Genomic DNA, 72,089 nt, shown 5'->3' on the forward strand with positions numbered 1-72,089 from the left:
ATCAGCGATGCCTCGTGCTCCCACGAGGAGGTTGAATAGTTCATCCACTTTACCAACACCTTCCACCCCGATCTCAAATTCACCTGGACCGTCTCACACACCTCCCTCCCCTTCCCAGACCTTTCCATTTCTATCTCGCGTGACCGAATCGACATGGACATTTGCTATAAACCGACCGACTCCCACAGCTACCAAGACATCACCTCCTCCCACCCTGCCCCCTGTAAAAACGCCATCCCATATTCGCAATTCCTTCGTCTCTGCCGCATCTGCTCCCAGGAGGACAAGTTCCAAAACCATACAACCCAGATGGCCTCCTTCTTCAAGGACCGCAATTTCCCGCCAGACATTGTCGACGATGTCCTCCACCGCATCTCTTCCACTTCCCGCTCCTCCGCCCTTGAGCCACGCCCCTCCAACCGCCACCAGGAAGGAACCCCACTAGTCCTCATCTACCACCCCACCAACCGCCATGTACAACGTATCATCCGCCGTCATTTCCGCCACCTCCAAACGAACCCCACCACCAGGGATATATTTCCCTCCCCTCCCCTATCAGCGTTCTGAAAAGACCACTCCGTCCGTGACTCCCTCGTCAGATCCACACACCCCACCAACCCAACCTCCACTCCCGGCACCTTCCCCTGCAACTGCAAGAAATGCAAAACTTGCGCCCACACCTCCCCCCTTACCTCCCTCCAAGGCCCCAAGGGACACTTCCATATCCGCCACAAATACACCTGCACCTTCACTCACATCATCTATTGCATCCGCTGCACCCGATGTGGCCTCCTCTATATTGGGGAGACAGGCCGCCTACTTGCGGAACGTTTCAGAGAACACCTCTGGGACACCCGGACCAACCAACCCAACCACCCGTAGCCCAACACTTTAGCTCCCCCTCCCACTCCACCAAGGACATGCAGGTCCTTGGACTCCTCCATCGCCAGACCATGGCAACACGACGGTTTGAAGAAGAGCGCCTCATCTTCTGCCTGGGAACCCTCCAACCCAAGGGATGAACTCAGATTTCTCTAGTTTCCTCATTTCCCCTCCCCCCACCTTGTCTCAGTCAAATCCCTCGAACTCAGTACCGCTTTCCTAACTTGCAATATTCTTCCTGACCTCTCCGCCCGCACCACACTCCGGCCTATCACCCTCACCTTGACATCCCTCCACCTATCGCATTTCCAACGCCACTCACCCAAGTCCCTCCTCCCTACCTTTTATCTTAGCCTGCTGAACACACTTTCCTCATTCCTGAAGAAGGGCTTATGCCCAAAACGTCGATTCTCCTGTTACTTGGATGCTGCCTGACCTGCTGCGCTTTTCCAGTAACACATTTTCAGCTCTGATCTCCAGCATGTGCAGTCCTCACTTTCTCCTAGAACATTCAAATGGCCGACCAACCAATTCCAAATATTCTGAATTCACACACACACACACGTGTGTGTGTGTGTGTGTGTGTGTGTGTGTGTGTGTGTGTGTGTGTGTGTGAATTCAGAACATTAGAAATGGATGGTCGGTCATTTGAATGTTCTTCCTGTAGAATGTGAGAGCTTAGAGTTTACAGTAATGTCCCTGACATTTGAGTCTACGGGAATTGCACCCAACTCCATCTCCTTGGCAACAGCTTTAGGGAACTGGAGCTGAACATTGGATCTTTGGGTAGTCTGAGGTGAATTGAAAGGAGTTATAGGGAGGCAGTTACACTTCAGGTACAAGAAAAAGGTCGATCGTATACAGTCGGGAGACGAAAATGGAACATGCAGCAAGTGCAGGCATCCACTTTGGCTGTGCCCATCTGTAACAAGCATACCGTATTTGTTACTTTTTGGGGGGATGTCCTACGAGGGGTACAGATCTCTGGCACAGTGTTTGTCCCTGTGATCAGAAGGGTAGGGGAGAGGGGAGGAGAGCAAGAGTTATTGGGGACTATATGGTGAGGGGGTCAGATTGCAGTTTCAGTGGGTACAGGGCAGGCTCATGATTGATGTGATACCTCCAAGTTACCAAGGTTTGTGATGTCTCGCAGCGTGTTTTCAGGATCCTTAAGGGGATCATGTTTCACATATGCACTAACAACATATGTAATAAAAGTGATGTGGATGTATGGCAGAAATTCAGGGATCCAATGTGACATCTTAGATCTAGATCAAACAGAGTTGTTCTCTCTGATTGGTTACACATGCCACGTTGTAGTGAGTGAAAGAATAGGGAGAGAGCAGATGAACACGTGGTTGTAAGGATAGTGCAGGTGATAGGGATTTGGATATCTGGATAGTTGGGGCTCATTCTGGATTCGTTTGGACCTCTACAAACAAGATGATCTTCACCTGACCCGGAAGGGTACCAACATCCTGAGTGGATAATTTTCTAAAGCTCCTCAGGAGGGTTTAAACGAATTCAGCAGCGGAGTGCGAACCCGAATTTTCGCTGCAGTTTGCTGGAAGTTTTGAGTGGTTAGGACATAAATGGGTTTTCGGGTTTGCGAGTGAATGCTGGCAAGGATGAAGGTGGTTTGAAGTCTGTCTACTTCACCGCTAGGAGCATCTGGGATAAAGCAGGTATCATGGTTTGTTAACTGGGACTTGAATATTGTGGCCATTTCAGAGACATGAATGGAGCACTGAAATGAATGGTTGTTCCTGGCACCTCAGTTTCGATTTTTCAGTAAGAACAGGGAAGTCGTTAAAAAGGGGGAGATGTGGCATTTTTAGTCAAACACAGTGCTATGGTAGCAGAAAGGATATTTGGTGAGGACCCGACTCAATCTGCTGAACTAGAATGGGCTGAGATTAAAATCAGGCAAGTGGAGGTCACCACCAAAACGTTCTAGAGATATGGAGGAAAAGATTGCAAAGATGATTCTGAATAGGGACGGAAGTAACAATGTAGTCGTAGTGGAGAAGTTTAACTTTCGAAATATTGATTGGAAATGTTATTATTTGAGGAGCTCTGATTGGTCAGTCTTTGTCCAATATGTGCAGGAGGGTTTCGTGACGCAGCATGCAGACAGGCCAAGAAGAATCAAAAACATATTGGATTTGGTACTGCGTAATGAAGCAAGTCAACTGTTCGATTTGGAGATAATTGAGCACTTTGGTGATAGTGACCACAATTCGGTATGTTTATTTAGTGATGGATAGGAATACATATATATATATATATATATATATCGCAGAGCATGAGGTACCGCTGGGAGAAAGGCCAGTATGATTCGATCAGGCAAGAGTTAGGATGCACCAGATGGAAAAGTAAACGCAGGGGTTCTGCACACCTGAAATATGGGGCTTGTTCAGGGAAGCGCTCATGCATGTCCTTGATAAGTGTGTGTGCGTCATGCAGGGAATATGAAGTTGAGGCAGGGAGCCATTTTTACTCAAAAAGTTGAATTTCTTGTCAAGATGGAGAAGGCAGTGCATGTAAACATGTAATATGAAAGCTGAGTTAGGGCACTTGAAAGTTAAAAGCTAGCAAGGAAGGGACAAAAGAGAGAGCTACTCAGAGCAAAGAGGGGACATTAAAAGTCTTTAGCTGGCAGGGTCATTTAAAACCCTGAAGCTTTCTCTTGTCATTTCAAGAATAAAAGAATTTCTAGGATATGATTAGGGCCTGTCAACAACAGTAGGAGGACGTCGTCAACGGAGTCCGAGGATAGGAGAGGCGCTGAATGTATATTTTTCATCATATCTCAAATGAAAAAGACAATGCTGTCGAAGAGAATTTTGAGATGCAATCTGTTAGAATAAACGAAATTGATATTCATAAAGACGAGTTGTTAGCAATTCTTGAAAACCTGAAAATAGATTGTCCCCTGGGCTTGATGGGATGTATCATAGGATTCTCTGGGAATCGTGGGAGGAGATTGCAGAACTTTTGACTACCAACTTTATTTCGTCAGTGTCTATGTGATGAGTGCGAGAAGACTCGAGTTCTGCAAATATTGTCCCCTTCTTCACGAAGAGGAGTAGGGAGAACGCTGGAAAGTATAGAACAGTGGAACGTATTTCCTTGAAGGTGAAGTTTTGGGAAAGGTTATGAGAGATATAATTTATGATCAACTAAGCAGGAAGAAGTTGATTCGCTACAGTCAACACGATTTTGCGAATAGCAGGTTGTGCCTCACAAACTTTATTGAGCTGTTTGAAAAGGTCAACAAACAAGTGGATGAGAGTAAAGTGGTTAAGATGGTGGATATGATTTTCACGAATGCACGGTCGGCTGTTGCATAAAATACAGAGACATGGGATTGAGGGTGATTTCGCGGTTTAGATCAGCTCGCTGAAAGAACACAGATTGTGGTAGTTAATGGAAAATATTCATCCTGGAGTTCAGTTACTCATGGTGTACCACAAGGTTCCTTTTTGGGTCCACTGCTGTTTGTCACCTTTATAAATGACCTGGGTTCGAGCATGGGATGATGGATGAGTACATTCACAGAACACACTAAGTCGATGGAGTTGTAAACAGTGCCGAAGTCTGCTGCAGGTTACAGACAGACATTAATAATCTGTAGATCGGGGCTCAGAGGTGGCATATGGAGGTTATTGTGGAAACGTGTGAGGTGATTTACTTTGGAATGAACAACAAGAATAAAACGTTCTGGGCTAATTGTAATATTCTTGGAAGTTTAGATGAGCAGAGCGATCTCGGCGTCCATGTATATAAAACTATGAAAGTTAACACACACGTTGATGGATTTGTTTGCAATGAGCACAGTGTGTTAGTTTTTATTGGGAGAGGGATTGAGTTTCAGGGCCAAACGATCCCTTTGCAGCTCCAGAAATTTGTCTGGTATGGCCAAACCTATCGAGTTGCGTGCGGTTCTGGTCGCCACATTATAGGATGGATGTGAAAGCATTGGAAAGGTTGTAGACGAGATTTCCTCGGATGTTGCCTTCTGTGAAGGGAAGGTCTTACGAGGAAAGGCTGAGGGACTGGAGTCTGTTTTTGATTGAGATAAGAATTTTGAGAGGTGAATTAATAGAGACATAAAAGATAATCAGAGGTTGCTTTAAGGTGGACAGTGAAGGCCTTTTTCTTCAAATGGTGATGGTTGGCACAATGGCACATCGATATAATTTGAGTGTGATGGATGCCGAGGTCGATTCCTTTCTCAGAGAGCAGTAAGGGTGCAGATCGCCTTGCCTTCAACAGTTGAAGACTCACCAACATTCAGGGCAATTAAATGATCATTGGATACATTTACGGCTTATAATGCCAAAATGCTGGTCAGATGGACTTCAAATTGGTATCACAGGTTTGTGCAACATTCGTGCCAAAAGCACTTTATTGCGGTGTAATATTCCGTGCTTGAACTGTTCTTCAGCTTAAAGTTGCAAACAAACACGTGGCGAGAATCCAATGCGCAATTTTGACAGTGCACGTACTGCCATTCTGTAATGCAACCACAGCAAGCTAACTAATTACACCGCTGGATCTGCCGTCTAATGATGACAAACGTCTCCTGATCTTACCACTGGGACCCTCAACCCAATTACTCATTTTTTTCTGTGGACCTGAAATGAAACATAGTGCAGAGGAGGTTATACTGATAATGAATCACCGATTATGAAGCATCAACTTCAGGAATATGGCACAGAAAATGTGGCGAAAATCGATTTTATTGAATACTGCGTACGTTTTCCGTGGCTTCCTGCATTGATCACAGGAAATGTTATGTCCCCACTGTAATGGGATTTTCCTTCTATTGGTGTCAATTCGTCAGAGGATTCGATTCAACTACCTTTGGCATGTTCATATGACACATCCACTCACACTGCACACAATATCAACAATGTTCAGCATACTACATCCAAGAGCATGTGGCATGGTTTTCATAAACAGTGAAGTTTGGATAATGTTATGCAAAGGCAAATTGAAATTCAGTTTAATTAGTAAAGTCGCAAGAATCCAGAGTAAGATTCAAAATGTCAGAAATTCACGTTCATTACCTTGGGCAGAATTCCAGCCCGGCAAAGGGGAAATCTGCCCCGATTCCATGCAATTGCTTGCTCCATGTGTCCACTTGGAAACCTATGTGAAGGAACGTTCAGCCTGAAAGGGGAACATGTGAGAATCCTCCACTGTCTGATCTAACTCTGAACCAAGAGCTGTCTATTCCAGCTGGAAGGGAATCGAGGTGGAGATGAGACCAAAATATTACTTGGCGTTTAATTCATTTTGTCCTCATTGTGATTATTTAAAAACCTGGGCCAGAAATGGCACAGACACAAAGGAGCAGAAGGAGGCCATTCTTACCACCGATGCTGCCCCGCCTCGTCATTCGATATCATCATGGCTGACACAACAATGTTAAGTCTTTTTCCAGCCCATCCACGTCATCGTGTTGCCGAGTGGCTAACAGATATTTATCGGCCTCTATCATAAATAGACATCGAAAATATAAATCTGTGAGAGGAAAATGTTCCGTTTCGAGACAGTTGGGTTTATGCACGAATATTACTGGTTTTGCAGATGAGCAGCTGAGTCTGGTCTGACCACTTTGCAATGCATAAATTAAAACTCCACGCTGATGGGATTCGAACCCACAATCATTGAATAGCAGCTTGTACAGAGTTGCAGAAGTCCAACGCGCTTTCCATTGCGCAACAGAGCCGCGCATACAGTGAGCTTTAAGCACACAAGTTTGCCTTTGACGCATTGAGTTCAGGACACCTAGCTCGCGCCTGTCTGTCCTCGTCACACTTTCCGGTACCTGGCCCTTATCCACTCGTGCTCTAGCTCATCAAGTGTTCGGTTACAGACTGCTGAAACGTTCTCATGATACTTAGCTTTACCACATGTTCAGATAATGATTTCCAGATAATCAATACTCTATAGGTGAAAGCATTCTTCCTAAATCTAATCCTTGTCCCCTGTCTTTCATTTATGTCACTCTGTTCCTTCCCAATACAGGCTTATCCCTGTCACAAATATCTATCCTCTTCATAAAATGAGCACGTTAATCGGTTTCTCATTCAGCCTTCTCTGCGCTTAGATAAACATCCCCAGCCTAACTCGTGTACCTTCACAATAGGAGTGATCAAGCCCTTGCCATTCTTTTCAACTCCAGTGAAATTCTCCTCCTGCAATCAGACGCTTCCAGCAGTCTGGCGATTACAACGGAAAAGCAAAGTTCTCAGAAGAAAAGCCAAAAGGTCTGAACAAAATCAGCAGCTCTTGTCCATCTCTGATCAGAAAGGAAAGTTACCGTTTCGAGTCCAATGATCCGTCTTCGGAAATGATGGGAAGGACGGGTGGACGAAGAATGTGGAAGAGGGCGGACGGTTTCTAAAATGATTGAACTCGATGTTGGGTCCTAATGTTTGCATGGTCTGTTGGTGGAACATTAGTTGCCGGTCTTCCAGCTTGTGTTGTGTCTTGAAGAGCAAAGCAGCAGACCAGAAACTGAAATGATTGCCTGGGAACACAGTGTCTCGATTAGAGTGGGGCTGGAAAAGCACAGCAGTTCAGGCAGCATCCGAGGAGCAGTAAAATTAACGTTTCGGGCATCAGCCCTTCATCAGGAATACAGGCAGAGACCCAGAAGGGTGGGAACACATTGTAATGTTGAAGTACAGGAGACTGGAAGATCGGGATAGTTTTTGTTGATTCTGGACAGAACGTAAGTGATGTCAGCTTTGTCACCGACACTATTTTCCTCTCTGCATTGGAGAAAGGTCACATTCTGAGCAAGAAATACAGTTGCCTCGATTAAATGAAGTGCAGACAAATCTCTGGAAGATGTGACGAGAAGCTTTCACAGCAAGGAGAGATACCGGAAACCAGCAGGGAATGTAACTTACAACATAGAACGTTACAATGCAGTACAGGCACTTCGGCCCTGGCTGTTGCCGCGACCTGTAAAATAATGTGATGTCCATTGTAATGAAAAATCAACATTTATTTTGAAACCAATAAAAGCACAGGGAAACAAATAAGTAAGTACCTAACTTTGCAGAGGCAAGTGTTGCAGACAGACTGAACAAAAATGTGAAGTTAAGCCGAAATAATAGCAGACTTACAAGGCCGGCAAACTACCATATCAACAGTCAAGGAATGAGAAAAAACTCCGTATCTGGAAAGTAACTCGAATGTTTCAGGCACCTGAACTTGAGGTTTGGATAAGAAGAAGCGAATTTTACTATCAAGGGAAAATGTATTATTTGTGGAAGGTGAGCTCGTTACCTTTTTTGTAGATACAGGAGCAACATCGTCAGTCCTTAAATCAACACAGTTGAGAGAGTCGACGCAGTGGATGCATAAGGAGTCGTGACACGAGAGAGCTTAACCGCACCACTATTGTGCGGACCCAGTAACGGTGAAACATTCCAATTTTCATTACTATTGTCGGAAATCTGTCCTTTAAATCAGATGGCTCGCAATCAAATTGTGAGATTGAGGTCGGGTTGTGCAGTACCCTGAGAGGCTTGCAGGTAATACGAAAAGAAGATTTACCAGCGCAAGCTGTAAATTACGACTCACGACCCCGATGCATGTCTATGAGTGGCGATTAAGCCAGAGAACCAAACGTTCAGTTAGCGATTCACTCGCCCAGCAATCAGGTAACCATGTTAATTCCATTAACACAGATTTTCTTGCTGGGGTTATGCTGCACTGCACAGCACACATACACCGTGATGGCCCTTACAAATCATATAAGAAGGATTGTTTGAGGAGATTGGTTAAACCAGATCAGTTAGTATTGTGCGAGGTTTATTGGAATGATCACAGATGTGCAGTCAGTGTAAACTTATCCAAAGTATCTGTGACGGCAAGTAGACCCTATCCTTTTGATGTGTAAGGCACCTTTCCTCACGTACCATTGGCGAAGGCATCCAGCGAGAGGTGGCAGGATTTGAGACGATGGGTACTGCAGGCACAAAAAAACGAAAGATTGTGTCTTCAGCGACGATGTGTGTATCTGATTCAATGCAGATATAAGGACAGATATGAAGAAACTAAATTGGCTAACTCAGGCAGATAGAGCAGTCCAGGTAACCCCCGCCAAGAGGGTAGCCTAGCGATTAGCTATGGTAGATGTCTCGGACCCAAGATTAAGAAGGGTTCCTACTGAGCGCAGGGCAAAAGGCAAACGTGATGTGGGGTTCATACGAAGCTGTGAACCCCATAAGAATTCCTCCGAAGTCTGAGTATGGTTCTTGCAGAACACAAGACTCGTTAAAACCCGAGGCTGTCAAAGGATACTACTTTGCATCCCTCCTTAAGGCTTGAGTGATAATTCCCTGTGGATAATAACCGGTGAGATCCCCCATTGTTCCGGTCCAAATGGTAAACATTCCAGGTGAATCAGGGAAACAGAGCTTTGTTAAAGACCTGCAGGTAGTCAATTATGCTGTTGTTCCGCCCGCCCCATATGTTCCTAACCCTTGTACTATATTAGCTCAAATTCCACCGGACAGTAAATGGTTCTCTGCTGTGGATTTAGCAAATGTCTTCTTTAGTGTACCGGTACACCCAGAAAGTCACTTCTGGTTCAATTTTCCACTCAAAGGCAAATCGTGTACATTCACGCGACTTTGTCAAGATTACTGTGAGTCGCCCACCATAATTAATGCAGATCGATGCTGGAGTCTGGAGATTCTTGTTTTAACCCCGGTGTCAGCGCTTTTGCAGTATGTAGACGAATGCTTAATAGCAGCACCAACAGAGGAACAATGTGAGAAAGATACGCTTGCGTTGCTCTGCCATCTAGCCAGGAATGGGCACAAAGCTAGTTTCGCAAAATTACAATTTGTGCAACAACAGGTGAAGTTCTTAGGTCACTTCTTGTCTGAACAAGGGAAGGCCATTGGTCAAGACAAAGTTCAAGCGATCCAGCAAATTCCAAAGACTCACACGAAGAAACAATTGCTACCCTTTTTGGTCATGCGCTCCTACTGTAGAATGTTTATCCACATTATACAACCCTTGAAGCCCCCCACAAGTGAAATTTCCGATGGCTAAGAGTTGCAGAACCAGAGACCGGAGCAGTTGAATTGAAAATGGCGCTCCAAACCATACCTACACTGGGGATTCCGAATGTAAACAAGCCTTTTGTACAAACGGTAGATGCATGACATCTGTGCTGATGCAGGATAATGTGGGAAAATTGAGGCAGGTAGTTTACATTTTGGCTAAACTTAGACCCGTAGCGGCAGGATTGCCTATATGCCTGCGACCCGTGGCTGCAGCTGAAAAAGTTTGTTGTAGCGTCCAGGGACACAGTCGGCTTTGGATAATTAACCCTCCTGGTCCCACATGCATCCTTACTGGTTTCCGAGCAAAACACAGCACACATGTCGGCAGCACGTTGGCTCAGAAACAATACTGTGCTATTGGAGATGCCTAACATTACAATAACGAGATGTAACGTCCGTAATGCTGCTGGCCTTCTCCCCACAGAAGGAGACGGAGACTCACATGACTGTGTCGCTGTAACTAATAAAATTTGCAGCCCAAGACCAGACGTGCAGGATTCACAAACTCAGAATCCGGATATGGCGTTTTTTTTGTGAATGGGTCAGCATTCAGGTGCAAACGGACAGGCCAGAATTGTGTTTGGTATGCTGTCATAACTACTCGTGAGGTAGTCAAAACGGAATCACTCCCTTCTCATCTGTCAGCTCATGCAGCGGAGCTGATTGCCTTGACTGAGGCATGTAAAATGGCTGAGTGAAGGATAGTGAATATTTACACTGACAGCAGATATGCATACGGGGTTGTACATAATTGTGGAACTCTGATGAAACCCAGGGGCTTCTTGACCTACATCTGGAAAGCTCAAAATACACCGTGGCCTGACTTCTGACCTCCTGGAAGAGGTCCTACCTCCTAAATCATTCGCTGTCTGTAAATGTGAAGCCCACACGAAAAAGTACGATTCCCTTTCTCAAGGCAATGCGAATGCAAACTCAGCGGGAAGGACGGCAGCCCAGCAGCCGCCAAGTGATCAGTTAACATGTGTATGTCAAATATTTGTAATCCAAAGCAGACTAATGGGAGGTCGAGTCGCAGGCCCCGCCGAAGGACAAGCGTGAATAGACAATGGCAGGGTGCAGAATGAGGGAATGAGTGTGGTGTGGCCCCATTGGTAAACCCTGTCTACCGCGATCTTTATTCCCATTCCATGCCAATTAACACACAGTGAGGACCATGTGTCAAAAGGGGGGATGTACCGAATAAAGTGGTATGATTTATCTTGATATGTAATTTGGTTTCCGTGGTCGAATCTGTAACTCCTCTTCTGACATGGTGCAAAATAATTTTCCAACGGTCATCTTAGTCAGTCCGGGACTGAGGTTCAGAAAAGAACAAATATTTCTTTTTTTTTTTGGAGCTTGCTGTGTTTACATTCTCCCCGCCTCACTCTATGTAGAAGGACTTATAAACTCCATTCCTGTCAGTCCAGGTGAGACACTTTGTGACGCAGGTAGTTTCATTGGCAAAGAAAAGACACTTATCCCCATGAAACTTCCTTTCACCCTCTGCCTGCCCATTCATTCAATTTGATCACTGCTGTTCTGAAAAATTTCACCTCTGCTCTCCTGTTGTTATTCCGTAATTCGAGGGAACGTCGAACCGAATCCCAGCATCATATTAATTATCGGTTGTTTATGTTACATCAATGACCAGACCAGAACAAGCTAGTAGGGAGTTGAATAACACATAAAAGATTTTTTAAATTCCTTCCAGAAAATTAACCGAATGCAGAGTCAGAATATGAGAAATGTCAGACTGCACTGATATTTCGCCCATTTCACAATGCACAGATACTCTTAGATGAGTTCAGTCTATGCAAAATGTTTATTTATAAGTGTGACAATTCCCTGGGACAAATCCTCCCTCAATCCACAAAAATGTATGCTACCAAAAACTATTTCAGTTCAGATTAAAATCGCTCAGGATATGATCCATCAACCCAAAGTTTCCTGCGCCATGTCAATTAAAGTGTATCCAGATGAGTTTAGATCTCCCAGCCTCCTCTCGCACAGCTCCCTATTCCATGTCAACAGAAGTTGCCCCGGCCTAGTTTGGAGCTCCCAGCCTGGGCGTTTCATGTGCCTTTCTGCCTTCATAGAAGGACTGCATGCTCACGAAATTGGTCACTGGCAGAAAGAGTTGACATTCACGCGTTCATTCCACTCCCAATTTCCGATCGGATCTTCGCCATTGCGTCACTAAATTTCTCTGATTCCAGACCTTGAAACCGGTGTGATTGAAGTGTGCAACCTTAGTTGCTACCTTGTCTCGAGGCACTGGTAAAGTAACGATGTGAAACTTCGTTGTTATTGAAACTTACATTTCAACAATTTGTGTGCTACGCCTGTACATTTATTTTTTTCTTGAAATCTATCGAACTTTGTCTTCAACATTCTCCATGATTGAATATCCAAAACCACTGAGAACATCGAAGATGACGATACAACCCAATCTCAGTAGGTTATCCTCTTGTGCACATGGTGCTATTCCTCGCCAACCTCAGACATTGCATTTATTGCTTTTACTGTTGGTTATTTATTCATGTGACCGTATAGTGGCTCGTCCTCTGCATTGTGGCCGCAGCAAACTCCATTCAAATCCGAGTATCAGTAATGCGCATTTGTTCCATGTTACTCCACATAACCCTTGCAAAACAAACGCAGAAAGGAAACAATCAATTTTTAAGGTTAAAATGCTCTCGAAGGTGAAGATTTTTTTGCTTCAAACTTTATCTGCACCCAATATCGGAGAAGTTTCTCCCTTTCCCAATCACTATTCTTCCTTTCCATCCCTCCTCCCATGTCATTGGGGCATTGCACAAATAACATTCACTTTCACATTGACACCGTTAAGCTAGTGCTGCAGATCTCATTCTTGTTGGGTGAACTTGCCCCAATACCATCATGAGGAACTTTAAGCCACTAAATGCAATCAGATAATGTGGTTGGGTTATCAATCCTCATGTACAGTGTTTGATTTGCCTGGACCAGAGTTCATTTGAGCACTGGGTTCATGAAAAAGACACAGAACAGTATCGAAGAAAAGAGACTTTATTGGAAAAGACCAATGTTTGTGAATTCCCCACATTTATTTCAAGTCTTCATTCGTCTCTCGCTAGAGTGTTATGTACAATGCTGCAATTCACATAAAAGAAGCGATATGACAGCTGTGGAAACGGTGCAGAAGTGATTTGCCAATATATTGTCTGGATTTAAGAACTTCAGCTATGAAATAGTTTAGACAGACTGGCCTTGCTTTTGTGAGAGCAGGAGAGATTGAGAGGAGACAGTATTGAGATGTAGGAAATAATGAGGGGCATGGATTGGGTACACTGAACGAAACATTTCTCGATGATGGATGGATCAATCAAGCATAAATTTAAGATAAGAGTCATAAATGTTCGAGTAGCTCTACAGTAAAAAAAACTTTAACAGCGAGGGAGTGGTTGGAATCTTGACATCACTGTCTGTATGTGTCAGAGCGGCAGAAATTCTGATAATCTCCAGAGATATTTAACTGTGAATTTGTAATGCTTAAGGCATACAATGTTAAATGATGGAAAATGAGATGAGGATAATCAAGCAGGTGTTATTGACAAGAGCATGCACAAGTAGCTTGCAGGCTCAGTTAGCTCTGACATCCACCGTGTGGCGTTTGATAACTTCAGTTGTCACGTGAGAGGCCAGGGTTCATTTTCCCGCTGGGGCGACTCTGACTGTTTCAGGGTTTCAAGGTTTGTGTAAAGATCTGCAGTTTCAGTGAAGGGTGCAGATGGTGTGGGGATGTTCGGTGGTTTTGGGAAGTTGGTTTGCGGCCGTTTCCTCCCGTTTCTCGGTGATATCCTCAAGGCAGATGAAACTCGTGTGAAGCACTGCTGTCCTGCAGCGTTTCGAATTGGTTTGATTTATTTCCGACTGCTTTCAGTTGCTGGTACTTGTCGTTCTTTGCATGTCTCAGTATGTTGGGTGCAGATCAACATGTTTTTTGATGGAGTCTTTGGATGAGTCTCGTCATTCTAGAAATTCTCTGGCTGCCCTCTGTTTAGCTGGCCCTAATATTTTTGTGTTGTCCCAGTCGAATCTGTTGTCCTCGTCATCGCTGTGCATTGCTACTCAGAACAGCTGGTTGTGTTGTTTAGTGGATCCTCCACAAATAACAACAATAGATATTCCCGCAGATTCATTGTCAAACCAACGCCAGGAGGACATGCCATGACCCAACAAACCAAGCTCTCTACATTATAGGTAAAAGTATTCTCGGCACGTACAGCCAGACTCCTCTGGCCACTCGGATGTATGAGACAGCATAAACCGAAAGACACATTTGACAACAACTCACCAAAAAATGGACCAAATACCCATCAAAGGCAGGACAAATGTGGACAAACAATGTTGCATGTAGTGACTGCAGGAAACATTATAAAGGACAGACAACTCACGATGCACATTCTTGAAGATCAACTTGACACGAAACACAACTGCCAGGTGTCCGCAGTAGGTTGACTCATGACGCTGAGTGTCGCTGATTCCGTGGCTGGAAGCTCGGATTGTGTGACAGTCTGCAGCAATGGAGAGTGCATTGCTGATAAAGTACAGCAGATTGGGCAGCCTCCAAGAAGCAGGAGAATGAATGGTTCTGACATGAATACTTCATCAGGCATTCGGCCAAAACGTCGAGTTTGCTACTCCTCGGATGCTGCCTGACCTGCTGTGTTTTCCAGCACCACACTCTTGACTCTGATCTCCAGTATCTGCAGTCCTCACTTTCTCCTCCGTCTGCAGCATTGGTTAGTTCCTTGTGTGAGGGAACTGTTGATATCACCAATGTAAAATTCGATTGCTGATTGAGAAATACAACCAGGGCCGCAGCCCAAGAGTGTTTCTGTTGTTTTGAGTTTCCTGGCTGCTCAATGTGTGCTTCTGTGATCGCGCAGTTGGCAGTACTCTGGGGAGTGGCTGCGGTTATCTGCGTTCGGAACCGAGATGCTTTGATGCTGTTTGATTTGTTCTTGATTTGTACAACAGTAACACAGTGACAGATCAACTGACATTGCAAGAAGGCAGACAGACGTGGAAAATATAGGGGTTCTGGTGACATTTGATCAGAGATTACCGAGATTCAGGAGAAACGAATGTTGAATTCTTTCGGGTCGTGATGAAGAACAACCAGGGAAATAAGTCACCAGCGGGTACAGTTTACAAGGGCACTCACAGGAACCAAAATGCGAAATAAAACGTACAAACTGACGAAGACAGATGAAGGATGAGAGTATTCATGGGTAATCTGACTTCCACTCCCCAGCTCCCCTATTTCCCACACCCAGCCCCATTGTAAAGAAATGTTAGAGAGCCATAAACATCAACGTCGTCCACTGGAACGATCCAAGTCTTTTCTAAATTTTCGATGCGGCTATTAGTTTCAGTTATTTTTTTCTTTCTTGGGAAACCATCTCTTTCATTGTTAGCAATCGGAAAGTAAGCCATCCTTTTTGTCAGGGAAATAATATGATACTAAACTTTGTTTGTGCCATGTATAAGATTCCTCTGTGTCACACGTTTCTTCTACTTTCTCTCGATTTTGACAGTACCTTGTCTTTTGAGTCTTCCGACCAAAGTGCATGACCTCATAATCCGGACATGAAACTGCATCTGACAAGTTTTTCCCCACTCACCCAATCTATCTATATGCCTATGCAAATTGCCACTATCTCATCATAACATGCGCTCCCACGCGTGTGTATTGTCAGCAAATCTGGACACATTTCACGCTGCCACTTGCTCCATGCTATTAACAGAGAGATAATTGAAGCCTTGAATATACCCAGTCTTGAAAGGCCTCTGCTGTAAATGCTTCTACATACTTGCTACCCTCTGAATGTAAGAACATCCTCTTCATTCATTTCTGAAGTGTGCAACCCCTTCCCCTGAGATTGGGATCTCTGGTCCTTCACTATTCTGGATATTAAGTAGAGCAGAACAATCTTTTAAAGTAAAACATAATCTCACTGGCGTTTCCAGTGCCAGTTCTGAGTTTTCTTTTTTGACCTCTGTTTGAACAAACAGCCCTGATTGGCACATTATTATTGACAGTGACATATCTGCTTCACTGGTGCTTCAGTGCCTGTGATTGGAGAGGAGCTGAAAGGCGCGATAAAAGTGCATCTTTATTACTCGACCATTACCATATTATTAATCTCTCTGCTCATGAAAATGGATCCTTCATATCCATTCTATCTCTCATCTTGATGGATGAGTTATCTCTGCAACTCCAAAAAAACCGTCTCAACAACTCGATATGTTCTCAGGTCTGCTCATTTCTTGACATACAGGAAACTTGCGTTCTGAACCCGAAACGGATCTGACTCAAAACGTTATATCTGTCTCTCTATCAACAGATGATAAAAAACGCATGGGATATATGTAGGTTTCACTGAGTTTATTTGAAACAAGTTGTGTTTTTCCATTAAACGTCTTCACTCCTCGTTCGCTGGTCAATTGCCCTGATAAGAGGCAGCAGTTCCTCCTGACCATTTACTCGCCCATCCACAACTCTTTCTCCCACATCATTATAAACGTCCCCAATAAATCTCCCATTAATCTTCTTTGCTCCAAACAAAACATTCCCAGAGTCGTGAATCTCTCCAGAAAGGAGGTTTATTTATCTCTCTACATGGTGCAAAGCAGAGGATTGTGGAAATATTCTGGGAACATGTTGCCACTTGTCAAGTGGGAAAACTGTCAACAAGCAAAACAGAAATCCCAGTCTCGAGCTTTGTGAATCTTTCGAAATTCCTTTGGACGCGGATTCAGAGGGGAATGAAGGGTGAAATGGCCGACTGGTCAGAGACAGTTTAGAAAATTTTCCGTTCTTTCGGAGGCCGGTACTTTGACTCTGATGTACTCCGAACATGAATTAATCTGTGACATTGATGGATTCACGTTCCTGCACGTCAGGATGTTAAATCTCATCTCATCTCCGGGGCAATTAGAAAACGCGAGAACAGATAGGACACTGAAAGGCTGGAGTGAGACGATCCCAGGAGGAGGATAACTGATTTCCGGTGTCTTGCGTGTGTCTATAAAGGGTGGGATCAGACTATTACCATGTCTTCGCTGTGAATTGCCCAGGATTTATTTCGGAAAAGTCATACTAATTAAGGATGATTGTCAATATGGGAGGAGCAGGCTGCAGCTTGCATTGCGGATCAGTGATGCCGTTGGCTCATCAGTCTCTATGACGATGTGAGTCAGTGCGTTCGGCTCTTCACTGACAGGTTGCTGTTCTCCCACGATCCAGGAACAGAGCGACAGCTGTTCACACACAACCTGATTTTTTTTCTGTCCTCACAGTTCCGGGTTTTTACCGAGGTCAGAAAAATATTCCTCATAAGGCTCGAAGGGAGAAGGTTCCAGTTTTAGGAAAGCTGGTTCCCGGTGACATGCACGTGTCTCCAAAGTGTGAGATCAAACTATTCCCATTGTCCACAATGAATGATCCAGGATTAATGTTGGAAACGTCAAACAAATTGAAGACAATTTTCATTATGCGAAGGGCAGGCAAAAGCTTGAATTCACTGACAGTTTGCTTTAGGAGATCCTGCAAGGGACCTACTACAAGGGACTCCCCAGCCTCTATGGAGCAATTAGCCCTCTCGTTTGACTGTTAACCAAGAGGGTGTACCCACGCATGGAGCGGTCGCTGTTCGTATCCATCCGACTCGTTTGCTGTACAATTTCGGGTTTTTAATAGGGTCAGTAATATGTACCCAAACGGAAACCAAATCCAGTGAAGAACCACAACTGCGTTTCTGTATTGTTGACTGGCTCGTGAAGGGTTGTGGACACTCGGAATCTCAAACAAAATCAGAAACTGCTCAAGGAACTCGGCAGGTATGACATTACCTGTGAAAGAAAATAGAGTTCTGAGAAACTCCTGGAGACGCTCCGAATCGTTGTCTCTGTTTGTCTCTCCCCAGATGCTGCCAGATCTGTTTAGTTTCTCCTGCAATTCTCTCCCTTTCTTTTTAACTGAATGACCATTTCAACAATCGACATTGATTACACAGTCCAAACATGTCCTGACATTTAACCCTGTCGAAACTGTGGTGATTGAATTCAATCAAACCGAACAATGATTGCCTGTCCCTCACCTCCACAGGGAGGGAGAACTTGAAACAAGTTTAGTAGCACGCTTCTGCAGATGTGGCCAAATGGTTGAGGCGATGGGCATTCAATCCACTGTGGATTCCTCATGCAGTTAAGCATTTTGCTGACTATGATTGAGAGCCGAGAGTGAACTTGAAGAGTGCTCGTTCTCTGCTTTCTTGTTTGAAATTCAAATCGCAGGATTAGATGAAATGCGGATACCTCAGATAAGGAACGTTAGGAATCTGCAACCAACCGCCTCTCAGGATGGAAAATGCAGAAAACTCCAAAGCAGGTAAGACCCATTTAGTTGTACACTTCCATTACTGAATAAGTTTGCCCCTCTGAAAAAAGTGACGCCAAATGAGATAAGAACATTTCAGGGGACTGGTGCAGACTTAGTGGGCCAAAGGTCATTTTTGTGCTAGACACTTCCATGGCCAACTGCGAGGTGGTCAGTTTGTGAAGTAACAGGACATTCTTTGCAAAATGTCCCTCGGCGAGGAGGGGGTCGAAGCTACTCTCCGCTGATATTTCTGTCAGTCACGGTATTCATTGGGAAATTTCAATTGGTAATAACTGTTACGGTGCATATTTGTGGAATCAGTCTATATGATAATCAGGATGATGAGACAGTGGTGTCTCATTACCCAGCCGAGAGCAAGCCTTTGCAGCTTACATTCCCTGGCTCTGCTTTTGAATTAAAGATTACTTTTTCGATGTGCCTGTGTTCATATCAAACAGCTCATTGATATTGGGACTGGACGTTCAGGGAAAACTGGAGGTGTGACAGGGACAGACATAGAACAAGACGAGACGTGAAAGTGTTTAGATTTTGCCGTGGGTCCGTTGTTTTTTTGTGAGGAATGTCTGCTGGGCGCAATCCTGTCATTTCCCAGGAGCCAGAGGGTTTGTTTTGGTGGGATTTGTGTTATTGAAAGTCACACATGAGAATCGTGTTGGACTATTTCAGCTCAGTATCCACTTCATATCACGGCTCACCGCAATGATGCACATTTTCTGCGAAGTGTCCCACTTAAAGCCGCCTTTCTCCGGAGAAACTTGCAGTCATAAAGCACATGGAGTGGGGAGAAACCTGAGGACTCTGTCACTATAGGGGAATGTGCCTGTGTGACTGACTCTGCAAGTGAACATGAGAATACGTTCCCCAAAGGGGTTACAACAGTGTGACCAGTTCTACCATCAGTACTATCGTTATGACATTTAAGATCACAGGGAGAATCTCATTGCTGCACACCGGGACGAGAATAGGTGGATGCCTGATATTGTGCGCTTCACGATGGACGAATGGCCCTTCTCCACTTCTCTCCCACATGCTTTTTAAACTCGAGGCCAGAGAGAAACTGACCTGACGAGAAAATCGCTTCACAACCGTCTACTACCAATTTTGCAAACTTACTTCTATCTTGCCACCTAAATCATTCATTTAAATGTAAAAAAAGTGAATGTGAGCTCAGCCAATGGGACACTTTTGGTAACAGTCCTCCAGTCTTAAAACGACCCCGCACCACTGTTCTCAGCATCCTGCTATTAAACTAATTTTATATCTAAGTGGAAAACTTACATTTAACTCCATGCGATCTAAATTTATGAATTAGTCAACCATGTGGAACCGTGTAAAAGCTTTTATTAAAGTCCAAGTGAGCAAAGTCTGTCACTTTGTCCTCAGTGATCTTCTTGGTTACGCTCTCAAAAGCTCAATTTTGTGCAAAAAAATGCTGAATATCCCGATTCATTCCTTGTACCTAAACATTCATATAAATACTATCGTTCAGAATTGCACCAAACAACTTACCCACGACCATAACCAGACACAAACGTCTATCGCTCCCAACCTTCTCCACGAAATCCTTTCTAAACAAAGGCACATTAGCCATCCACTGGTCATTCGGCGCCCCACTCGTCATAACAGATGATAAACATATTTCTACGAAAGGCCCAAAGGTTTCTTTCCCTAACTTTCCACAAGTTTCCGGTATACAGGAGATCAGATCCCAGAGAAATATCCAACTTTATATTTTCCAGGTCGTTCAGCCCTTCCCCTTTTCAACGTGAACTACTTTCAAAACATCAATATTTAGTTGTACCAGTTATTTCGTTCTCCATGGTGTAAACTGACGCGAAGTGAACATTATATCTCTCTCCATCTGCTGAGGTTCAAGACAAAGGTGAGCACTTTCATCTTAAAGTGGTCCTATTTGGTCTCAAGTTCTTAATTACTTTCGACTATATTTAACTTTATGTTCTGATGACATCTCATATCCTCGATTGACCTTTATAATGTCCTCCTTAAGAATGCCCCTCCACTCCTTAAATCGTTCAAGAGATTCACTTGAAACCATGTGTTTATGTGGAAGCTGTCACATTTTTTAAAAAATAAATCTTATGACAAGGCGTAAATCTCATTGTAGGTATACCTACATTCTAACGGAATACCTACAATGTGGAACCCCGCCATTCGGACCAAGAAGCCCCCACTAATCCTGCGAAGGGAATCACACCCAAACTCACACCTCTACACAATTCTGCATTTCCCATGACCAAAGAACGTCAGCCACACATCTTTAGTCTGGGGAGGAATGTGCAAACTCCACATACACAGTCGTCCATAGTAGATATTGAACCAGCAAGGCTGAGGCCGCAAGACATTAGTACTCACCACTGAGTCAGCCATTATAAACCTCCTAGCCACCACTCAAAACATATCATCACTTAGATATGGGGCCTAGACCTGCTCCTAATGTTCCAAATGCATCTATCCAGAGCATCCTATTGACTTAGGTGTAAACCTCTGCCCATGCTTTCCTATTCGCTTGAATTGAACGCCTGCATTGTATTTGCCTTCCTGAACACCAACTGAAACTGCATGTTAAACATAAGAGAAAATTGAACTTTGAATTCTTTCTGCTTTCAGAAAATTGTCTATGCCTGTACTGTTACCACCAAACATATGACCTCACACTTTTCCACAAAGTATGTCAACTGCAACTATTTTTTCAAAGCACTCCATCCGTTCAAGTCATTCTGCAGCATGTCCGCTTCATCAATAAGATCTGGCATTCCACCTATCATTGTGTCTTCTTCAAATGGAGCATCAACACCCTCAGTTCCTTTGAATGGATCCTTCATAAACAATGTGAATATCTGTGTTGCCAACACTGACTCCTGCTGAACTCCACTAGTCACGGGCTGCCATCCTCGAGAAGACCCCTTTACCCAACTGTCTGTCTTCTTCCAGTCAGCCAAGCCTCAATCCATGGTCTCTTATTTCGCAGTTTGCCTGGGGAAATTCAAGCTGGTCACCTCCACAGGCTTGACTTTGTCTAACTTGCTTATTACCTACTCAAAACATTCTAATATATTTGTCAGACGTGATTTCTTCCTGACAACCTGTGCTGATGGTTCACATACTCTGTAATCCCATCCTTCCAATGACCTTTGATACCGTGTTTAACACAAAGCTGATCTGTTTGATTGTTATCTAGAATATTCCACCTTTAATTTCAGACCTGAATGTGAAGAACAACAACGTCCAATTGCTGTTGAGATATGTAAAGTCTATGCTGTCTCAGGAGGGTCGATGAGTGAGTGAATTCCTTCCCTCAGTGGGATCCTCTATTCTCTCAGCAGGGTCGATGAGTGACCTAACTGTTTTGCTCACATGGAGCGGGTAAATCCTTGCTGCCAACTGCAAACCAGATGGTGTACTGAGAGTTGAGATGATCGCTTGAACCTATTCCTGGAATAAATACACTTGAAACGTCTCTCACAATACGAAAATATCAATGGGAAATCAGTTCTACAGAGACTAGAGAGAACATCCCACAGGCTACATATTTGATAGGTCTCTCCACAATGTGATGATGTTCATGACGAATTGTTCCCAGAAACGTTTATAATGATTCATGTCTTTACTCTGTGTGAACACGTTGATCACACGTAAGTATTCAGGAACTTATGCAGCACTTCCCGCAGTCATGGCATTCAGAAAGACCTGTTAATATTGCGAGAAAGGTGATGAGCCATCCGATCGCTCGGACTTTACAGCACGGTCACAAAGATTTGGAATTGGAGAGGTCTCTATTCCGGGTGAGCACGTGGGTCAGACGTCAGATGTCGATATATCTTAATGGATTCTTATTTATGCGAGCATATTTCTCACAGATGAAGCACGTAGAGGTTTGATAACATTTTCCAAAGTCCGGAGAAATAAAATGTTTCTCATTCGTATGAGTGTGGTGTTCAGACCTCCAATCGCTGGACGGTTTAAAGCATTTTCCGCAGTTCAGCCATTGAAATAGTTTCTCATCATTTTGAACGAGCAGATGTCGCAGCAGGTCAGAGACAGAGTGAATCCCTTCCCACACTCTGAGCAGGTGAATGGCTTGTTCCTGGTATCATTTCGTCCATGGGAATTCAGCTCAGACAGGGAAATGAATCCCTGCATTTCCACAGTCATTCCTCACTATGACTGCAATCGAGGTATGTAAGCCTGATGACAGGTAAAAACCTGCTCCACACACACAATAAGTGAACGACTTATCTCACACTGTAACCAGAACTTTTTCCATAAATGTTCGAAATCTGATCAAGTTGTATTTGGGATAAACTGCGCGGCTTCATCAGATTATGGTGGAGAGGTTGATTTATAAATGTTTCTCTTATAATACCTTGCGAAATTGATGTTATCCAAAAATGAGAGTGCGAAACCGTCTTTCAAAAGACTCTAGAATCTGTCTGAAGGAAAGGGATTTTCGACACTAAGAATTTGACCAGAATTTTGTCAGAATCTTTCATGCACACAACTTCCACCACAGAGAACGAGCAGGTCAGCATGTGCATATGAACACGATCACCTCCCTGTTCCCTCCAGGTCAAACAATGTCCTGAGTTGTCTGACATACAGTCCTGTTGGAGCAGACATGTGTTACAATTGAATAATTGCAAAACTGAGACCTCTGACTTCAATCCCAACTCAAAATCCACTGCCTCACCACTGAGTTGGAAGTGTGATGCTGGAAAAGCGCAGCAGGGCAGGCAGCAACGAATGAGCAGGACAATCAATGTTTTGGACACGAGCCTTCATCAGGAAACAGGCTTGTGAACCGAGGGGGTAAAGAGACAAATGGGAGCGGGTGGGGCTGGGACAAGGTAGCTGAGATTGTGATAGGTTAATGGAGGTGGGGATAATGATGATAGGTCGCAGCGCAGGCTGGAGCAGATAGGTGGGATGGAAGATGGACAGATAGGATAGTTCATGAGAGCGGCGGAAGCCCTGGACCTGAATAAACTTGACTGTGTGGGAGTGAGAGTTGACTGTTCAGCCAGGGGCCAGTGGCGTTGTTTGGTACGGGTGTCCCGGAGATGTTTTCTGAAGCTGTCTGTAATTAGGCATCCGATCTCCTCTATGTCGAGGAGACTGCAAAGGGAGCAATTGATACAGGAAATGACATGCGTGGAAATGCAGATAAACTTCTGATGGACATGCAAGGGTCCTGTTGGGCCTTTGACAGAATTGAGGGCGGAGGTGTGGGTGGATGTTTTGCAAATCCCGTTTTGGAATGAGAAGGTGCTGGGAGGGGAGGGTGGTTTGGTGGTAGCGTGCACTTTGTAAGTGAGTGGAAGAGGGAATGATCTTTATAGAAAAGGGATAGAGGTGGGGAGGGAAGCACATCCTAATTGTTGGCATTCATTTGCAGCTGACGGAAATACCAGAGGATGACATGATGCCTACAGAGGCTGCGAGATTTTAAAGTGATGAAAAAGGAAGTTCTGTGCTCGTCATATTTGGAGGGATGGGTTTTGGGAGAGGGGTTGAGGGAAGTGGATGAGCTGAGCTGGAAGGCATCATCGACGACGTGACAGGAGAAAATGCCTCGCCACTGATTCAAATTTCAAATTATTGTGTTGCTTTAGCAAATGTTCTGACTGGAGAGAAAAGGAGGGAAAAACAGTTACTTCCCAGTCAGGGATTGATCCATTATGCGACAACCAACAGATTCACTTTTGACTGAACTAGCTCCCATTTTCCCTACATTGGTAATGGCAGTATCCAGCATTATATCGGGCTTTAATGTGTTGCATTGGACCCAGCATCCTTTCTGAGCATGGACTATACTAGGATATAAATAGACAATAAAATACATGGATTGAGATGACTGGAATGAAAAGACGTCAGGAAGAATGGACAGCGTTTACGTGGAAACAATAAAATGGAAAGGAAGCCATTTTATTGAGGGGTATTGCCGTTTGAAAAGACAATGCGGGGTTTCATGGGGCAATGGAAAAGACGAATAGATCATGTGGTGTGACACCAGGTAAAACTGAGTTGTGTCCATATTGAAGGTTTCCATGCGATGTGAATTTGGTGAGAGGAAACAGGAGGGAAATTCCCTCATTTGGATGTATCCATATCTCGACTATGGAACTTCAAAACCAGCGACGAATGATAAAGAGAAGTTTGGAGCACGTTTTCTTTTTCCTTCTACAGCTTTGGAATTCGAAAACGATTACTTTTTCGCAGGAAAAATTGTTCAGAAGCTGATTCCAAAATATTTGTGAAGACGCGTGTAGACACACAAGGAATGAATTACACCGCGACAGGGAGTCTGGGCGGCCAGGATGGGTAGACGTTATGTGCACACTCTCTAATTGGTTAACGTTAATTAGAAATATTCCTCATAACACCTGCAACTGCGTACGACGAAGTATAGAATGAGCTGATTGTGAGGAAAGGTTTAGCAGTTTGATCCACGTGAACTTCTAGAAATTGTAAAAAAACTGAGCTGTTTGTGTTAGCTCAGCATGAAAGGGAAGCCGGGTAGCTCAGTCCACTGCATTACTGGTTTATGAGAGAAAGTGATGCGAACAGTGTGGGATTATTTCTCGCAATGTCTCAGCATACAGTCAGGATCTTGATCTCCCAACTCAGCTTATACTTTAGATGATGGCGACAATCAAAATGCAACTATACTATCGTGAGTTGGAACTGACCTGCCGATGTAATGCACCTTTTTTCTTTCATCTGTTGCATTGGAAAATTTGGCTGCAATCACAAAGAAGGTAGTGAGTCCATTTGCTGCTCACTCATCTCCCCCAAAAATATCCAGTGACAAGACACGAAAAATATTCCTGTTGGAATTCTATAATCTTCATAGCAATACTTAAAAACATCGTTATCATTTCGATTCCAGTTTTTCCGATAACATTCAAATTGTCCAATGAGAGAAATCTAATACTTTGTGGATTGTTTTAATGGCCTGTGCGACCTTGCAACAATTTTAGTAATATGAAACGAGCTTAACATCCTTTCCAGAATTTAACACAGCGCAGGTTCAGTGGTATGGAAAACGTCATTTTTTCAAAAATCACCTCTGCATCTCTATTGAGTGATGGATATTCACTCAGGGAGTATTTATGGCTGGTCTTAAGTAACTGAGATATTTCCCAAGGACGGAACACTCCACAAAATAATATTTTGTTTAGAATAAATGCTGTTTTACTCAATGTTCTTTTGCAATTTTAAATATATATGCACACACACATACATGCTTGAGCAAAATATGCACAGATATATATGTGTGCGTGTGAATTCAGAACATTAGTAATGGATGGTCGGCTATTTTAATGGTCTTCCTGTAGAATGTGAGAGCTTAGAGATTACAGTAATGTCCCTGAAATGTGGTTAGAATGTGGCATAGTAAAATGTGGTGAAAATCGGTTTTATTGAATGCTGCGTATGTTTACCGTGGTTTCCTGCGTTGATCACGGGAAATGTCATGTCGCCACTGTACTGGGATTTTCCTTCCATCGGCTTCAATTCGTCAGAGAATTCGATTCACTGATATTTAACCAACTCCCTTTGGCATGTTCATAAGACACACCGACCCACACTGCACACTACGACAATAATATTCAGCATACTGCACCCACGAGCACGTGGCATGGTTTTCATAAACAGTGAAGATTGAATAATGTTATGCAAGGGCAAATTGAAATTCAGTTTAATTAGTAAAGTCACAAGAATCCAGAGTAAGATTCAAAATGTCAGAAATTAACGTTCATTACCTTGGCCAGAATTCGTGCCCAGCAAAGGAGAAATCTGCCCCTGAATCCCCAGCAACCATGCAATTGCTTGCTTCATGTGTCCACTTGGAAACCTATGTGAAGGAACATTTAGCCTGAAGGAGAACTTGTGAGAATCCTTCACTGTCTGATCTAAAGCTGAAACAAGAGCTGTCTATTCCAGCTGGGAGGGAATCGAATTGGAGATGAGACCAAAATATTACATGGCCTTTAATTCATGTTATCCTTATTGTGATTGTTTAAACACCTGGGCCAGAAATGGCACAACAACAAAGGAGCCCATTCTAAACACCGATCCTGCCCTGCTCCCTGATCCCTGATCCGATATCATCATGGCTGACACAACACTTTTGTGTTTTTTCCAGTCTATCTACATCATCGTGTTGCCTACTGTATCATAAATAGACATCGTAAATGGAAACCTGTGAGAGGAACATGTTCCATTTCGAGACAGTTGGGTTTCTGCACGAATACTGTTGGTTTTGCAGATAAGCAGCCGAGTCTGGTCTGTCCACCTTCCAAACCATAAACTAAAACTCGACTCTGATGGGACTCGAACCCACGACCTTTGAATAACAACCAGAGAAGCGACATAGAAGTCCAACGCGCTTTCCATTGCGCCACAGAGCCGTGCCTGCAAGCGTTTTTTAGCACACAAGTTTGCCTTTGACCCATTGCGTTGAGGACACCCATCTCGCATCTGCCTGTCCTCGTCACAATTTCCAGTACCTGTTTCTTATCCACATGTGCTCTGGCTCTTCAAGTGTTTGGCGACAGACTGCTGAAACGTTCTCATGACACTTAGCTTTACCACGTGTTCAGATAATGATTTCCAGATAAGCAACACTCTATTGGTGAAAGCATTCTCCCAAAATCTCCTCAAAACATCTTGTCTCCTGTCTTTCATTTATGTCACTCTTTTCCTTCCCAATACAGGCTTATCCCTGTCATACATATCTATCCTCTTCATAAAATGTGCATGTTAATCAATTACTCAATCAGCCTTCTCTGCGCTTAGATAAACATCCCCAACCACAGCGTCTACCTTCACAATGGGAAAGGTCCAGCCCTTGCCATTCTTGTCAACTCCTGTGAACATCTCCTCCTGCAATCAGACGCTTCCAGCAGTCTGGCGATTACAACGGACAAGCAAAGTTCCCTGAATTAAACCAAAAAGGTCTGAACAAAATCAACAGCTCTTGTCCATCTCTGATAGGAAAGGAAAGTTAACGTATCGAGTGCAATGATCTGTCTTCGGAACTGATGGGATGGAAGGGTGGGTGAAGAATATGGAAGAGGGCGGGCGGTATCTAAAATGAATGAACTCGATGTTGGGTCCTAAAATTTGCATGGTCTGTCAGTAGAAAATCAGTTGCAGGTCTTCCAGCTTGTGTTGTGCCTTGAAGGAGCACTTCAGCAGACCAGAGACCGAAATAGTGGCCTGGGAACACAATGTCTCGATTAGAGAGGGGCTGGTAAAGCACAGGAGTTCAGGCAGCATCAGAGGAGCAGTAAAATTGTCGTTTCGGGCAACAGCCCTTCATCAGGAATACAGGCAGAAAGCCTGAAGGGTGGGAACACAGTGTGATGTTGAAAGTTACAGGAGAATCGAAGATCGGGATAGATTTTGTTGATTCTGGACGGAACCTAAGTGATCTCAGCTATGTCACCGACTCTGTCTTCCTCTCTCCATTGCACAGAGATCACATTCTGAGCAGGAAATACAGTTGCCTCGATTAAATAAAGTGCAGACAAATATCTGGAAGGTGTGACTGGAAGCTTCCACAGTGAGGAGAGACATCAGAAACCAGCTGGAAATGTAGCTTACTAAATAGAACGTTACAATTCAATACAGGCACTTCGGCCCTCGCTGTTGCAGCGACCTGTAAAAATAATGTGGTGTCCATTGTAATGGAAAATTAGCATTTATTTTGAAACCAATAAAAGCAAAGAGAAACAAATAAGTAAGAACCTGACTTTGCAGATGCAAGTATTGCAGACAGACAGAAAAAAATGTAAAGTTAAACCGAACTAATAGCAGACTTACAAGCCCAGTAAATTACCATATCAACAATCAAGGAATGGGAAAAAAAACTCCATATGTGGAAAGGAACTCGAATGTTTCAGGTCCCTGACATTGAGATATTGATAATAAGAAGCGAAGTCTAGTCTCAAGGGAAAATGTATTATATGTTGAAGGTGCGCCAGATATCGTTTTGTTAGATACAGGGACAACATATTCAGTCCTTAAATCAAGGCAGTTGAGAGAGTCGACGCAATGGATGCATCAGTATTCGTGACACGAGAGAGATTAACCGCACCCCGATTGTGCGAATGCAGTAATGGTGAAACATTCCAATTCTCAGTTCTGTTCTCGGAATTCTGTCCTTTAAATCTGATGGCTGGCGATCTCACAGTGAGACCGGGGTCGGATTTGCGCAGTGCCCCGACAGACTTGCAGGTAATACAAAAAGATGCTTTACCAGCGCAGGCTGTAAAATATAACTCCCGACCCCTGATGCATGGCTATGAGTGGCGATTAAGCCAGAGAGCCATACGTTCAGTGAGGGATTCGTTCGCCCAGGAAGCAAGTAACCATGTTAATCCCATTAACACCGCTTATCTTGCTGGAGCTATGTGGAACTGCACAGCACGCATACACCATCATGGCCCTTACAAATCATATGCTAAGGATTATTTCAGGATATTGGTTGAACCAGATCAGTTATTATTGTGCGAATTTTATTGGAATGATCACAGATGTGCAGTCACTGTGAATTTATGCAAAGTATCTGTGACGGCCAGTAGACCCTATCTTTTTGATGTGGAACGCTCCTTTCCTCATGTACCATTGGCAAACACATCCAGTAACAGGTGCCAGGAGTTGGGGCATGGGTACTGCTGGCACAAAAAAACGAAAGCTTGTGTCTTCAGGGACGATGTGCGTATCTGCTTCAATGCAGATATAAGGACATATATGGAGAAACTGAATTGGCTAACTCAGGCAGATAGGGCAGTCCAAGTAACCACCGCCAAGAGGGTAGCCTGGCGTTTAGCTATGGTAGATGTCTCGGACCCAAGATTAAGAAGTATTCCTGCTGAGTGCAGGGCAAAAGGAAAACGTGATGTAGTGTTCATGCGAAGCTGTGAACAAAAAAGAATAACCCCGAAGTCTGAGTATGGTCCTTGCAGTATACAAGACTCGTTAAAACCCAAGGTTGTAAAGGGAAATATTCCAGTCTTTGAATCCCTCCTGAAGCCTGGAGTGATAATCCCTTGTGGATAATCACCGGTGAGAGCCCCCATTTTTCTGGTCAAAAAGGCAAACATTCCAGGTGAATCGGGGAAATGGAGATTTGTTCAAGACATGCAAGTAGTCAATTATGCTGATGTTCCCCCCACCCCCCAATGTTCCTCATCCTTGTACTATATTAGTTCAAATTCCACCGGACAGTAAATGGTTCTCTGCTGTGGATTTAGCAAATGCCTTTTTTCGTGTACCGGTACACCCAGAAAGTCAATTCTGGTTCACTTTTCCATTCAAAGGCAAATCGTATACATTCACGCGACTTTGTCAAGATTGCTGTGAGTCCTCCACCATAACTAATGAGGGTCTATGCAGGAGTCTTGAGACTTTTCTTTTCACCCCGGGACCTGCGGTTCTGCAGTATGCAGACGAATGCTCAATAGCAGCACCAACAGAGGCACAATGTGAGGAAGTTAAGCTTGCATTGCTCTGCCATCTAGCCAGGGATGTACACAAAGCTAGTTTCGCAAAACTACAGTTTGTTCAACAACAAGTGACGTTTTTAAGGCCACATCTTTCCTGAACAAGTGAAGACCATTGGTCAAGACAGAGATCAAGCAATCCAGCAATTCCAAAGACTCACATGAAGAAACAATTGCTATCCTTTTTGGTCATGTGTTCTTACTGTAGAATGTTTATCCCACATTACGAGGACCCCCTAAGTCTAATTTCCCATGGCTAAGAGTTGCAGAACCAGAGTACATTGCAGTTGAATTGAAAATGGCGCTCCAAACTACACCTACACTGGGGGTCCGAATCCAAACAAGCCTTTTGTACATACGGTAGATGAGAAGCGTGGCTGCATGACATGGGTGCTGATGCAGGATAATGCGGGAAAATTGAGGTAGGTAGCTTACATTTCGGCTAAATGTAGACCCCATAGCAGCAGAATTGCCAAAATGCATGCGATCCGTGGCTGCACCTGAAAAAGGTTATTGTAGCGTCCAGGGACGCAGTCGGCTATGGTGAATTAACCCACCTGGTCCCACATGCATCCTTAATGTTTTCCGAGCAAAACACAGCACACATGGCGGCGGCACGTTGACTCAGGCACAATACTGTGCTATTGGAGATGCCTAACATGACAATAAAGAGATGTAACGTCCCCACAGAAGGAGACGGAGACCCACATGACTGTGTCGCTCTAACGAATGAAATTTGCAGCCCAAGACCAGACGTGCAGGATTCAAAAATTCAGAATCAGGATATGGCGTTTTTTGTGGATGGGTCAGCATTCAGGAGCAAACAGACAGGCTAGAATTGTGTTTGGTTTGCTGTAGTAACTACCCACGAGGTAGTCAAAACGGAATTACTCCCTTCTCATCTGTCAGCTCAAGCAACAGAGCTGATTCCCTTCACTGAGGCATGTAAATTGGTTGAGGGAACAATGGTGTATAGTTACATCGACACCAGATGTGCATTCGGGGTTGTGCATAATTTTGGAACCCTGTGGAAACACAGGGGCTTCTTGACCTACACTGGAAAGCCCAACATACACCGTGGCCTATTTCCGACATCCTGGAAGCGGTCCTATCGCCTAAATCAATCGCTGTCTGTAAATGTGAAGCCCACATGAAAAATTATGATTCCTTTTCGGCAAGGACGGCAGCCCAGCAGCTGCCAAGTGCTCAGTTGATATGTGTATGTCAAATATGTGTAATCCAAAGCAGACGTATGGGAATTACAGACCGTAGGCCATGCCGGAGAAGAAGCGTGAATGGACAACGGCAATGAGGTAATGGGTGTGGTGTGGCCCTATTGGTAAACCCTGTCTACCGCGATCATTATTCCCACTCTCTGCCAAATAACACACAGCGAGGACCATGTGTAAAAAGGGGGGATGTACGACAGTATTTAGGAGCACTGGCACACTAAGGGATTTACTCATTACTACTGAAAATATTTTGAATGATGGGTTATCTGTGCGACTAATAATGTAGGGAGGGGAATACAGATGATTCAGGCAGAACACCCCCAATCCCGAAGACCCGTTGAACATTTACAGATGTATTTTATTGAACTAATACCCAGCGAAGGGAAAAGGCATTGTCTGGTATTAGTTGATATGTTTCCCAAATGGGTGGAAGCGCTCCCAAAGTCTAAATAGGATGCCATTGCAGTAGTCCAGGCTTTGCTAACTGAAATAATTCCGAGATGGGGAATTCCTAAATGGCTTAGCAGCGACAATGTGACACCATTTGTCAATATTTCCCTCGAGTGATTACTTGGGAATAAACGTGACACAACACTGTGCCGACCATCCAGCGAGCAGTGGCAGTGGAAAGAGAAATGCTACATTAAAAAATAAATTGACAAACGTCGTGAGTATCTCGGGGTGATATGGACAAAGGCATTTCCAATTGTGCTAAAGTACATGAGATCCAGAAGGGGAGGAAGAGCTAATCTTGTCCCGTTAGAAACTTTGTTTGGTAGGCCGCCCAACATAGGAATTGGCCGAAGACGTAAGGTAAGACCGATAACAGATCACTGTCAAGATGAAATAAGATTAGATTAGTCGCAGTGTGGGAACAGGCCCTTGTGCCCAATAAGTCCACCCCGAACCTCCCAAGAGCAACCCATCCAGAACCAGTCCACTACATTTACTCCTACACCTAACACGATGGGCAATTTAGCATGGCCAATTCACCTAATCTGCACATGTATTGGACTGTGGGAGTAAACGGGAGCACCCGGAGAAAACTCATGCAGACACAGGGAGCACGTGCAAAATTCACAGAGACAGTTTCCTGAGGCGGGAACAGAATCCGGGTCTCTGACGTTGTTCGGCACAGTGCTAACCACCGTGCCACCGCACAACTGTCAGCACTTTTGTCTCAAATACAGAATCAAGTGAAGGCAGCACTACCTAAATCAGCAGAAGGAAAGATGCACGACCTAGAACCTGGAGACTGGATAGTGGTGAAAGACGTCAGGAGGAAACGCTGGAAGGCGAAGAGGTGGGTGGGACTGCTGGAATTGCTCCTTACAACACAGTCAGCTGTTAAGATCGGACAAAGAGCAACGTTGATACACACCAGCCATTATAAACGTGTAGCTGGACTTGAAGAGACATCGGACAACACGGAACCGAGTACGTGCAAGTAATGCTTAGAAGACTCACATAAATATGGGGCTTCCATGGCAGGACGATTCGTGAAGGCAGGGGCGTCTGGGAATACATCCGCAGACGGTAGTCTTAACCGAGGATGGTAAGTTGACCTTTACATGGTCGTTTAGTAACCAGTACAACTATAAATGGGACAATAAATATTTATGGAGGGATCCTTACGGTCCCAGTGACTGGCACTTAGTAGTAGCCACCACGGCTGCTGGGACACCTCACACGGGATATAGGTATTCAATTATCAATGAAGGAGGTGCTATGGCACGGGTAATAATAACCAAGTCTCAGAAGAGGGATGAGGAAGACTGATGGTGTGGAATAGATAGATCCTTCGCCGATATATATGGTGAATATAGTGGTACAGCCCCCTCCCCCCGCGAGGTATATTACAGGAAATAGTAGCACCAGGGCACAGCAACCAACCAAACCAATTAATGGACCAAATCCCGCGGTACTGTCTACTAGCACGACAGTGTTCCTCCCAAATGCCAGGAATGGGCGTACCCAAAGTGACATCCCGCAGAAGTGGAATGGTACACACTCGCAGACCCCAAGACTAGGCTAGGAGCGAATATTGGGTGGTCTATTCGCTTGTGAGCAGGGACAACGATGGCAATAAAAATGATGAATGGCCTTGCATATAGGGTATAACTGTCAGCAAATGAGACGGAGGAAGGTCTGACCCTCAATAATACTGAGTTAACGGCAGTAAGGGAAACGGTGATACTAAATTGATTAGTACTAGACATACTGACGGCCTAGAGAGGGGGCGATTGCAAAATGTTCGATACCTCAAGCTGTTTTAATTTTCCTGATGAGTTCCAGAATATCACGAGTGTAATAAATCATATGAAAGTGGCAACTAGACTGCCTCCCCAGCAGATGACTCCAGCTTCCAAAGGCTTATCTCCCTTTGGGGCGGATGGGGATATTGGATCCTACACGCTCTGCTAGTTGTAGGACTGGTCTTACACATAGTGCTTTGCGTAGGACCCTGTTTGTGTACCTGCCTCCTGCATTTGCTAATGAGTGCAGCGGGATAACAAATGGTAAAACGATCAGAGGCCCTACCGCAGGAAGGTCCGATCACATGGATCACACCACACTGTAATGTTGAAGTGTGTTACATGTGAAGTTTGGGCTATGTACAGGGCACAACAGAGCAAGTGTTGATACCAACATAAAGCTGTGTTACTGGCAGCTGATGTCCGAGTAAAGGTCTGGTGCTCCCTAAGCAGTTTGATGTATTGCTGTCAGGCTCTGTACTTTTTTGCTGTTGTTATAAAACAACAAAAAAGGGGGGAAATGTAATGGAAATTTGACAATTATTGTGAAATCTATAAAAGCATAGGGAAAACAAAGAAGTAAGGGGCTGACCTAAATTAGGGACACGTATTGCAGACAGACAGAAAAAATGTAATGGCAAACCGACCTATCAGCAGACTTACAAGGCCAGTTAAATTACCATATCAGAACTCAAGGAATGAGAAAAGCAATTTCGTATCTGGAAAGGAAATCGAATGTCCCAGCCTCCTGGCCTTGCGGTGTTTACAAGGAGAAGCATTATGAACCTAATCTAATCCAGATTGCAATCGGTAATCTTCACTTTGTAGCATTATTGTATAAAAGGAATATTTGAAAGTTCTCAGGCGTTCCTTATATGAGTCGTCTTGCCAATGTGTCATGTCCATTTGCAAAGGTCTCAAATAAACCTCTCTTTTTGCACTTGCTAACATTTGAGTCGAGTCGATTTAATTTCCACGACAGTACAACTGAGCTGCTTCAGTACTATGTAGCATCCTGAGTAGTTTGTTGGCAAGAGGAGACGGCTCACGTTATTCATCTTGCACGCTTTGTTAGTGTTTTTGAAGATGTTTGGTTCGAATCCAACCGGAGGTTAAGCTTTTCCGAACTTTTGCTGCCAATGACCATTCTTCTTGACACATTCCCAAGTTCTGCGTCAAAGATTTTGGCTGCAGAAAAGACGTCACAAATCGTGTTACCCCCTCAGCTCTCCAGCGAATCCAAACACTGACCGCTGTTAACGTGGAACAGAAACACAACTGACAAAGATAACTTAATTCCTGGCACACCGAAGCATGACTGCTCTCTGTGAAGCAGTTGAGTCAGCTGGGCCATGAACAGCTCGCACAAATGGTAGCGAGGCAATTCCAAACGGTGCTCACAAGCTCACTGGAGCCTTAGTGCACCATCCTTACCTAGAAAGTGCGAAAGTAACATAAAACAGAACAGACTAATAGTGAACCACGAAAAGTGAAGATTACCATTTGCAATCTGTTTTAGATTAGGTTCAAAATGCACAGATGCCACAACCGGATCAAGTGGGCCGATCACCAACCGCCCTGTTGAGGATAGAACTGCAGGAAATGAAAGGAATGGAACTCAGTTTCAGATTGCGATAGCCCTTCTTTAAGCCCCAACAACAAAAAACGGTGAGCGGATTCAGTGCAGGATCTGGTTTCACATCATCGGTGAAATAACGATCTCTATTCACTTTCAGAGAAAATGGTGAAGCACGCAAAACACCTGGAATATGACGGGGATATCTTGGTCCCGTATTATGCTGGGGGCCATTCCAGCTGGATGCAAATGTGATAACTACAGCGTCAGGGGAACACTGCGTGAATACTGCCACACTGGTGGCTCTGTGTTCTGCCACATCGCAGCGTGGTTTATAAGGAATGATTACGTTTTATTCTGTTCAACTTCAAGACAGCTCATCGCTGCCAAACGTTGCCAGATTAATCCATTCATACAAGTGGCAAAGCTAGGATTCAATGCTAAACGTTGTTAAGAACTAGGACCTGAAATGTAGCTTCTCAGCTTGCTCAGCCACCCTGTCAGACAGGTTAAAAGCGGAAAGCAAATACCGTGTACCTGACGATACCTTGTGGCATGCTCACAGCGAGTGAGCCTGTTCTGCAGAATAAGCAGCAGAAAGGTATTCCTCCACCTGAAAACCTATGCTAGCTCTGGAATCCAAGAATGACAGACCACGTAGCGAGGATATTCGAAACGCGGTGCCGTTACGAGTTGCAACTTTCCTTTTATTTCTCATTAATCGTGAATTTTCCAGCAGAGCCAAGAGCAACTGCAACATGGCTGTCAGAAGAGTTGGAAACCTGTGTGGGAATCGAGGAGATGCGACTCACTTGCTGTTAGTAAATCAAACGGTTCTTACTTAGAGATGTACAAAACTCTACACATATTTAGGAAAGTTCAAAGGCGATCTGAGATGTGGAAGCAGTAATAACTGTACGTTATTGATCTTTGTTCAGTGTGCGAAATGATCTCCCTCTAGTCTCATTCTTGACTCTTGTTCATCACTGAATCAGACAGAAGGCGTTTCAACAGAGTTGCATTTGACTTGCATTCCTCCCTGTCCGTCGTCATACTTTTCTGCAACTCTGTGATATCAAGAAAACAAAATGGATACAATGATATTCGGCACCCTGACCGTAGTTTCCTCAATTTCAGTGGATGGGTTTCAAACCACATGGTAATATGAGTGACTGTACGAGATTGTGAGTCAAGCAGTTCACCTGAGTCTGTAAATCTTTTCATTCCTCATCATGAATGAAAGAGGTGTAAGCATGTCCAGTGCTTCGACACTCGAATGTGTGAACTGCTCCAAAACATGACTGAGGATTTCTGGTTTTGGTTCACACAGGTTGAGTTACACCAGAGAGGATCCAAATGCTGCGTTTCAGATCCTACTTCTGGATGCATTTGACAGAGACTGTACATCAGGATTCCAGTGTTCGCTGTGACAGGAGCAAATAGGTGTTCTCCTTGACACTGAAGCACGACACATTGACACATTGACATGTAAAGCAAATGCCTTAGTACAGGTACAGAAAGGATCAACGTCCGGTAACTGTGCCTTGAATGTGGACGCCCATCGAGGTATAAAAATCGAAACATATTGTCAAGCAGGGAGAAGAGAATTTCACTTGAGAGTGTGGTGCCTGAAAAGCACAGCAGTTCAGGCAGCATACGAGAATCAGGAGAAACGGCGTTTCTGGCAGGAGCGCTTCATAATCTCCAGTCCTCACTTTATCCGAGGAGAGAAGCTGAACAACGTTTCACTCAAAAATAAATTGGAACTGTAATTCTTGTCAGCGCAGCGGCAGACATGGGCGAGCAAACTCAAAGCAGGTTTGTTAATGAGAACAGCAAGCAGGAATGCTCCGTTCCCAACAATTCAAAAACCTCTGCATGTAACAAGGGAACAAATCAAACTCCTGCTTGGTTTGAACCGAGGACGTGTAGGGTGTGACGTGAACGGACATACGACGTCACAACAGTGCAACTGTGCCTACTGACACTCGTCCAGCACTGAAACTGGCAGCCGCTCAATGCACTACCTTGCTCTTTCGAGTAGATCGATGTTGTCCGGGGTTATTAGCATGATCAAAAATGTTTGGAGAGGAAGTAACAAAAGAGAAGCTGAGCATAAAGTTGGAAGACAGGAAATGTTCAATAAAAAGAAGTGTGCAGAAAGGCACAGGGAGATGGAAATCCAACAAGAAGTGTCACTAGTACCGAGGTCTTAACTCTGTTTTACTTTCCAATATACTCTCAGACCTGCTGAGATTTTACAGCAATTTCTTTTGTTGGTACAGAAACAGAAGATGGGAGAATGATACTGGACCGATCCACTGTCTCTGCTCTGTCGATATTTGACTTCCCTGTTCAACCAGATCACCTCTGTCCCACAGTGAAACCTCACAATCCTGCCCCAGCCCCACTCCCTTTACTGACAATAAACTATTCATTACCTAAACCCACATTGGCACACAACCAAATCATTTTCCTTGTGAATTGGGAAACTTCCAGAAAGAGTTTCCTTCGCTTTCCATCAGAACATTCTGAATGAGATAATCTGACATGGAACCATCACTGTCAGTCCCCCCAACAAGTGGCCATTCCCATTCAGTGACTGTGAGCACATTGGGTGATGTACGGCTCGAGTGGAACATGACGTTTTGAAAGGGTCACTGATAGACTTGTGTCTGGCACTTCCAGTTAAGTGGAGATAGCTTTCACTCAGAAAGCGACGTGTTATCCAAAACAAGGGAACAGACGTGCCAACATAAGTAGCACTCTGTTGTCATACTGCAAGTGGAATGGAGAGCAAGGATTGTATTAACGAGGAAAAGCGACCACTATGGGGTATGGCCACACGACACTCTAGCCAACGCAGGGGCACAGTGGCTTAGTTTATCATTTTATACTGAGCATAATTCACGTTGCACTGCAATTTGCAAGGATTCCTTCATTCCTCCCAATCACAAATAACATCATTCATACCTTTCACGTCTCACTGTTATTTCTTCAGAAAATTACAATTTATTTCGCACTTGTAGCGGGATTTAATATTCAATATTAATACTTTAATATTTTTACCCTCATGTTTACGTCGTCGATGTGATTCCGTCACTCTGGCAGGCGGCAAATCAATCGGAAAATTACCAAAGGGCACGCAATCATTTCTGATTAGAATGTCGGACACCCAGTCTGCCTGTCGAGACACAGTCCTCACAATCAACACTTTCTTTGTTTTTCCTGCCTAGAACTTTTACCATTTGTCATTTCCGAGACAGAAGTTTTTATTAAAAACCTTTCCATGAACAGGACCATTCTTCCAATTTTCTGAAGCTGTTTGCAAACTAGACTGGATTGTTTGCCCCTTTCACACGGGAAGTGCCGTTGCTGAGGAAGGGGTTTCTCAGGTCTGTGGCCCAAGGCAGGAATCCGCTGATTGAGGCTGTAGTGGTTGCTTTCTGCTGGCAGCGAAGGTTTGCAGATAGTGTGGTCGCATTCTGCTGCGAGTTCCCGTCTTACTCCACGCGGATTCGGGGTGAAGGTTTGGTGATTACAATGTCGGTACGTTATCGGTCTCAATGATTGATCTGAAATAATTGAAGCTCTGTGCCTGGGTGAGCTCGAGTCACCAACATTTCAGCCAAATGCGCTGACCATTTCAGACACAGAACGTGGCAGCAAAATCGGCCCTCTATGTATCCGAAAGGGAGCTGTTCGAATGGATTTGAGGAGGTTTTGGACAGGAGAAGCACTCACTGTTTTCACAGGCAGTCAATACTTTTCTCGCTTTTATCACCGAAAGCACTCGAGGCCTTCGGTGCCACAAACACTGAAATGAATAATATGAGTGCCTGTGTTTGCGGCTCCTAAGGCCTCTGGTCATTTCAGTGATAAAAGCGAGAAAATTACTGACGTGTATGTCATGAACCGCTCACACAAATGGCAGAGAGACAATTTCAAACGGTACTTCCAAACACCCTGGACATTTAGCGCATTGCCAAGTCCCAGAATTTGCTCAATTAACAGAAAACAAACCGAAACAACAATGAACCATGAAAAGTGAAGATTTTCTATTCCGTTCGTCATTAAATTCGGCCAACAATGGTGCATCCATCTGATCGAGACAGCCAATCACTAGCCTCCCTCATCAAGACAGTAATGAAGGAAATTAGAGAAGTATAAAAACGTTTTATAACGCGATTGCCCACCGTTTCGCCACAGCAACAAAAATCAGCGAGCAGATTCAGTGCAGGATGTGGCTTCACAGCAGCGGTGAAAGAACGACCTCCATCCACTTTCCAGGAAAACGGTGTACACAAATAGTCTGGAATAATAACACCCAGCACAGGCTGCATGGGTCCCGTATACTATGAGTGCCAAGCCTTTCATATGAAGAGTGTGTTTGTGTTTGTCCATATGATAGTGACAGATGTTGGCCTCGCTCTAACTACTATCCTTGATAGTGTAGGGCTTGATATCCTCACCTTGCACGCGGGAGTTGATGGTGCAATTCTCTGCGGCAGAAAATCATAGAGTTTTTGAGCAGAAAGATGTGAAGCTCGGGTCCTCGGAGTTGTTGTTGGAAATTTCAACGGAGCGGGGAAGAAGGTTTGCAGCCTTTTCCTTCCCTTTCTCGATGATATTCTCAGCACTGCAGAAGCTCCTGTGAAACACTGCGGCCCTGTGGTGTTATGAATTGAATTAGTTTCAATCCCGTTGCTTCTGATTGTTGGCGTTGCAGAACATAAGACCCAATTTCCATCAGGTGCAGGACAAATGTATTTGATGAGATTCCAACAAGGGACTGCACGAAACAATATATAGGAGAAAGAGGCTAACTACGTGCGAGCTGCATTCTGAAAGTTAATCTAGCCCATAAACGCCATGGACAGCTGTTCCTTGTATCGATATGCAGGACACTGAGTATCTCTGATTGCGGGAGTTGGAACTGGAATTATCTGACCGTCTGCAGCACTGGTTACCTCTTTGTGTGAGGTAACTCCTGATGGAACATGTGTAAAAGTCTATTGCGCATTGAGAAATACATGCAAAATAGAAGCCCAGAGCAGCATTTCTGTTGTGTTTCTGGTGCTGCTCTTGACATGCCTTATAACATTGTACGTATTGTGTGCTTCCTGAAGGTTAAATGAGTGCTTCTATGATCGTGTTTTGGGCGGTAACTTCAATAACGTGCGTGTGAACCCAGGTACACCAATGTCTTTTTTGTCTTTCTCTTATTATGTGCAATTCCAACACAGTAAAGAATCAATTAATATTGGAAGATGACGCACAGAGGAGTGCAAAAGGCCGAGAGTTTAGTGATATTTATGCAATGATTAGAGATTGCCTTGATTCAGGAAATAAGGATGTAAAATGTGTTTTGTGTCGTGATAAGGAACAGTGAGAAAAGAAGTCAGCAGCAGGTATAGTTGACAAGCCCACTCGCAATAACCAGAGTGAGAAATAAGACGTACAAGAAAAAAGTACTGTCTGTGAGTGCTAAAAGATGGCAGTAATCATGGGTGATCTTAATTTCCCCTCTCGGTTCTATTGTAAAGAATGTATGGAGGACAATAATCAATAAAATATGTATGGCCCATTGAACAAGACGAGCCATATCTTGGTCATCAATTACTTTACAGGCGACTTAGTTTCTGTCTTTTCTTGGAAACCACCTGAACCACACTTTTATTGGGTTTCTTTCCATATTAATATTAGTCTGTCTTTTGATTATTCCTAACAAAGTGCATGACCACACACTCGCAACATGAAACTGCAAGATTTATCCAATCACTCATACTATCGGTATCTTTTTGCAGATTTTCACGTCGTCATCAAAATAAGCCCGCTCACTGATTGCGTATCGGCAGCAGAACTGGACACATTTCTCTCTGCCACTTCCTCCAAGACATTAAGACAGATAAATCATTGACCATTCTGGATTTCACGAATTATATGTTTTCAACTTGAAAAGTGTTCAATTATCACGATTTGGTGACTTCTTATGAGTAGACAGTGGACAGTTAATGCTGATTTATTACTCAACACCGTGAACTCTCTTATTGTGCAATGACCATTTATATGGCTCCTAATTGAGTGTTTGATAGAAATTCGAAAGGACTATACCGAATAGCTCCATTGATCAGCTCTGCTGGTCATGTTAGCAAAGAAGTCTGGCAAATTGGCAAGTGTGATTTTCCTTTCAATAAATAATGTTGACTCAGTTTGAGTGCAAACATCTATTGCAAACGTTGTGTTTTTATTCATTTTAAATGGTATCTAGCATTTTCCAAATTACAGCAAAGAGATTGGAGCAGATAGAAGTAATTTAGCCCAACAAGTCGGCGATAGCTTTCAATGATATCACGGCTTATTTATATAATCCTCAACTCCACTTTTCAGCCTTATCTCCGTAGCCCTTGATTGCAGACTGACAAAATGACTGTCTACCTCAGCTTTGAATGCACCCCGTCTTGACAGACCTCTGTTGGATGCATTTCCACAGAATTGCTATCCTCTGAAAGAGAGAATATCTTCCTCACGTCAGTCTTACAGGTTTGACCCCTTCCGCTGTGATAAGGCCCACTGGTCCTACATCTTCCACATCTGTAAATCAGAGCAGAATATACACCTGAAGGTGGGGCTTCACTCTGCAGAGCCAGCTGTGAGTATTTGAAACATTTTCATATCTTGACCTCAGATTATTCAAACAGACATGAATTGCACATTAGATTTGCCAAAAGTGAATCTTCTTCAAAATCATTTAGAGTCATAGAGTCATAGAGATGTACAACATGGAAACAGACCCTTCGGTCCTACTTGTCCATGCCGACCAGATATCACAACGCAATCTAGTCCCACGTGCCAGCACCCGGCACATATCCCTCCAAACACTTTCCATTCATATGCCCATGCAAATGCCTCTTAAATGTTGCAATTGTACCAACCTCCACCACATCCTCTGGCAGCTCATTCCATACACGTACTACCCTCTGCGTCAAACACGCTGATGTTTGATTTGGAGAGAACTGAGGAGTTTCGTTGAGGGAACTGCAATCTTAGATTAGCATAGTCATTGAGTCCTCCAGCACGGAGAAAGACTCTTTGGTCCAAACTGATCCATGCTGAGCAAAATTTTCATCCACTCTCACCCCACTTCCATACACTTGACACATATCCTTCCAAACCTTTCCAATCCATCTAGTTGTCAAAGTGCATGTGAAATGTTGTTAATGTAATCGCCTAAACCACTTTTGCTGGCATCATATTCCAAATGTGTACTACTCTATGTGTATAAGATTTGCCTATCAGGTTTCCTTTTATACTTTACGCTCTAACTTTAAACTGGTTAAACTTATTTCAGCAAAGCTTTCGATAAGCTCACACACAGTAGGCTATGATACAATATTCGGAGGAATAGAATTGTGGGAGACATAGCAGTTTGGATCAGGAATTCGGTGGCTGAAAGAAAACAGAGGGTTATAGTTGATGGAACATTTTCATCTTGGTTTTCATTTACTAGTGGCATACCGCAAGGGTCGGTGTTGATCCACTTCTGTTCGTCATTTTTATAAATAACCTGGATGAGGCCTTAGAAGGGTGGGTTAGTAAATTTGTGGACAACACTAAGGTCGGTGGAGTTATAGATAGTGACGAAGGCTGTAGTAGGTTGCAGAGAGACATAGATAGGATGCAGAGCTGGGCTGAGAGGTGGCAAATCGAGTTTAATGTGGAAACGTGTGAGGTGATACACTTTGGATGAAGCAATCGGAATGCAAAGTCCTGGGCTAATGTTAAGATTCTTGGGAGTGAAGATGAGCAGAGTAATCTCGGTGTCCATGTACACACATCCCTGAAAGTTGCCACCCAGAGTGACAGGGTTGTTAAGAAAGCATGTAATGTTTTGGCCTTTATTAATGGAGGGATTGAGTCCTGGAACCAGGAGGTTATGCTGCAGCTGTACAAAGCTCTGGTCCGGCCACGCTTGGAGTGTTGTGTACAGTTCTGGTCACCGCACTATAAGAAGGATGTGGACGCTTCAGAAAGGGTTCAGAGGAGATTGACAAGGATGTTGCCTGGAATGGAAGGAATGAGGAAAGGCTGAGGGCCTTGAAGCTGTTCTTGTTAGAGAGAAGAAGGTTGAGAGGTGACTTAATAGACACATATAAGATAATCAAAGGGTTAGATAGGGTGAGCAGGGAGAGCCTTTTTCCAAGTATGGGGACGGCAAACACGAGGGGACACAACTTTAAGACAGATGTCAGAAGTAGTTCCTTTACTCTGAGGGTAGTAAGGGTATGGAATGATTTGTTGTATCGGTAGTAGATTCGCCAAGTCTAAGTGCATTTAAGTCGTCATTAGACAGGCAAATGGACGTACACGGAATAGTACAGGTGGGATGGGCTTCAGATTAGTCTGATAGGGCGGTGCAACATCGAGGGCCGAAGGGACTGTACTGCGCTGTCATGTTCTATGTTCTATGGTGCCCTCTCGTCCTTGATTCCAGAACCATAGGAAAAAATATTACAGTACCGTGTTCACCATATCCATACCTCTCATAACCTTATGCAAGTGTCAGCCTCCTGCACATTAAAAAATAAAAAAAGGCCCAGCTTGTCCATCCTCTCCCTATTACTTCCCTCAGATGATAGAGGTCTGGCAAAATGCTTGTTAATTTCTTCTACACTCTTTCCAGTTTAACAACCACCTTCGTTTCACAAGGTGACCAAGACTACAATTCTCCAAGTGCACCCCTCCCAAAGTCTTGTACAACTGAAACATAACTTCCGCGAACTGACGTTTCGTGCATTTGCCCAAAACGAGCATTCGCCTGCTCCTCGGATGCTGCCTAACCTGCTGTGCTTTTCAAGGACTACACGCTGACTCTGAACTCCAGCATCTGCAGTCCTCCGTTTCTCCACCCTGCAACATCTCTCTGGCACTTCACTCATCCCTGGAACATCTGGATAACAATGACAACTACATCAGCATTCTGTATATTGGCATTCGCTCTTTCTTGAACACCATAATGCCAACATGACTCGTCGACAGAATCTGAGTCCTTGGACTCTTTCCTCACATCGAGAACTGGATCCTCAATTTTCTGACCTGCAGATCACACTGAATGAGGATAGTTGGTTACTCCTCCTCTACAATAATCCGCAATATTGGTGCCCATCAAGGCTGTGTACTCAGCCCCCTCCATATTTCTTACCCTCTCATAATTGTACCGTCAAATTCAGCTCTAACTCCATTTTCAGATTTACTAATAACACCACCAGAGTGGGTGGGTCTCAAACAACAGTGAGCAGTGTACAGGAAATAGAGCTTAATGACATGGTATAAAGACAACAATCTTTCCCTCAATGTCAGCAAAACAAGGGAACTGGCCATTGACTCCAGGAATTGGCCGGAAGGACAGACATTAGTCTCTGTCATTGGTGCTGAGTTGGAGGTGATGGACAGCTTCAAGTCCGAGGAATAAATATTACAAATAATCAGACTATCCATGTCAACTCTACAGCCAAGTAAGCACATCAATGCATCTACCTCCTCAGACGGGGAAGAAAAGTTTGCATTTTGGCAACTACTCTGACCAATTTTTACATTGCACTGCAGAAAACATTCTATCCAGTCACTTCGTATGGTCACTGCTAAGCCCGTGCTGCAAGAAATTACTGAGATGGTGTACCTAACCTAATCCATCACGCAAATCACATTTCCTTCCATCGACTCAATCGTGAATTCCCACAGCTTCAGGAATGCAGCAAACACAATCAAAGGCCCCTCCCACCACCGCAATGCTCTTTACCAACCACTTCCATTGAACAGAAGATGCAAATGTTTGAAAATACGCATCAATGGATTCAAGAAGAGTTACATCCTTGCTGTTATCAAACTTGTGAATGGATCAGTCACATATAGAGTTAATCCTTCCCTGCACCTGGTCAAAAGCTGTGAAATTTATTAAACTGATGTCCTTATGTAAGGAATGATTTGTACTGAAGAGAATGCAACACAATATTTTTCACTGTTTCTCAGAATGTATGACTATCATAAAACAAGCAAAACCAATCTGCATACTATACGTTTGGGGCTGGTCTTCTCGATAACACCTTAAACCTAGGTCTCCTGTGGTCTGTGTAAAAGACTTCCACTATCCATTACTTCCATGCCTGTCATAATTTCGAAAGGATCTATTTAGTCACCCTCAGCCTCGATGGTCATGTGAAAGAAATGATTTATTATATTGTCCCGCACCATTTATGATGGGAGCTGGCGGGACTGCAGAGTTGATGTCTGATCCGTGAGTGATGAAGTCAATTAGCCTTGTCTATCCGTTACTTCTTATGGTTTCTGGCATGCAACTATTTATGTGTAGTAGCTTCACCAGGTTGGCAGCTTACGTTTAGATATACCCAGTGTATGCACTCATAAAACATAGAACATAGAAATGTATAGCACAGAACAGGCCCTTTGGCCCACGAGATTTAATCCCAATGTCAAATATAGTAACTTAATCTATGAACCCCTCAACTCACTGCTATCCATGTGCATGTCCAGCAGTCGCTCAAATGTCCCCAATGACTCTGCTTCCACCACCACAGCTGGCAACCGATTCCATGCATTCACAACTCTCTGCGTAAAGAACCTACCTCTGACGTCTCCTTTGTACCTTCCTCCTAATATCTTCAAACTATGACTTCTCATACCAGCCAATCCTGCCCTGCGGAAAATTCTCTAGCTGTTGATTCTATCTATTCCTCACATTATTTTATACACCTTGATCTGGTTTCCTCTCTTCCTCCTTCTCTCCAGAAAGCAGCGTCCGAGCTAATTCAATGTTTCTTCATAAGGCAAGCCCTCCAGTCCAGGAGCATCCTGGTAAACCTTCATTGCGCTTTCTCCAAAGCTTCTGCATCTTTCCTATAGGAGGGTGAACAGAACTGGACACAATATTCCAAGAGTGGTTTCACTAGGGCCTTGTAGAGCTGCAGCAAAACCTCGCAGCTCTAAAACTCGATCGCCCTTAATGAAAGCCAAAACACCATATGCTTTCTTAATAACCCTTTCCACTTGGGTGGCTACTTTAAGGGATCTATGTACTTTCAAACCCAGATCCCTCTATTCCCCCACACTGCCAAGGATCCTGATTTTAATCCTATATTCAGCATACGTGTTCCACCTTCCAAAATGCGTCACTTCACGTTTATCCAGGTTGAATCCGTCTGCCATTTCTCAGCCAAGTTCGACATGCTATTAATGTCGCGCTGCAGCCTGCAGTAGTTGTCCATACCGTCGACAACACCTGCAACCTTCGTGCCTTCTGCAAATTTACTAACCCACCCTTCAAACTCCTCATCCAAGTCATTGATAAGAACTACAAAGAGCAGAGGCCGAAGAACAGAGCTCTGCAGGACCTCACTCAACACTGACCTCCAGGCAGAATACTTCCCATCTACAACGACTCTCTGCCTTCTGTCAGCCAGCCAATTCTGAAACCAGATCGCCAAATCTCACTGTATGCCATACTTGCTGACTTTTTGAATGAAACTCCTGTACTCTTCATTTGACCAGGTTTTATCGCTGGCTCCAAGTCATAACCCTCCCATTCATCTGCTTCCCCTACCCTTCATTTTCTTCGTTGCCATGTCTTTGGAATGTACTTTCTTTCGAACCTTTCTAAATTTGTACAGTGCATCCTGGAGGCTGTCATTGAATTACACCATGCAGAAGGACTGGTTAATAAGATGCCTCTCGTGTGGCACCTTATCAAAGGCCTTTTGGAAGTCTAGATAGACCAAATCCACTGGGTTTCCCTGGACTAACCTACTTGTCACCTCTTCAAAGAATTCCAACAGGTTTGTCAGGCACAACCTCCCCTTACTAAATCCATGTTGACTTGTTCTAATCCGACCCTGCTCTTACATGAATTTAGAAACCTCATCCTTAATGATATAATTAAAAATATTTCGATGAATTCAGCATTTCTGAATGGTTTTCACGTCTAAATGAAGACCTTGTGAAGTGTATTCACTTATATCAGAGAAACAACAGTCCGACAATGAGAGCATAAGATTGTGGGGCTTTCATCAGCGTGAACATGTTGATGGGACCTCAATTACTGGAAACTTAGAAAGCATTTCCAACACTGCGTCATTAAAACAATTTATTGTCACTGTGAAACCGTTGGTGTATCAGGAGGATGGATGACTTAAGTGCATCCTTTCCCGAATTCAGAACATATCAATGACCTCTCCCCAATATGAATTCGCTCATCTTTCAGTACGTTTGAGAAATGCAAGAGCAGGTGAATGGTCTCTTTCCAGTATGAACTCGCTTGTATTTCAGCAGATTGCCGGAATCAATTAATTACTTCAAATCACATCGGACGAATGGTCTTTCCTCTGTGTGAACTCACTGGTGTCTCAGCAGACTGAATGACTGAAAGAATCCTTTCTCATTCTTAGAACAGGCGAACGCCCTCTCTCCACTGAGTTCGCAGATGTAAAGTGAGATCAAATGACGGCCTGAACCCATTCCCTCTGAGAGAACACTTGAATGGAATCTCATCAGCATGAACACATTGATGGCACAGCAGTTCGTGAGACCTTTTAATGCCTTTTCCATACTCTGGACCATTAAATGGTTTCTTCTCCGTGTGAACCCACTGGTAGTCAGCAAGTTAGAAAACTGAGTAACTCCCTTTCCACACTCAGAACAGTTGAATGGCTTTTCCCCGGTGTGGTTGCCCTGATGAATTTTCAGAGCAGACAAGTAATTGAATCGTCACCACATTACCGCAGTTTCTCCCCAGCGTCCCTCCAATTATGTCTCGATATTTCAGATAGTGAATACTTTTACTCCACTGTGAATGTAGCTTTCTGCTTTCGTTTTCAAAGGCCGCTGAGGTTCAGGCTACATTGAAGAAATCAACTCCATCAAATTCTGATGTGATGCTTCGTTTCAGTTTCCCAACTGCAAATCCTCATCTTTGATACCCGTCAAATAAAACCAGAAATATCTCAGTAAGAGACAACTCCTCAGAACACCAAAGCGTATGATTTTCATTCTTCATCGGATGTGGGTATTCCAGAACATTTCAGCATTTTTTGTTCATTCCTGATTTGACTGGACAAGGTGATGATGAGCTGCCTTCTTGAACCATCGTTTCCGAGTGCTGTCAGGAGACCCAAATTATAGGGGAGTGAAATCCACAATTTTGACCTAGTGATTCTGGAGGAACAGCAATATATTTCCAGATCAGGATGGTAAGTGGGTTGTCGGTCTTTTCTATCTGTCTAGCGCCCTTTTCCTTTTAGATGGAAGCAGTTCTCAGTTTGTAATGTACTCTTTAAGGAGCCTTCGTGAATATCTGCAGTGCATTTTGTGGATGGTGCAGACTTCATGTCTGAGTGTTTGGTTGTGGTGGGAATGTATGTTTGTCGATGTTTTATTAGTTGTGTGTTGCTGCTCAATTCAGCTGCTCTGTTCTGGACGGTGTTGAGCTTTTCAGTATTGTTGCAACTGCAGTAAAGAATCTTGAAGAAGGTTGTGATTTAAATATCTCTTGCTACTCAGATGCTGACGAATCTGTTGTGCTTCTCCTGTGCATTGTTTCTTTCACACTGCAATCATCCAGGCGAACAGGAACTATCCCATCATGTCTCATTGTGTATTGTAAAGGAGTAAACAGTTGGTAGGGAAAGAAGAAAAGAAAGAGAAGAACATTTGGTCAATGAGGTAAATAACGCTCTCGCTCGGAAAGTGAACAGCTGTTAATGGAGACTGCCGGTGACAAATCATAGGTAGCGTTTAATCACAGGCTATGTGTGAGACAGGCTTTAGGGAGTCAAGAAAATCCCTGACTATGACCAACTCTTGTGGCCACAATGGTGTATGGCTGCTAAAGTTAGTTTCTCAAAGACATTGTGACTTTTACAGCACCAACGAAGGACTTTGGCCCCATCTTTCAAATGTCCATCATGAAGCAACGATCCATTCTCATCCCATGTTTTTCAGAACATGCTCTGGAACTTTAAGCGCTATGGTACTCCAAGTCATCAACGAAATATTTTCCTAATTCCACCACCTCCAGCGAAATGCTATTACCAAACATATATCCCCCTCCCCGCCCTTGTCCGCCTTCCCCAGGAACCATTCCCTCCGGGGCACCGTCGTGCACTGTGCCTTCACTCTCAACACCTCCCCCAACAGCCCCATGGAAAATCACGGAATGTGTGACACATACATTCATAGAACATGAGAACGAGGAGCAAGACTTTGCCATACGGGCCTTAGAGACTGCTTCGCCATTCATTAAGATCATGCCTGATCTTTCCATGGACACGCATCCACTTAACCAACCTCTGAACGTAGTCATTACTTCCTGTATTGTTCAAAAAAAAGGCAGCCCTAGCTTAAAAAACAATGATTGATGTAGCATCAACTACTTCGTTGGGCAAGCAGTTCCAGAGAGGTACAACCCTCTGGTTGAAGAAATTCCTTCTCAATTCAGTCCTATATCTCCTTCTAATCTAGAGGCTGTGCCCTCTTGTTCTAGTTTCATCCACCAATGGAAGCATGCTCTCTACTTCTATCTCACACATGCCGTTCATAATTTTATATGTTTCCATAAGATCCGGCCTTATTCTTCTGAATTTTCGATATAAGCCTATTCCACATAGTCTCCCGTCATCAGCGAACACCTTGAAACCCGGAATTCCATCCGCCCGAATATTTCCCATAAACCCAATATTTCAATGTTCCTCTGCAGATTTTCACAGTCTTCCGCACACTTTGCTCTGCTACTCACCTTTGTGTCAACTGCAGACCTTGACACGATGCGCATGGCAGCAAAATCCAAATCATCCATATAAATTGTAAGTAATTGCGGTCCCAGTACCAATCCCTGAGGAACATAGTTGATGGTCAATACATTAGCACTCATTTATCCATACCCTGCGCTTCCTTTTGTGCAAACAATCCTCAATCCATGCTCATACTTTACCCTTAACAGCATGCATCCATTTGCTTTCAGCCCCTGAATGGCATCTTGTCGAGTGCATTTTAAAAATCTAAGTACACCAATTCACTGGGTCCCCTTGAACACCATCCCCGTAATGCCATCATAGAATTCGAAAATTTTGCAGGAATGACCTGCTCTTCATTAACCCATGCTGCGTCTGTCAAATATCTGTGGAGATGCCCGCTATTTCTTCCAAGATAATAGACTCAAGAAATTTCTGCACTACAGAGGTTAAACAAACTGGTCTATCATGTTGGAGAATGGGTCTGGGTGGGTTGCACTTCGGTGGTCGGTGTGGACTTGTTGGCCAAAGGGCCTGCTTCGACACTGTTCGTAATCTGATCTAATTATTGGGCAAGCCAAACAAAGAACAGCCAGGGAATTCCTAGAAGCATGGCACTCATCCACAAACTCCATCAACAAACACATCGACCTGGACCCAATATACCGGCCACTACAGCGGACAGCTGAAACTGACAACCGGAAGCGGCAGGGATAGGCCACTATAAATTCCGGAGGAAACACCACAGAAGCGCTTCACAGGAGGCTCCCAAGCACTGAGGATGTCACCTAGACAGGGGACGAAACGTTTGCAACAAAAACTTCCAGCTCGGCTAACAGAACCACAGAAACGAGCACCCGAGCTACAAATCTTCTCACAAACTTTGAATAAAAGCTTCTGCTATCCGTCTTTATATTCTGTGATATTTTTAATGCCATGTTCTTTCTCACACTTTTCTGTATTAAATTCCATTTGCCAACCCTCAGCCCAGCTCTGCAGCATACCTGTGTCCCTATGTAACCTACAATATCCTTCAGCACTATGCACAACTGTACCGAACTTAGTGTCGTCCGCAAATTTACTAACCAATCCTTCTCCGCCCCCATCCAGGTCGTTTATAAAAAATGACAAAAAGCACTGAACCCAAAACAGATCGTTGCTGTACACCACAAGCAACAGAATTCCAGGATGAAGTTTTCCCATCAAGTATCACCCTCTGTCTTTTTCAGCTGGCTAATCTCTGATCCAAAGCACCACATCCCCCTCAAGCCCATGCCTCAGTATTTTGTGCAGTCACTTGCCATGGCGAAATTTATCAAACGGCTAACTGAAATCCAAACGTGCACTACATGAATGGTTTTATCCTCATGCATTTGTTTAGTCAACTGGCGAGTTTTGACAAGAGTTGTAGCTCAGGTTTAGCTTCCAGATGAAGATTTGCTCACTGAGCCGGAAGGCTCATTTCCAGACGTTTCGTTACCCTCCTCGGTAACATCTCCAGTGTGCCTTCGGGTGACGGACTGTTCATGATTTCTGCTTTCTATTGATCTGTTTATGGTTCTTTGGGTTGGTGATGTCATTTCCTTTAGTTATATCATTTCCTGTTCTTTTTCTCAGGGAGAGGTAGATGGAGTCTACCTCGATGTGATTTTGAAAGATTTCCAGTTGGAATGACATGCTTCTCGGAATTCTCCTGTGTGTCTCTGTTTCACGTGTGCTCGGATGGATGCGTTGTCCAAGTCAAAATGGTGCCTTTCCTTATCTGTATGTAAGGATACCAGTGAGAGAGGGTCACGTCGTATTGTGGCTAGTTGATGTTCATGTATCCTGGTCGTTCGTTTTCTGCCTATTTGTCCATATGCAAATACTGATGTCATTTTCAAGAACTGTAACAAACATTGCATTAGACAAACATTACATTCGCCTGAGACAACACATCCATCCGAGGACAAGCCAAACCACTACATGCAGGAGAATTCCTCGAAGCATGGCATTCCAACCAGAACTCTATCAACAAACACTTCGAGTTCGACGCCATCGACTAACCCCAGAAAAAAAAGAACTGGAAATGACAGCACCACCGGAAATGACATCACCAACCCAAAGAAACCTAAACATATAAATAGAAAGCAAGAATCATGAACAGTGCTTCGCCTGTAGAACCACTGAATTTGATAACTAGTAGGGTGACAAAACGTCTGGAAATGAACTTTCCAATTCAGTGAGCAAACCGACATCCAGTTTAATGACCTACTCACAGCATTCAATAATGTTTGTGAGTCTCGCTCTCCCATTCACAAAACGGGCTTGACTTTCCCTCATAAACTTATTCCAATCGAGATGATTACAAATCTTATCTCTTCGACCTTTTGAAACACTTTACCCATAACCGATGGAAGGGTCAATGGTCTATAATTTCCAAGGTTTTCTCTACTACTACCCTTTTTGAATGAGGTAGCAACTTTTACTATCCTGTAGTGTTCTGGTACTATAACTTTGGACAATGACAACATAAAGATCAAAGTGAAAGGCTCGGAAATCTGAATCTTGGCTTCCCAGAAAATCCTCTGATAAATCCCATCCGGCCCAGGGGAATTCCTATATGTTCACATTTTCAGAGTTTGTAACGTCTTATCCTTGGGAACTTCAATCCTATCCAGTCTAGTAGCCTGTTTCTCAGTATTGTCCTCGACAACATTTTGTTTTCCCAGTGCGAATCCTAACAAAAGATATTGCTTTAGCGCTTTCCCCCATCGCTTCTGACTCCACGCACTCCTTACCACGACTATCCTTCATTGGCCATATTTTATTCCATTCATTCTTTTAGCCCTCACATACCGGAGGAAAGCTTTAGGATTTTCCCTTATCCTATCTGCCAACAAATTCTCAGTTCCCTCCTGGATCGTCTTCAGTCTCTCTTCAGGTCTTTCCTGTTTAACTTGCAACTCTTAATCTCCTTAACTGAGCCTTCACATCTCATGGTAACACAAACCTTCTTCATCCCAAGAAGAGATTCAACTGCCTCAGTAATCATGATTCCTGCGCTGGACAATTTCCTCCCTCTCTGACAGGTACATACTTATCAAAGACACACAGAACCTGCTCCTTGAATCAGCTCCACATTACTATTCTGCCAATTCCATGCCGTTTCTTTGCCCAACCTGTGAATGCGTAATCTTATTAATCGCATTGCAATTTTCTTTCCCCCAGCAATAGTGCTTGCATACCAGTGTATACCTATCCCTTTGAAAATCTAAAGTAAACATAACTGAATTTTGGTAACTATCACCAAAGTGCTCATCTACCGCCAAATCTAACATCTTGCCGTGTTCATTACCCAGTACCAAACCTAATTTGGCCTCTCCCCTTGTTGGCCTGTTCCATTTCACATTATTTAAGGAATCTATCTCAGATACACTCAACACTCTCCTCCTCAAGGCTACCCTGACTGAGCTGCTTCGACCGATCGACATGTTGATGAAAATCCCGCATGATAATTGCCATACCATTTTTTCAGGTGTTATTTATGTCATTGTTTATTGCCCTCCCCAATGTAATCTTAAAATTTGGAGCTGGTAGACTCCGACAATCAATGACATTTTCTTCTTGGAAAATCTAATTTCCTCCCAAATGGATTCAAACTCATTCTCCATAGAACGTATATCATCTGTCAGCACTGGTCTGAGGTTGTCCTTGAATGTTTGGGTTACACCACCTTCCTTACCACCCTTTCTGTCCTTCCAAATTGTCTCATGCCCGTGAATATTTACCTCCCAGTCTTGACTATGCTGTCTCCATGTCTCTGCAATATGTATTAAATCGTATTCATTCGTGATGATTTATGCCGTTATATCTCCAACCTTTTCCGAAAAGTACGAGAGTTCAGGTATAGTGCCTTTCTGGTCACATTCTTACCCATTGATTAACAACATCTCTAATAATATCTTCTAAGATATTCTTCCTTCTTGCTTCTTGCTTCTCATCACTTGTCCATTTCTGACCACCCTGCTTAGTATACAAGTGCTCAAATACACCTTCCAGGTGCAGCAATACTTTCCCTACAATTCGCACAATCTAGTCTACTAGATACACTTCTCATATTGTGGTCGCCACTACCTTGGGAAACGAATTGTGGACTGAATGACAGTTTGCAGAATGTTAAGTTCTATCGCCAAAAATGTCCCTGAGCTTCCAGTTGACTGCTCCTTTAGCACAGAACCATGTTTCCTAGCCAACGTCTCTATCTCAGGTTTACTGCAGTGTTCCACCATAGATCGGCGCATGCAGAAAAAGCAACAGACCATTTTTTGCTTGAGGACCCCACGACCCTGCATATCAATTTCAGTCATTTTAAAGGCCTGAAGTTTCCCATGTTTTGGCCCCCGACACACTCACCAGGCCGTGTTACACACTACCTTTGGTCAGTCATAAACAGTCTCTGTGAAAAGTTGTTCATGCTCCAAACAGATCATTATCAATTCCGATGTCCAACTGTTAGTCTTTCTCTTTCGGCTCTGTCCCAACATCTCGTTTCCTCCTAATTACTGCGCCCCCACGTATCTTCTGCATATAGACCGAAATTTTCCTGGAAACCATCAGTGCCAAGGACGGGGTCACTGCACCAAAAATGTTAACTCCGATTTCTCATTCCAGCATCTTTTGGTCTTGCCCCTGAGGAAGGTTGATACTGTGCTTCCGTAATGACCCCCTGCACATAATACTGTTTTAATCCTGAAAGTTTCTCTTGTTGATGAATCCCATTACAATGTAAGCCACTGGCATCGACTTGGTAGGTCAATGAAAATAGAAATCATGTGGTTGGGATTTGTGCCACAGTTCTGTTCTAGATGTGATAAACAACAGAGAGCAAAATCTCCGTCATGTCAGATGTGAACAGATAGGAATCTCCACAAGCGGTTGAATTAAGTGAATGTTTTTCAGTTGGAGAACATTCAAACCATTTCTCACTGTACTAGCCTGTGGCTATCAAAGCAAAATATTTCATAACCACAAATGCTTAATACAGCGTTTTCGAGTAAAAATATCTGAATGATCTCCCTCCAGAGTGACAGTACAGTCGTGTCAGCAAATGGGATAACTGAGTGAATCACTTTCTTTGTTCAGCGAGCGAATAGTCCTCTTGTTGTAAGATATAGGGCAAGAATGCAGGAAGAGGGATGGGAAGGTTCTTAAGCATTTTGAAATAGAGACTGTGGAAGTGTTCGTGGTTCTGAAAAGCTTGAAGTGGGCATATTCCCAATTCAGGACGCACTTGTATCTTGTGTTCCTCTCTGTGACAAGGGAAAAAATTACATGTGTTCTGAGCAATGGTTTACTTTCATCTGTGTCTTTGTAGTGGACTGGACTAACGCAAGATTGGGAGAGATAAACCAGAGAATCACACAGAGGGCGTCTCACATCAGTTGGAGGGAACCTTTTGGAACAAACCTTGAAGGAGAGAGTTAACTGCCACTTGTCCAGGCAAGGTTTCATCAGGCAGAGTCATCACGGTTTTGTTACAGAATGTTATACCTAACAGATTGGATCAAATGCGTTTTATTGGCAAGTGATCAGGTTTTATTAACGAGGGTAGGAAAGTTCATGTTGTGTGTGTGGATTTCAGCATAGCCTTCTACATGACACCACTCTGGAGACTGGTAAGAGGATAAAAGTGAAAAGGGATTTAAGATCTCCTGGCAAGTTGGAACCAACTTAAATTGGCGGTGGTAGGAGACACAGGATGGTGATAGAAGGCTGTTTGTGTGACTGGAACTGGTATTCAATGGTGTAACACAAGGATGAATGCTGGGTCCCATGTCATTTGTGAATGTGTGTAAAGAATATAGAACAAGTTAGGAGGAAATGATAAGCATCCTTCTCAATGCACTACTACTATCGTGGAATTTGCAAGTTCCTTACATCTGTATGTCAGCATCAAAAACCAGAGCTGCCTATGGAGACGAACATCACTCTCGGGAAGAATTTCAATGATGATACGAATATGAGCAAAGTGGTTATTGGTGAGGAAGATCCTTTTATGATGGAGGAGCTCTGAAATTGATTTGTCAAATGTCAAATTCAGATAGGGGATGTTGAAACTAACCATGAAAAACATGAGGTGATGCACATTGAAAGTAACACGTCAACGGATTTCTTAATGATTGGCAGGACACGAGGAAACCTACAGGAACAGAGAGACTTTGCATGTTGGGCCATATATCCGTGAAGGCAGCAGAACATAGTGAAAATCACAACTTTATCAGTCAAGGCAAAATTTATAAAAGCTGAAAAAGTGGTGTCACAAGTAGAGAAGGTGGTGAAGAAAGTATTTGGCACGCTTTTCGTCAATAGTCAGAAAGTCGATTATCCAAGTTGGAATGCCATGTTGTGGCGATATGGAGCATTGGTGAGATCACATTTAGAATACTGCTTACAGTGATGGTCAACTTCTACAGGAAGGATTTTGAGAAAATTGAAACTGTGCACAGATGATTTACAAGGATGTTGCGGGGAGCTGAGGGCTTGACATAAGCATGCAGATGGGGTAGGCAGGGGCTTTTTCGCTGGAATGTTCCAGGCAGCGCGTCACGTTCTCGCCGTTTATAAAATCATGAGGGGCATGGATAGACAACTGACCTAAATCGTTTGCGCCGAATGGTGAAGTTCAAAACTAGAGGGCACAGGTTTAAGGTGACAGGCACTGAGACACACTAAACAAGAGAGTGACAGAATGATGGTTGATTTCCAACAGGTATTGTTTCAGCTCAGTCTTCGGTTTTAAAAATAAGCATTTTCTTCGTGAAAGCAGTTTGGTAGATAGGTCGTGAATGGAACAAAATTGAGTGATGTACCGATGAGTAAGTGAGTGGGTAAAATATTGTCCAATACACTATGAAATGGAGAATGCCATATTTATAAGGAACATTCAATAAAGATCTTTTAAATAAATGTGATGTTCCAGGACTCTGAAATACACACCGAACTGGCTGTGCTGGGATATGAGTCACATTGACTTTTCTGCAGGAGCATCAACTGTTTCGGAAGTCAAAATGATATTTTTCATCTGTTCAGCAGTGGCGAAGCCAATATATATTCCACCATTCCTATCAGAACTTGGCAAGGTGAGCATGCATTGCCTGATCGAAACATTCCGGTTCATGAAATTCGTTTTGCCTTTGAGAAACAGAATGTAGCAGTTATTAAACGCAGCTTTCTCTTTTCCTTTATCAATTTTAATATTCAAACATTCAGTTGAACTGTGAGAATGCTGAATTCTACAACAATTTTTTTTCTCTCAGATATTCAGCCTCTGCAGTTTTCTTTTCTTTAGTGATCTGAATGATATGATATTTATGGGGAAAAGAATGTTGCAGTTTGTCTCACATGCGACAGAAGAATCAACTGAGTGGTGACAGGTGCATCTTAATTTTCTAAAGCTGTTGATTGGGGGTGGTGTCGAGTTAAAAGTGTGGATCTGGACAAGGACATCTGGTAAGGCAACATCATGGAGTAGGAAATTCGATGTTTCAAGCATAAGTTCTTCATCAGGAACGTTCGAAACATTAACACTCCTGGTCCTCCGATGTTGCCGAACCACTGTGCTTTCTAGCGCTATCCTTCCTGAGTCTACTCTCTCGCATCTGCAATCCTTGCCTTCTACTTCGGTCGGGTAGTGTCAGATACTGTTCTTGAGATGTAAAAACATGTTCGTAATGATAGTATGGATATGCAGTTGGAAGCTCATCTTTGATGCAAATCATTCTCTTCCTCCCAATCTGCCAAGCACATGCAGGTCCTGCGCCTTCTTCATGGACATTCCCTAAACACCTGACGCCTGAAAGGAGAAGGCCTCAACTTCCGCTTGGGACCTTGATGCCACATGGGATCACCAGTTTCCTCATTCGCCCTTCCCTCACATTATTCTAGTTTCATGACTCCAACTCAGCAAAGCCCTCATGACCTGCACATCACTTTTCCAAACTACCCGCTCCACCTCCTGTCAGAACTTGTATCTTATTTTCCACTTTATATACTCATCGCATTCTCAGCTATCACGCCCCCAAACCCAAACCGCCCATTTATCTCTCAGCCCCCACGGCCACAAATCTCATTCCTGATGAGATGTTTATTCCCGAAACATCAATTCTCCCGCTCCTCGCATGCTGCCTGACCTCCTGTGTTTTCTATCGCCACACTATCGACTCTGAGTTCTGGCATCTGCAGTTCTCACTTTCTCCACGGCGCAGCATTGTGTAAAAGTCACATTATTGGAAAAGTGCAGTTTCTGTGGCTTTCTCAGTTGTTAATTTCATTTGCTCAATCGGCTCTAGCTGGAGTATTGTGTGTCTTTCCACAATTATCATTATAGCAGGGATGTGATAGCATTGGAAACTATGCAGACCAGATTTACCAGGATATTGTCTGTTCGAAGAGTTTCACTTATGAAGATTGTTTGGACGGACTGCGCTGTCACAAAGATGTTCTCTTTAAAAAAAACGGAGCTCTACTTTTTCTCAAGGATAATGTGTCTTGATATACACATTAATGTGTCTTGATATAAAACAGTTCAGGCTCTGAACCGGATGAAGTGACGAAAGTGTTCGCTGTGAGGCCTTTTGTTTCTCCGTCAACAGCTGAGGCTTGAGGCCAAAGACTTTATGTTTTAGAAATAGCCTGTTTCATGGTAAAAGAGTGATCATTCTGGAAAGCTGAATTCCGGTTTTTAGATTCTGCAGCAGTGGTGCACTATCTGATAACCTCTCTCCTTCTGCCCTTCTAATTTTTACCCGTAAGCTTCTGTTTCATTTTTACTGTGTTTAAAGTGCTTGTTTTTATTAGGATTATTGTGTACTTTCAGAAGAGCATAATTAAGTCTACTTTGGATAGACTAAGTTCTGTGGGTATTCTATATTCAATCGGTCATTTTGTGAATATTTTTTGGAACTAGCTGACTCGGGTAATTTTCATTGTACACTTAAACAAAAAAAGAATATAATGTTACGATCTGAGTTGTCTGCTTAATAACGTTTTGAATGGTTTAGCCACTCCCATAACAAATTGGAAGATAGTTGATGGATTAAAAGAGCAACTGATATGTGCTTGCGTCTTTATTTCGGACGTTGATTTGAATTGGGGTCGACCATTCTTGGGAAACAAATGTATCATTTAGGTACAAAGAGTTGTCTGGCTATGGACAATGTAAAGTTGGTAGTTTTACAAAAAACAGATTCAGGCCAGACTTCTGGAATTAGCAGAAATGCTGGGGTTGTATTTGTCTTTTTTTTGTGAGGAAAGGAGAGGTCATTCCCTGCAGTAGCTCAGCATTTAACTAACCCGAAAAATTCATGAGAATCTGTAGAGATGTTTAAACGTCAATTGAATATGAAGCAGCTTGAATTAGACGCGAGAGATAAGGAAAGGTCACCAGATTTGAAGCATTTTGAGATACGATTCGAAGTAGAGGGAAGAAGAGAGATCAGTGGAGCAGAGAGAAAGGGAGACAGAGTTTGAACTTCTGAAATTGGCAATTATGAAAGGAATTCAACTTAAAACGCTGGAGATAAAGGCTGAACATAATCTTACTCTGGAAGAGCATATTGTTAAAACGACAAGGTTAGCAGCTTAAACGGCTGATTGTAATGAACTGGTCCATAAAAGAAGGTAGGGCTTCCAGAATGATTTTAATTCTGAGGGATAGAAATTGGGCAAAGACAAATCCTCACGTGGAAAGGGAAAGATACATCTCAGTGAAGATCACGAGGATAACTTATCACAGGGTAAATAGGAAAACCTTGAAGGGAACGAAATCTGAGGTTTTCATTGCAATAAAGTAGGCCACATGAAATCAGTATTGGAGAACTAAGGAAAGCGCTGGAAAGTCAGATGCAGGAAAACAAAACAAGCCTGGATGTTTTGTTGGCATGGTAATAGAAAGCACTGTGGAGGGTGGAAAGCTGCATCAGAGTGCACAGGCCGATCAGAGGTTGGTAAGGGGGAAGTGCCAGATGAGCTTTAAAAACATACCTGCAAAGTTAACGTTTATTTACTTTGGCCAGGAGGAGCAGATAGCGAGGTTACAATATTAAGGGACACAGGATTGTCTCAGTCTGTGATGCAAAAGAATGGGAAATATGTACTCCTGAAGAACTATGTGTACGGGAATTCATGGTGGGACGAAACGTTGCTCAATTATGTACAGATAGGCTCGAGTGGGCAGAAAAGAGTTTGGAAATTGTGGTGGGAGTTCTGGACAAACTCGTAGCTCCAGGAATACAATTTGTGCTTGCAAATGATATAGCTCAATCACTGGTAAGGTTGCTGCATACTGGAGTTGAAAAGCCAGTCGAGATGCAGGTAAGAGTCGCAATGCAATAAAGGAATTTTCCCAGACTGTGTCTTTTCGCAATCACAGAGTCACAATCTGAAGCAGAAGAAATCAAAAGGCATGGAGTAGGAGGCTGAAATGTGATTCCATCCATTTAGCTTAATTAATATTTATTCCCATCTTTTATTGGATGTAGGGAACCTACACAATGCATCAAGATTACAAAATTTTTATTGTCAGATAAGTGGGACACAGCAGGGGACAAACGTTAAAAATGCAAGTATATTCAGCTCAGCTATCCTACTGGGTTACAGCAGAAAGGTAAAGAATTAAAGCAGCTGGATCAGAAGAAATATATTTGGAAGGAGAGTGAATGCATCCCTGTGTGATATTACTTAGCAAACGATATGCTAAGGAGAAAATATAGACCAACACATATTCAGGCACGTGAGAAATGGGCACAATATTTCCAGTGCGAGCAGCAGCGAAGGTAAGACTGTTTGGTTTTAAAAGTGCTTACCGGTAGCGGGCAGCGGTGTTTTTTTTTTCTTTCACCCTCTCTTCACAGAAAGAGCGGGAGCACCAGGGGGAAGTGACGACGACCAGAGGGGCAGCCGAGACCCGGAAGCAGCAGTGTAAGCTTACCTGGGTAGGTTTTTTCCCCCTTTAAAAGCGCGAAGGAGAGGAACCCGAGGCACTACACGGGTCGTGCCTCCCACCCGCCCTCCTCCTCTAACGTAATAATAACACCTGTTGTGGTAAGTAGGTAAGTGCTGAATTTTGCTTGTTGTATTCTTTAGACCCAGTTTTTTTTAAAATAAAAGTTAGCTTTAGAGGGATGGCAGTGAAGGCAGTGCAATGTTCCTCCTGCAACATGTATGAGGTGAGGGATGCCATCGACGTCCCTGCCGATTACACTTGCAGGAAGTGCACCCATCTCCAGCTCCTCCAAGACCGTGTTAGGGAACTGGAGATGGAGTTGGATGAACTTCGGATCATTCGGGAGGCAGAGGGGGTCATAGATCAGAGTTATAGGGAAGTAGTAACTCCAAAGATGGCAGATAGATGGGTGACAGTGAGGGGGATTGGGAGGAAGCAGCCAGTGCAGGGACCCCCTGCGGCCGTTCCCCTCAAGAACAAGTATACCGTTTTGGATACTTGTGGGGGGGATGACTTACCAGGGGGAAGTAACGGGGTTCAGGTCTCTGGCACGGAGCCTGTCCCCGTTACTCAGAAGGGAAGGGTGAAGAAGAGCAGAGCAGTAGTAATTGGGGACTCGATAGTTAGGGGCACAGATAGGCGGTTTTGTGGGAACGAGAGAGACTCACGTTTGGTATGTTGCCTCCCAGGTGCAAGGGTACGTGATGTCTCTGATCGTGTTTTCCGGGTCCTGGAGGGGGAGGGGGAGCAGACCGAAGTCGTGGTCCATATTGGTACCAACGACATAGGTAGGAGGAGTGCCGAGGATGTTAGACAGGCTTTCAGGGAGCTAGGTTGGAAGCTCATAGTTAGAACGAACAGAGTTGTTGTCTCTGGTTTGTTACCCGTGCCACGTGATCGAGAGTCGAGGAATAGGGAAAGAGAACACTTAAATGCGTGGCTACAGGGATGGTGCAGGAGGGAGGGATTCCGGTTTTTGGATAACTGGGGTTCTTTCTGGGGACGGTGGGACCTATATAAACAGGATGGTCTACACCTGAACCTGAGGGGCACCAGTATCCTTGGGGGGAGGTTTGCTAGTGCTCTTGGGGGGGGGGGTTTAAACTAACTCTGCAGGGGCATGGGAACCCAGATTGTAGCTTCAGGGTGCAGGGCCTAGAGTGTAGGGATGTTAGGAACATGGCATCAATTTCCAAGGAGGGTGTCTGTAAACAGGAAATTGGCTTGAAGTGTGTATACTTCAATGCAAGAAGTATACGAAATAAAGTAGGTGAACTTGCAGCGTGGGTTGGTACCTGGGACTTCGATGTTGTGGCTATTACGGAGACATGGCTAGAACAGGGACAGGATTGGCGGTTGCAGGTTCCTGGATTTAAATGTTTTAGTAGGGTCAGAGGTGGGGGTAAAAGAGGGGGAGGTGTGGCATTGCTTGTCAAAGATAGTATTACAGTGGTGGAAAGGACGATGGATGAGGACTTGCCATCTGAGGTAGTTTGGGCTGAGGTTAGGAATAGGAAAGGTGAGGTCACCCTGTTAGGAGTTTTTTACAGGCCTCCTAATAGTCCTAGAATCATTGAAGAAAGGATAGGGAAGGTGATTCAGGAGATGAGTGACAGTAATAGGGTGGTTGTTATGGGGGACCTTAACTTTCCTGATATTGATTGGGAAAGCTATAGCTCAAGTTCGTTAGATGGGTCAGTGTTTGTTCAATGTGTGCCGGAGAGTTTCCTGACACAATATGCAGACAGGCCAACAAGAGGTGAGGCCATACTGGATTTGGTTCTGGGTAACAAACCAGGCCAGGTGTTAGAATTAGAGGTAGGTGAGCACTTTGGGGATAGTGACCATAATTCGGTGATTTTTACTCTCGTGATGGAGAGGGATAAGTGTGTACTATAGGGCAAGAGTTATAGCTGGGGTCAGGGAAATTATGATGCGGTGAGGCATGACTTAGGATGTGTGGCTTGGAAAAATAGACTCCAAGGCAAGAGTGCAAATGATATGTGGAGCTTGTTCAAGCAGCAACTATTGAGTGTCCTTGATAATTATGTACCTGTCAGGCAGGGAGGAAAGGGTCGTGCGAGGGAGCCGTGGTTTAATAAGGAATTGGAATCCCTTGTTAAATGGAAGAGGGCGGCCTATCTCAAGATGAGACGTGAAGGTTCAATTGGGGCGATTGAGAGTTATAGGGTAGCCAGGAAGGACCTGAAGAGAGAGCTAAGAGCAGCAAGGAGGGGACATGAAAGGTCCTTAGTCGGTAGGATTAGGGAAAACCCTAAGGCTTTCTATAGGTATGTTAGGAATAAAAGAATGACTAGGGCAGGAATAGGTCCAGTCAAGGATAGTAGTGGGAAGTTGCGTGTGGAGGCGGAAGAGATTGGGGAGACACTGAATGAATACTTTTCTTCAGTATTTACTCAGGAACAGGGCATTGTCGTCGATGTGAATACTGAGACACAAATAAGTAGAATGGATGGCTTTGAGGTATGTCGAGAAGAGGTGTTGAAAATCCTGGAAAAGGTGAAAATAGATAAGTCCCCTGGGCCTGATGGCATTTATCCTAGGATTCTCTGGGAAGCAAGGGAGGAGATTGCAGAGCCATTGGCCTTGATTTGTCTGTCCTCTTTGTCTACAGGAGTAGTGCCAGAAGACTGGAGGATAGCAAATGTGGTTCCCTTGTTCAAAAAGGGGAGTAGGGCTAACCCTAGTAACTATAGGCCGGTGAGTCTCACTTCTGTTGTGGGCAAAGTCTTAGAGAGAATTGTAAGGGATAGGATTTATGCACATCTGGATAGGAATAATGTGATCAAGGATAGTCAGCATGGTTTTGTGAAGGGCAGGTCGTGCCTCACAAACCTTATTGAATTCTTTGAAAAGGTGACAAAGGAGGTTGATGAGGGGAAAGCGGTAGATGTGGTATATATGGATTTTAGTAAGGCGTTTGATAAGTTTCCCCATGGTAGGCTACTGCAGAAAATACGGAGATATGGCATTAAGGGTGAGTTGGAGGTTTGGATTAGGAATTGGTTGGATGGAAGAAGATAGAGGGTAATAGTTGATAGCGAAGTTTCTTCATGGAGTGCCGTCACTAGCGGTGTTCCACAAGGATCTGTTTTGGGACCATTGCTGTTTGTCATTTTTATAAATGACCTGGAAGAGGGGTTAGAAGGTTGGGTGAGCAAGTTTGCGGATGATACGAAAGTCGGAGGAGTTGTTGACAGTGAGGAAGGATGTGGCAGGTTACAGCAGGATATAGAGAAGCTGCAGAGCTGGGCAGAAAGGTGGCAAATGGAATTCAATGTAGCTAAGTGTGAGGTGATTCACTTTGGGAAGAATAACAAAAAGATGGGGTACTGGGCTAATGGTCGGATACTTGGTAGTGTGGATGAGCAGAGGGATCTTCGTGTCCATGTACACAGATCTCTGAAAGTTGCCACCCAGGTAAATAGTGCGGTGAGGAAGGCATATGGCGTACTGGCTTTTATTGGTCGAGGAATTGAGTTCCGGAGTCCTGAGGTCATGATGCAGTTGTATAAGACTCTGGTGCGGCCGCATCTGGAATATTGTGTGCAGTTTTGGTCGCCATACTATAGGAAGGATGTGGAGGCACTGGAACGGGTGCAGAGGAGGTTTACCAGGATGTTGCCTGGTATGGAAGGAAGATCGTATGAGGAAAGACTGAGACACTTGGGGCTGTTTTCATTAGAGAAAAGAAGGTTTAGGGGTGACTTGATTGAGGTGTACAAGATGATTAGGGGGTTAGATAGGGTTGACAGTGTGAACCTTTTCCCGCGTATGGAGTCGGGTATTACAAGGGGGCATAGCTTTAAATTAAGGGGGGGTAGATATAAGACTGAAGTTAGGGGTAGGTTCTTCACTCAGCGAGTCGTAAGTTCATGGAATGCCCTGCCAGTAGCAGTGGTGGACTCTCCCTCTTTATGGGCATTTAAGCGGGCATTGGATAGGTATATGGAGGATAGTGGGTTAGAAGAGGTTAGGTGGGCTTGGATCGGCGCAACATCGAGGGCCAAAGGGCCTGTACTGCGCTGTATTCTTCTATGTTCTATGTTCTCAGTCAACATGGATTTAGTAAAGGGAGTTCATGCCTGACAAACCTGTTGGAATTTTTTGAAGAGGTAACAAGTAAGTTAGACCAGGGAAACCCAGTGGATGTGTTCTATCTAGACTTTCAAAAGGCCTTTGATAAGGTGCCACACGGGAAGCTGCTGAGCAAGGTGAGGGCCCATGGTGTTCGAGGTGAGCTGCTGGGATGGATTGAGGATTGGTTGTCTAACAGAAGGCAGAGAGTTGGGATAAAAGGTTCTTTTTCAGAATGGCAGCCGGTGACGAGCGGTGTCCCGCAGGGTTCGGTGCTGGGGCCACAGCTGTTCACATTATATATTAATGATTTGGATGAGGGAACCGGGGGCATTCTCGCGAAGTTTGCCGATGATACGAAGTTAGGTAGACAGGGAGGTAGTACTGAGGAAGTGGGGAGGCTACAGAAGGATCTAGACAGGTTGGGAGAGTGGTCCAGGAAATGGCTGATGGAATTTAACGTGAGCAAGTGCGAGGTCTTGCACTTTGGCAAAAAGAATAAAAGCATAGACTACTTTCTAAATGGTGAGAAAATTAATAAAGCCAAAGTACAAAGGGATCTGGGAGTGCTTGTCGAGGATTCTCTAAAGGTAAACATTCAGGTTGAGTCCGTGATTAAGAAAGCGAATGCAATGTTGTCTCTTATCTCAAGAGGGTTGGAATATAAAAGCAGAGATGTACTACTAAGACTTTATAAAGCTCTGGTTAGGCCCCATTTGGAGTACTGTGTCCAGTTTTGGTCCCCACACCTCAGGAAGGACATACTGGCACTGGAACGTGCCCAGCGAAGATTCACACGGATGATCCCTGGAATGACAGGTCTAACATATGAGGAACGGCTGAGGATACTGGGATTGTATTCGTTGGAGTTTAGAAGATTAAGGGGAGACTTAATAGAGACGTACAAAATAATACATGGCTTGGAAAAGGTGGATGCTAGGAAATTGTTTCCGTTAGACGAGGAGACGAGTACCCGTGGACACAGCCTTAGAATTAGAGGGGGTCATTTCAGAACAGAAATGCGGAGACATTTCTTCAGCCAGAGAGTGGTGGGCCTGTGGAATTCATTGTCACGGAGTGCAGTGGAAGCTGGGACGCTAAATGTCTTCAAGGCCGAGATTGATAGATTCTTGTTGTCTAGAGGAATTAAGGGCAATGGGGAGAACGCTGGTAAGTGGGGCTGAAATGCGCATCAGCCATGATTGAATGGCGGAGTGGACTCGATGGGCCGAATGGTCTTACTTCCGCTCCTCTGTCTTATGGTCTTTTGGCCTTAATGTTTTTTTTCCAGTCGGGTACAGAAAGGTAATGCTGAGAGTGCCGCATGTGCCACAAATTGGATGTCACTTAGGAGTGAGGAAAACGGAGGCTAAAATACAAAGACGTTTTTACTGGCCTGTAATGCAGAGGAATGTAGTTGAATTTTGCCAGACGTGTCATACATTTCAACTAAATGGAAAACCATGGGAAATAATAAAGCCTGCACCTGTAATACCTATTGCAGCGTTTAAGGGATCTGTCTTAAGTATCTTGATGCATTGTGTAGGTTCCCTACATCCAATAAAAGATGGGAATAAGTATTAATTAACATAAATTGATCTATTGACGAGATTTCCAAATGTTGTTCAATTGTGCAATATGACAGCTAAAAGGATTGAGGACGAATTGCGATTTTTTAAAAAACTAGATTAAGACTATCATCAGAGATACAATTAGATCAAGGGTCAAACTTCACATCCAAACTTTTCTAGGAGTATATAGATAGCTTGCGAATAAAATAATTCAAATCGACTGTGTACCATCCAGAATCACAGGGTGCACTGGAAAGATGACGTCAATTATTAAAGACTATGTTGAGGTTTTATGGTTCGGAGTAGCCAGATTATTTCCACAAGAGAGCTGCGTCCGTGCTGTTTGCGATCTGAGATAGATCGAAAGAATCCACCAAACTAAGACCATCTGAAACCACGTTTGGGCATAAAGTAAGAGGATCATTAACATTTAATAAGGAAAAATTAATAAGTCAGTTTAGTTAAAAATCACACAACATCAGGTTATAGTCCAACAGGTTTAATTGGAAGCACACTCGCTTTCGGAGCGACCCTCCTTCATCAGGTGATAGTGGAGGGCTCGAACATAACACAGAATTTATAGCAAAAAATTACAGTGTGATGTAACTGAAATTATACATTGAAACATTGATTGTCTGTTAAGCTTTTCATCGGTTAGAATACAGTGATAGTTTCATTTCTTTCATGTGTAAATCACAAAACTTGTTTTTAAATTGCATTCTCGGGTTAGCTGTTATCTTCACTGCTGCGCCACTCAGTCTCTCTTAGTTTAGCCCTGGGAACACGAGATTGCATGATATTCCACAACACTGGTTACTTATGCGGAACATCATATTGGCCATTCATAAATCAGAATTCACGCCCACGCATTTTCAGAGATTTCCCTCCCTTCCATGGTCACTAACCCTCTTTTACATCGCTCCTCCCATTTCACTGAGGCAGTCCATAATCTAACGCCCACATCGGCAACATTCTGTCTGTGCTGCTGCTGTCACTCTTGATGGGTAAACGTGTCCCATCCCATCATCGGGACCTTGAAACCCGTCGATCCATTTCAATCCCGGTGGTTGTGAAATCAACCATCATGTCGGAGCCTTTACTGTCATGGACCAGAGATTACCTGTTAACAATTCGTATTGATTTTCTGCCAATAAGCCAGTATGGCACCTCACTTGCTACGTTTCCATTCATGTCACAGACGTTTATCTTTTAACCAGTTTGCCATGGTAAAATAAATACACACCATGTCAACCATACTACTCTAATTCTTTTGGTATGTGGCTTTCAGTCTGACGTTAAGCTGACTGGTTTGTCATCTCTACTACCAAGATGCTCTCCCACTGCCATTCCTCCTACACCGCAGCTTAAGGTCTCAAAACTCGCTTCACTATTGTGCCGCTCTTGTTGGTCTTGCCATGACTGATCAATACAGTGCTTTTGAAATCACTTCAAAAATCATTTCGCATTACAATGATACAGTACATCGGAGTTGAGAAAGTCCCCTATTATTCCTACCCTTTTATTTGATCATTATTGAGAGAATAACTGCCATTCGCTCCACTATACCACTAAGTTGTTCGGGGCTCTGTGGCACTCTTCCAGCAATGTTACTGCATTTTTTGTTCCTTCACTGAATTTTTCCAGTCGCGTTTGATGTTCATTTTAAAGCATCATTCCTCAGAACTACAATTCGTCATTCGACCAAAATCGCCAGCCTTTTCATTTAATGTCTTCTCCAGTGATATCAAAGGGGGGAAAAATGACAGTTTCAGCAGCAGATTAACTGAGATTCGGCCGAGTTATCAATTGTCAGCGTGTGGGGCACCTGTGACCAAGGTAATGGCAAGATCCAAAAGCGCAACCCAGCAGCTTTCATGCTAACAGTTATTTGGTGTTAGCTGCACAAAATGCCAGCGTCATTCCACTTCATTTCACAATCTGTCTTTTTGTTTTTGGCTTGTCATTTTCTCCTATAGTTCTCCATTGATGACAGTAACTTTGTCTGACTTTCTACATGCCTGCCTTTCTTATACCCCAAAATCAGATTATCTCATTGGTTCGATGTTGGCAGAATAATAAATTCGAAATCGATTGGCTTTTAGTTTTCTGAGATGTAATTGAAATTCGTTGGTTAAATTTGAATTGTCGTCAAAATAGCAACCACCTCGGGTACCTTTTTCACAGCCAAATGTTATATATTTTCAATATCCCAGTAAACACTGACACTGCTCTCATAAGATCTCAGTGCAGAACAACATTCTACCTCTCTAAAAGGTGCAGTATACACTTTCAACTTCATAACAATTTGGAATTCCACATCAGGCTGTCACTGGCCCACCACACACAAAACCAGAAATAAAGACGTCAAATAAAGGACAGTTATAAGTGAGTGAGGGAGCAGTAAAATGTGGAGAAAGTGAGGACTGCAGATGCTGGAGATCAGAGCTGAAAATGTGTTCCTGGAAAAGCTCAGGAGGTCAGGCAGCGTCCAAGGAGCAGGAGAATCGACGTTTCGGGGATGGACTATTCCTGAAGAAGTGCTCATGCCCGAAACGTCGATTCTCCTGCTCCTTGGATGCTGCCTGACCCGCTGCGTTTTTCCAGCAACACATTTTCAGCTCTAATCTCCAGCATCTTCAGTCCTCACTTTCTCAACAAATATACCTTGGTTTGGTTTGGTGTGTGTAAATACTCTCCTCTGAACTCCCTGTAAATGCAGTTTCGTAAACCCATCTCTACCAGTACAAGAGAGAAACCCACAATCATTGTGTCCTGGTCACAGTCTTGTTCCATGTACTCTGCTATCCTGTAAAGTTGGCAGACGTTATCCCAAGTCCAAATGGCACTCCGTCAGCGCCTAGTAACACTGGATCTATTGCTCACGCCACCTAAACATGCTAAAGAGAGGATAAAACAAACATGACTGACAAGAGAAGTCAAGGAGAGCACAGAAACAAAAGAAAAACACACAATCTGATGTAGACTAGTGAAACGTAGAGCATTAGGAAGGCTTTAATAACGAGCACAGAACACCTGAAATGGCAAGATGAGTTATTAAGATTTAGTACGTAAGTGAGTGAACTTGAAATGTAAAGAACTTTGCAAGAGTTTGTTCACATATTTAAAAGTTTACAGAGAGAATAGTAAGGTAAAAACAATGACTGCAGATGCTGGAAACCAGATTTTGATGTAGAGTGGTGCTGGAAAAGGACAGCAGTTCAGGCAGCATCCAAGGAGCAGGAAAATCCGACGTTTCGGGCAAAAGCCCTTCATCAGGAAAACAGGCAGAGCGCCTTAAGGGTGGAGAGATAACAGAGGGATGAGTGCAAATTGGAGCACTGGAGAAGACGTAATGGTGCAGGTGAGCACGTTCATTGCATCAGTTTTCACAGTGGAAGACAACAAAATACGTGAATTAAGAGACACGTAGGGAAGAAGTGAATGAAATGCCAACACTAACCCGAAGATGCCAGGGAAGCTGCAAGGTCTGAAGGAATTAAATCACTGAGACCAGATGGACTACATCCCCGATTTCTGAAGGTGATTGGTGAGGAGATTGTGGAGGCATTGGTGGTGATCACTCAGGAGTCATCGGCGTCAGGGTGGGTCCCAGATGACTGGAAATTTTTAAATGCAACACCCCTGCTGAAAAAAAGGGGAGAGGCAGACACAGACTACTGTCGGCCATGCGAACGACAGTGTTGCACAGTACTTCGAAATGAATTGTAAAATAGTGCAAAGTCTGCATGTCTTCATCAATTGGACGTCATGTCTGACAGCTATGCAAGATCTCTTTGAGGAAGTACCAAGCAAGTAAGACAAAGCAGAGCCAGTGGGTGTGATCTAATTCAATACTTATAAGTGCTGTGATAAGCTGTCATGCAGCAGACTGCGAAATAAGATAAGAGCGTGCTATTAGTGACAAGGAGAGGATTGGCTGACAGGCTGAGTGAGAACAGAGGGGTCCTTTACAGGATGGCACCCACAGACTTTTTAAGACTTGCACAGCGATCGGTGTTGAGAGCATAACTATTCACGTAAGACATTAAACATCTGACAAAGGAGCAGAGTGCATTGTCGCTGCATTTGCAGTTGACATAAACGAAGCTGGAGAGACAGGTCGTGTCAAGAAAGCTGGGAGAATTCATAAGGACCTGGGCAGGCGCAGAGAGTGGTCAAAGAATTAACAAATGGAATACAATATGGGATCTGTCAGGTTATGCAATATGAGAGGAAGAAGGCAGGCTTCAACTCATTTCTGTTCATGAAAGCCTTTAGAAATCTGAAGCGCAAAGTGATTTGGGAGCCCTAGATCAGGCAGGTTCAGTTGGAATTAAGAAAGGAAAATTCAGTTTTATAATTTATACCAAGGGGCCTCGAATACAAGAGCAGAGATGTCCAGATGAGCATTTATATAGTTGTGGTCAGACCGCATTTGGAATATTGCAAGAAGTTAGGCCGATATCTAAGGGTAGAGTCAGAGTCATAATACAGCAGTTTAACAGACTATTCATTCCATATATACCATGCAGAACACATTGCCAAATTAAAATAGATCCGCCTGCCTGCATTTGGCCCATATACCTCCAATATATTCATACTCAGCTACTTATCCAAATGACTTTTAAATAATTTAACAGTACCTGCATCCATCACTTCCTCTAGAGGTTTATTGCACACAGTGACCAAAGTGTGTAAAACTAAAGCTGCCCCTCGTGTCCTTCATAAATCTTCCTTCTCGTACTTTAAAAATATGCGCCTAGATTCGAACACCCTCACGTTTGATAGTAATCTTATATATGCTGTTCGTGATTTTACAAATCTCTATAAGACCATACGTTGAAGTACTCTGCTCCAGTGAAATAAACTGCAGCCTATTTTAATAACAGAAGACTTCCATTCATGACATCATCCTGGTAAATACTTTCTGAACCCTCTCCACTATAATAAAATCCTTCTCAAAACGAGGAAACCAGAACTGTATACAATACTCCAGAAGTTGTGCTGACATTGGAGAGGGTCCGAAGAATTTTTAAAATAATGATCCTGGGGGGAAGAAATGCTTGTCATAAAATGTTGAAAATTCGGGGGCTGTACTAAATGCAGTTTAGAAGTTTGAGGAGAGGTGTAAGTAAAGTGGCTGTGAAAAGGATTTTCAACTAGCACGAGAGACCAGGAGCCGATTGCACACTCACAGCGAGAAAGGATTGCCATTTGAAGTGAGATGCGGAGGAGTTTCTTCAGTAAGAGGGTAGTCATTCTTTGGAACTTTTTGCCAAGTCATTGCGAATATTCAAGATAGACATAGATAAGCCCCTGATTGATGAGGGGATCAACAGTTACAGGAGATGGCAGAAAGCAGACGAATGAGGTTGAGAAACATATCAACCATGACCAAATAATGGAGACGTCTCGATGGGTTGAATGGCCTAATTCTGCTCCTTTATCTGGTGGCCTTCCCGCTATTGCGTGTGACTTCAATCTGCCCATAGACTGAGTAAGTCAGATCAGTAGCAATACTATGGAGGAGACGTACCTGGTGCATGTATGAGATGGTTTCTGGGTCGCTGTATTAAGGGCACAAATGAAGGACAGAGCATCATCGATTA

At 43.7% G+C, this 72,089-nt stretch overlaps 1 non-coding gene across 1 annotated transcript; it reads right to left on the bottom strand.

The window, feature by feature from the left end:
* Positions 1-26,775: 26,775 nt before the first annotated feature.
* trnar-ucu (transfer RNA arginine (anticodon UCU)) lies at positions 26,776-26,867 on the bottom strand. Its single transcript is given in 2 exon segments — positions 26,776-26,811; positions 26,831-26,867. It is a non-coding gene; the product is annotated as a tRNA-Arg (tRNA).
* Positions 26,868-72,089: the final 45,222 nt, after the last annotated feature.

The sequence above is a fragment of the Chiloscyllium plagiosum genome, unplaced genomic scaffold (assembly GCF_037043375.1).
Source record: "Chiloscyllium plagiosum isolate Xiang-an unplaced genomic scaffold, Cpla_swu_hap1 HiC_scaffold_45, whole genome shotgun sequence".
Classification (NCBI taxonomy): domain Eukaryota; kingdom Metazoa; phylum Chordata; class Chondrichthyes; order Orectolobiformes; family Hemiscylliidae; genus Chiloscyllium; species Chiloscyllium plagiosum.